Here is a 72,089-nt window from a genome sequence, read left to right as displayed (position 1 = left end):
AAGCCAATCTCAAACCAGCAGAAGGAGAAAATAAACCCTACCCCCAAACTCAACTCTTCTGGAGCATCAACCTCCCTGGGCAACTGGACTCAGGAGCAGGGAGATAATTGGTGCAAACTGGTGTGATAACTTCTACGCTTCTACATGTCACCCCATCTAGCTCTATTTCAAGTGCTGGATGGCTCTTTTCAGTGTAATTCCCCTGCACCTTCTTCTATCCAAACCTCCCTCCTCTGCCTTTCTAGATGAGGAGATAGGCGTGGACACCAGCAGCTGCAGCAAGATAAGTCTGCCTTGTTACCCAGAGGCAGAACAACGGTGCTGGCCATGTGAACCCAGCTTGCGGAGGTCAGACTGGAAAGCACTGCAGGGTACAAAAAGCCATCAAAGGAAAAAATGATAAGCTCCCTTTCCTTGTCACATTTCCCAGCTCTACCTCACCCTCCCATGACCTTTACAGGCTGACAACCCACTACTGCTGAAATCCCCCCTCTTGCACAGGTTTCCCACATGGTGTAACAGCCCAGGACCAGCTGGCTCCACCACGTGGTGTCTGGCCCAAACATGGCCTGAACTGAGTAGCAGTACCTCATTCAGAGCTTGTTGTAAAAGTGGTTCTTGGGCCTGTCAGAATCAATGCAACCCTGCAGACCAGTTTTAATACATATTCCCTCTCACCTTCTTGCCTCTCCCTGCTCCACTGAGGATGGGATAGGCTCAGCAGAACCTCTCCAGACTGGTGAGATACATGATACAACCTCACCCTAAGCAAAGTTCATTCACTTCCCCTCAGCCTCAGCCAGCCTCACCTGAACACTATGAAGGCTGTGTAGAGACTTCATCACTGCTGTGAGCACCTCTAGGGGCACCCACGACCTTGCTCACTGGAAAACCCCCATGCAGAGCAGAGCAGCACAGCACTCATGGCTGTGAGTGAGAGAGACATGCAGAACTGCTCTTCAAGGGATGGATTTCCAGTCTTCTCACATCATCTCACTATCCAGAGCTGTCACCTACAGCTGATGGGGGATGTAGGGTCCATGTTCACCACATGTCCCAGCTGAACAGGAATGCCAGGGGCATGAGGAAGCACAATCTGTATGGATGGCCCAAAGGGGCAGATTCCCCAACAGCACAAAGGGTGAATGTGAACCTCCAAGAGCCTTACTGGTCCCTTTTGTCTCTCAAATGCTAAACGGACAAAACACAAAGTGAGAGTCCAATATTCCAGCAAAAACCTGTGACTCACAGGCCTGAGCCTGGCTTGCTTACATTAACACCTGCTTGGCACCAGCCTCATTCCTCTCCTGCTCCTCTTTCTCTACCAGAAGTTTCTCTGGGGATAGTGTCGATCAGCAGGCCATGTTTGAGCAGCTCTCTGGAGATTCTGGGAGGGGAGCACTGAAGGCCATAGCAGATTGGTTGTATTGCATTTAGTTACTGATTCCACTCATTTCCTCCCCTGTCGTTCTCCTGCTCCTGTACTCCAGTAAAATCCTTCTGCTCCCACCCCTGCTCTCCATTCAGATCCCTTCTGACACTGTGATTAGCTTCATTGGCCTGAGGACACCCTAAAGATGGAGCTCCTTACAGAGGACATGGGTTCTCTGCTCCAAAGCATGGCCACTGACTCAGCTCGGTGCACACAGTGCTTCTGACCACTCTCCCACTGGCTCATCGATCAGCACTCAGACACAGTCTATAGGCCATATCCAAACCTCAACAAAGCTTCTGGGAGGCTTTCCATTGACTTCCACAAACTGAGTCAGACTAATTTTTCTCTCCAAGGAGCAGAGTCTTAGGATTCCCTCAATGAGCAGCAACTTACTGACCTTCAGACACCAAATGAATACCCTCACTTTGTTGCACCACCTTCTGGCACAATAGTCTTTTAGGTTTCTCCTCTCCACACATTATGTTCAATGCAGTTTTCTTTTACTTGCACGTGTCCTGGCAGTTAGGGACCTTTGTTTCTTACCATTGTTTCTAATTTCAAATCTCTTTGCATGTCCACACTGCAGTCACTGGTTACAGTACTCCCAATTTAGTATCCTTTGCAGATTTAATTAATGGTCTGTTTACGTCCTCTTCCATATATCTAATGAAAAGGATTAGTCATACCAGCTTGAATGTTGATTCCTGTCCTACCTCACTGGCCATTTCAGGCTATTAAACATCAGTTTTTCAGTGGCAAAGACCAGATCTTTCTGTCTCAAGCTTATATGATTCTTTGACATTCATCATACTTTGACCAATTTTAAGTTCCCAGTCCCTCTCCTATCTAGAGAACAAACACACACTGCTAACGGGATTTCATACAGAAGAATCAAATGCTTCACCAGCACTTAGATGCATGTAAAATATCAGACAAAGAAAATGTAAGTGAATAAGCAACAGCCACTGAAAGCCAAGAGCACTTGCTCAACCTCGTTTGTTCTCCATACTGCCTCTACAGATGTCAATACCTGCTCTCAAGAGTTCCATATCATTACTTTCCCTTTCCCACCTCAGTTTCCAAGGAGATACATCCACAGCAAGAACCCCAATGCTTCCACCATCCCTATCCCTTACTTCCAGCCTCTCCTGAGCACATTTCTCCTGTTGATATTCTCTTACACAAAATCAAGGGGCAGGGAAAACAAAGGTACATGCTGAAGAGCGGAAGATTTTGTTCAAAAGTGTCTGCAGTAGCTGAAGGTACTTGCATTTCCACATGGAGGCATGCCACTGGATGTAAGGGTCATATTCTGCCCTGGAAAGCCTCTTACTGTAAATATCCCCATTGTTGATGTGAAGACTGAGGGGCAATAAACTGCCCCAGCTTCTTTATGATGCAGCTCTACTCAGAGCCCACTTTGTTTTGCCCCCATTTTGTGGTGAATGGAGTTAAATCCAGTTGGTGGCTGGTCACAAGCGGTGTTCCCCAGGGCTCAGTATTGGGGCCAGTTCCGTTTAATATCTTTATCAATGATCTGGATGAGGGGATTGAGTGCACCCTCAGTAAGTTTGCAGATGACACCAAGTTGGGTGGGAGTGTTGATCTGCTTGAGGGCAGGAAGGGTCTACAGAGGGATCTGGACAGGCTGGATTGATGGGCTGAAGCCAATTGCATAAGGTTCAACAAGGCTAAGTGCCAGGTCCTCCACTTGGGTCACAACAACCCCATGCAACACTACAGGCTTGGGGAAGAGTGGCTGCAAAGCTGCCCAGTAGAAAAGGATTTGGGGGTATTGGTCAACAGCAGGCAGAAGATGAGCCAGCAGTGTGCCTAGGTGGCCAAGAAGGCCAATAGTATCCTCGCCTGTATCAGAAATAGTGTGGCCAGCAGGACTAGGGAAGTGATTATCCCCCTGTACTCGGCACTGGTGAGGCCGCACCTCGAAAACTGTGCTCAGTTTTGGGCCCCTCACTACAAGAAAGACATTGAGGTGCTGGAGCATGTCCAAAGGGCAACAAAGCTGGTGAAGGGTCTAGAGAACAAGTCTTACGAGGAGCAGCTGAGGGAACTGGGATTGTGTAGCCTAGCAGGAGGTTGAGGGGAGACCTTATCGCTCTCTACAACTCCCTGAAAGGAGGTTGTAGCAAGATGGGTGTCAGTATCTTCTCCAAAGTACCAAGTGATAGGATGAGAAGAAATGGCCTCAAGTTGTGCCAGGGGAGGTTTAGATTGGATATTAGGAAAAATTCCTTCACTGAAAGCGCTGTCAAGCCTTGGAATAGGCTGCCCACGGAAGTGGTTGAGTCACCATCCCTGGAGGATTTAAAAGATGTGTAGAAGTGGTGCTTAGGGACATAGTTTAGCGATGGACTTGGCAGTGCTAGGTTAACGGGTGGACTTGATGATCTTAAAGGTCTTTTCCAATCTAAATGATTCTATGGAGGTCCATTTTTCTCCTCAAGGAAGGGACGAGATAGGGAGCAGACAGCATGAGGGCAGATACCCAAGCATGAAAGCAGATCTCCCTCAGTGAGAGGCAGGGTGACACTGCATGGTGTTGCAGGGAAAGGCCTTTAAGGCCTCTGAATTGAATTCCTCAGAGATCTTCATTTCTGCAAAATAAATGTACTCACCCAGAGCCTGTGATTAGGGAGCAAGTAGCAAACCCTCAGCTTCATCAATCATTGCTTACAGGCCAACTCATCAGAAAACCCACCACATGCTCTGCCCACCATGCTCTCCTAGGACCTACCTGCCTGTGACAGGCTCTCTCCACTTCAGCATTGCAGCCGAATTACTCTGCCCCTTGTTCCATTCCACTTCTCCACTACCACCTCCATGTTGATTAAACCCCACCTCTGAGATCCTGCCTCCACTCCAACCTGCATCTTAGCCCTTCCTTCCTGGCTTCTCATCCCTTGGTAGCAAATCTGAGGCAGCCAGAAAGCTCTCTCGCCCTATCCATGCACATTTCCAGCTACTCTGTGCTGTGAGCTGACTAAGGAAAAAGCAGGTAAAAGCAGCTGACTTTACAGACTATGGGTTTCTCTCTGACCTATAACTTCGTTCTGGTCCATTTTCAAAAGAGGTCCAGAACCCAATAAATTAGGGCCAGTCACCCTCACCTGTGTCCTTGGAAGAACAATGTAATGAGTCCCCTTAGAACGTATTTCGGGTACACAAAGGAGAAGGTCACTGGGAACAGTGTGGATATTCCAAGGATAAATCATGCCTGACCAACTTGATTCTTTTCTACAATAAAATGATGGGACTTGTGGACAAGGGGATAGGCATGGAAGCATTTACCTTGACTTCAGCAAAGCATTCAACACTCTTTCCCAGAATGTCTCGAGTTTGATATAAAACTATTATGAATGGACTATCAGATTGGTTAAAAACTGATTGGATGATCAAGCTCAGAGGGCAAAGTTTATACGCTACCTGGAGGCCAGTAACAAGATGTATGCAGGAGTGTATCCTGGGACCTGTCCTGTTTAACATCCGTATCAATGACCTAGAGGCTGCAACAGAGAACACTCTTACCAAGTTTGCACTTGACACCAAACCAGCAGGACCAGTTGATATGCTCAAGGCAGGGCTGGATCCAGAACAGCCTAGACAGACTGCAGGAATTGGGCTAACATGAACCTTATGAAATTCAACAAGGACAAATGCAAAATCCTACACCTTGGAAGAAATAATCCACTGTGACAGGACATACTAGGGACTGCCTGCCTGGGCTGCAGCTCTGCTGAAGAGGACCTGGGGGCCCTACAGGTAGTAAGCTGAATATGAGCCAGCAGAATGTGGCAGCAAAAATGGCCAACAGCGCCCTGAGCTGTATGCACAGGACCATAGACAGTAGGTCAAGGGATGCAGTTATTCCACTTTGCTTGGCAGTTGTCAAACTCTATCTAGAATATGTTGTATAGATTTGGGGCCCCAATACAAGAGACAGATTGATAAACTGGTGCAAGTTAAATGGAGGGTGAGCAAGGTGGTCAGCAGGCTGGTGCATTTGCCCTGTGAGGAGAAACTGAGGGAACTGGGCTTGTTTAGCCTGGAGAAGAGGTGGTTTTAGAGACCTAACAGTAGACTTTCAATAAGGACCTTATCAAGAAGACAGAGACAAGCCCTTTACAGTGGATCGTGGGTTGGCAGTATACAACAGAAACAAATGGAAACAAGAGAGGTTCAGACTGTACAGAAGAAAAAGCTTTTCCAGCATGAGGACAGTCAAGTACTGGAACAAGTTGCACAGACAGGCTATGCAACCTTCATTCTGGAGACTTTCAAGGTCTAACTGGATAAACCCCTGAACAACCAAGTCTGAGCTCAGGGTTGACCCTGCTTTAAGCAGGGGACTGTATCAGAGACCTCCTGACATTGCTTCCAACCTGAATTTTTCTGTAATTCAATCATTCTACAAACAGGCTGTAGAAGACATTCATTTCTTACAGAGGTATTTTTGGAGTAGAAGGAGCAGGTACAGAAATGACAGGACCTGGCTACCACTTCCCACCAGCTCTTCAATTACTGCCTCCGCACAACAGCTCCCCTCATAACACCCTTGGAATAGATGAGCCAGGGCCCCTGAGAGAGAAAACCAGCTACTCGCACGCTGAGGTGAAGGCCTGACCCTGGCCACTGCCAGGCGCACCAAAGTACAGCCAGTTTTTCTAGTACCAGTGAGGGAATGGCTCTTGGCTTCTTAGAGGTACCACTAACCAGTCTGCCAGCAACAGCAGAGTGCTCTGAACACAGTGTGCTGTAGAAGTATCAACTTCTACAGTATGTCTTCCCATAAGAATCCAAATCCTTCAGAAGAGAACCCCTAAAAGACAATTTGTACGAACAAATATGCAAAGGTATTTCCATGGGAGCAAAACAAAGTGGGCTCTGAGCAGAGCTGTATCATAAAGAAGTTGGGGCAGCTTGTTGCCCTTCAGTCTCCACATCTTTAAAAAAACATTATTTCCCAGTAACACAGAGATAGAAGTGTCTCCTCATAAAACTAATTATTAGGGTAGGAAGAATGTCTTTGTCTAGGCCTAGATAGCTAGAGAGATGGCAGAAAACCGTAGCTAGTAATTCTCTCTAAACAGGAAGGACACAGGATGGCACATCCCATATATCTTATGATGGAGGAGATCCTTTGCTCTTTACAATCAGGGGAAACATGAGGAAATACCTGTGGATTGTAAAAACTTCCCATTGGAACAACTCAAAGGGCCTCTGAAGATCTCACCAGTGAAGTCACTTAACATCTTTTTAAAAAAAAAAAACAAACCAACAAATAAAACAAAAAAAACAAACCAACGAATAAAACAAAAAAAACAAACCAACGAATAAAACAAAAAAAAACAAACCAACGAATAAAACAAAAAAAACAAACATGAAACTCAGGCAAAGACTGAAGCAATGATGGTGAGATTCCTGTATTTTGAAAAGGACAAAGTGATGTTGGCAGGGAATTCTAGATCAGTTAAACTTGATCTCAGCCTGGACAAAACAATGAAACAGTTAATCCAGAATTATACTGGGAAAAATAAAATCAGAGGCTAAAAATATAGTGGAAAGTAGGTCTTGTTAGGCTGCTACCCTCTCTTTCCAGCACTTTTTTTTTTCTCCAGCCTGGTAGATAAAGGCAGCAGTGCTAGTGCAGCATACCTGGACAGCCATAGCAAGGTTTAGGTGTCATTTCACACCCAGTGTGCAGGTCTTAACACATTCCTGGCCCACAAACTCCCCTGCTGCCCCTGTTCAGTACATGCAACCGCCCTAAATGTACTCTGTATATAGCAAAGAAGCAGTGGGCACGAAGAAGGTGGTAGTGGCAGTCTGATGACAGTGGTATGGTGGATGCAGGGACATGCTGCTTTCATTCAGCCTGCACAATGCACTCTGCTCTGCACATCCTGAGCCAGCGCAAGCTCTGGGCTGGACTCCAGGCGAGAGGGACACAGACCTCTGCCCAAGGACCGACAGGCAAGAACAGCACGGAGATTCATGTCCCCATGGAAGGAGAGGGATAGAGCCGGGGACTACAGGCTCTGTTCCTGGTTACAGGCAGGCTGGCTGGAGAAACAAGTGCCATGAGGAGCTTGGGGTAGTGTGATCCAGAACAGGCACCTGAGCAGGGTAGAGACGTGCCTTGGTTTGGAGCAAGGAAAACACTGGGCAAAGTTTTCAGGAACCAGTCTTTCTCACCATCACCTGCTCATGAGGAGAGGAACACAAAGGACAGCATTCTTTGGCTCAAATCTCCTTCTGTGACATCTCAAGTAACAAATGTGTGCTGTGAGCAGCCCACAGGCACGCAACCTATGGATTAAAAACTGGTTCCCCATTTGAGATTCAAGAGCAATTGGCAATGGTAAGATAGCACTGAACAGAGACACTAGCAGAAGCTTGCACTGGCCCATTGCAATTCCAACTCATTGGTATAGATACAACATACAGATGGATGGGATGAGGAAAAACAATGAAAGAGGCTACTCTCAGTGACGAGACTCACATCATTCTCTATAACCTAGCAATGCACAGCCCAATGCAAAGTACAAAGTATGACTGATGCTGCAGGAAATTGTCACAGAGGCAGACTTGGGGGTCCCACGCACAACATGAGCTCTCCTGTAACCCTTGGATCTACAACACAGGAAAGATTAAGAGCAATATATAAGCATCTTGCATGCATCAGTAAGACAGTTACTAAATTCCTTGCCCCCAGCAGGTGCAAATTTTTCGTTCCCTTGATTATTAAAGACTGAGAAGACATCCTTACCATGGTAAAGCAGGCAGGTGACAGTCTGTAGGCAGAACTGTAAGGAGATCCAGAGCCAAGATATTGAATTTGATGGGTTCAGCATCAGAATGAGATACTGCCATACTCCCTCCTCACAGCGAATTATACACCAGCCAAGGGAGACAAGAACTCACTGTGGCTTATGCCTGTTTACACAAGATTAGTTACAATACGGAATTATCTTCAAACGTTGCTTACCAATCCTTGCAGATGTTCTGGAAGAAATTCTGTTGCAGGAATTTGTTTTCACCCTGAGGAGAATACACTATCATGGACTGCTGAAGCAAGACAAACTGTGCACATCTGAGAACGTATTAAAAAGTCAGCTGTCTACAGAGGACCTGCAACAGGACTTTGTGGAGATATGGAACAGATCACACAAGGTCAGTGGAGACATGACTGGCTCACAGCTATCCCAGTTGTATCTGCTGTTTCCAATAGCTCAGCTCCCAAAAAAAACTATTGCTATCCTTCAGTAATTACTCAAGGGTCAAAAGACATGCAGAAACTGTCCCAGAAAATGAAAGAGAAGCTGCTTTCATAAAACCAATTCCTCTTTTACTGAGAGCCACCACAAATCGTCCCCAGTGCAAGTCCTCTTTGATAGGTAGGCTAAGAGACAAAGTAGCTCTGAGTGCTGCAGTGTCACTCCATAAAAGCAGTGCAAGTCTTAGCCTGCAGTAACTGATCACTAGCTCTCCATCGCTACAGTTCCTGCTCTACTTCTCACACTCCTTTGTGACAATACCATTTGAGGTATTGTCTATTCAGTCCTTGTTGAATTGTTTTGTAGAGCACTGTGATTAGCACTGAACCAGAATCACTCAACCCTTGTGGACCTTTTTTCCCTTCCTACTCTCAGAATGAGATTTCATCTTGATGTTCAGAGCCTGGAGACCGAGAGGTCAGAGGCCGCCACACGATCCACTGAGCCACCCAGTCCCTAGATCACAATGTTAACAAATCACCATTTATCTTTGTTACTGCAGCAAGTGTCCAAGGCAAAACGGTGCCAAAGATCACATCTGTTGGGATAACCTATTGATTTGTGTCATATTCTGTCCAATCCCTATTTTATTCTTGCTCAGGCAGAGGTCAAGGCAGGTTAAAAATATCTCCTTTAGTCTGAGGTGCAGGACTGAGGAATTTAAAGCCAGCCTGTTCTTCCCAAGGGTGGGGGTTCAAAAATCTCCAACACAAGCAACAGGAGCAGTAAGCTACAGCAGTTATGAGGAAGAACTTGCAGTCAGAGAACTTGAGCCAAGGCAGAAGGTTTTGCAGCTTTAACTAAAGGACCTTTTTTTTTTTTTTTGAGAGAGAAAGAATAAATCAGTCATCTTAGTTCATTCAAGCAACTAAGCATTACAAAAGTTTACGTGATGTACATACACAGTAAATGTTTTGAAGTACCAGTGCAGACTGGTGCAGATTCTGTTACAGCATTCGCACTTCCTAGGCAAAGTACGCAGACAAACATCAGCATAATTCATTGTCCTTATTCCACAGTAAGTTAAATTTTTGAACTTTACTACAGGGGCAAAAAAATAATCAAAAAGATCAGAGTTGAAGCCATTACTGCTGTTCCTAGCAGTAATGTTCACGTGACGTTTTTGTCAGAGAACTCTCTAGGTAGATGCAAATTTTAATTTATATTATTTTACCCATTTCAAAACCTTTTCTATAAGAGTTAAATTGCCAACACTTTAGAGATATTTTGCCTTCCATTAACATTATGCCCTTCAGGAAATGAAATTTTAAACTAATACTCATTTTCACAGCTTTTTCATTAAAGAAACATAATGTACATGCAACGCAGAAAACACTGCTTTATAGCATATACGGATTAGATGATTAAGAAAGGAATCCAGTTTGTTATTTCATCTTCTTCTAACAACAGAGCTTCTGACACTTGTACTAAAGCTCAGCAGATTGTAAGGGGGCCCTAACAGGTGGACAAGTCCTCTTTTCCCAACCACACAGAGATTTACATCTGAGTATCATTCACCTAATGACCACACTACTGCAGACTTCTGAAGTCTTCTGTAGAAGGAAGGAGATTAACCCAACCTATGCTATCAGGAGGTACAAATAAGCACTCTGAGTGACAGAGAGAGAGAATAAAACTCCCACTGATTACTGGCACCTTGCCTGTAGAAGAGGGAGTGCAACGTACCTCAGAAAAGTCACTCACTTATCCAATGAAACGCCAATAAAATTGCCTCCTTTTTCATTTCCTCCTTGGAACTGAAGGGCCAGTGTATTTCAGGAGTATATTCTAGTCATAGCGCTCTGGATGAGAAGCAACAAAAGAACTAACTGCCCTTGTGCAGAAGCAGTGTGGCAAGGGATGGTGTGCAGCATCTCCACGGGAAGCGAACAAAGCAGAAACCCCACCTCTGAGAGGACAACGGCATAAACTCCCCAGAGGGGATGTGGAAAAACTATATAGGAAGGTTTACTGAATTACAGCAGTAAAACCGCCCTAATGCTGTCACAAAAAGCAAAGGAAAAAGCAGAGGGGCTGAAGTTTTCCTGGGCTTAGGGACAGGCACAGGGGAGGCAGGCTGGCTCCCTGCACACAGCTGTTTAACCCTTCCTCAGCATCCTGCAGTTCTGGCACAGAGGGGAATGGCACGTGAGAGCAGGCAGGGGATACTGGGGCAAAACCTCGTAGACACAACTGAGGAACATGAACGTGTTCGTCTCTGCCCTGTCACAAAACTGACCTGCTCCCTGCTTAAGAGGCTCAGAGATAAGCCAGACTAACCTGGCTGACCAACACAGGCAGGAAACAACCAACAGGTGGAAGAGCCAAAGGGCAGGCAGTTCAGGTCTCAGCAATGCCATGTTCACATGTATGACATACACTCCGAAGTCATCTCCTCCCTTACCATATTCCTTCACTGGCCATTTCTGGAGCAGCGGGGCAGAGCCCAGCGCTGGGGCGCAGGAGCTGGCCGCAACAAGAGTTAAGCAGCTGTGGCTGCTGGTTTACAGATTGAAGAGGAGACCACCATAGAAGGCAGGAGCAAGAGCAGCGGGGGGCAGGAGGCAGCAGAGACCTGGCCAAGCACTCTCCTCTCGGCTCGCTCTCTAGCGGTTCTGCGGGCGATTACTCCGGAGCACCCAGCCATACCAAAATCAATAAACAATTTCTACGCAGCCCAGGGAACTTTGCCACACTTAATAAAAGTCTCCAGTCACAGTTATGGCTTCATTTCACCTTAATGTCTTCTTTAACTGTCCCTTCTTTTCAGGATCAATTAGAGGCACATGTAAAGAGAATAAAAAACTAAACAAAACAAACAACAACAGGGGAAAAACCTAAAAAGCAAGGTCAAACTAAGCAGCCCTGCTCTCTCCCTCCCCTCACTGCTCTCCTGAGGCAAATACAGAAATACAGGGACTGACAAGTAACACATTGGGACACCTTGTTTACACACGCTTATTCCAACCTCTGGTCCTGGGTGCGGATCAGCAAGAGACCAGCCTTATTTAGGAGGGCTGGAGTATCTGGTAAGACTCAATTGAACCGTAGAAGACATCTTTGTTCTCTGCAATTTCAATGCAAAGTCAGCATGCCTGAAAAATACAAAGGGTGAAACTCTACCTATCCTCAAAAGGGATACAGACCAGGCGCCTTTAAGCAGATCTTCATGTTGTGCTGGGATAATGCAGTCTCGCTGTCCCAAGCATGTCTTGGCTTCTGATGAGACATCCAGAACCCTGCCACCGAATCATCCTCTATACTCCAGTGATTTATGAGAGGAAAGGGATAATGAAGAAGGTTAAGTTCCACTAATAGCAACTGCGGGCAAACAGCTTTTGGTTTCTCCTCTCATTTTGTGAATTGAGGTGCTAATATTTCTTTAATGTTGCCTATTCAGGTTGAAAGTATCAGAAAAGTTGTCTGTGTTTTTTTGGTAACTTGTTTGAAATAGCTGGTTCTGCATCTAAGACATCTGCTCTTGAACAAAATATATGACAGTCACTTTGTGGAGGGCCTGGCCCATATGCCAGACCTTCAGTCTTTAAGAGGCTTCTTGAGTCCAAATGCTTCCTCAGATAGAACCCAAAGTCTCTGCCCCAGCTCAGCTGAGCCCACAGGCCACCATGGCTATTACAGACAATAACAGCTGAATCCATTTTTTCATTGTTTTGCAACATTTTAGACCCACGCAAAATAAGATTCAACAGCTCTACGCCTGATGCCACTGCTGCCTTTAGGTCCTTAACCAGACTGTATGGAGGAAACAGATTGAAATCATTACAACTCCTCAATTCTGCTGCAGAAATCAGCAAGGGAAGATCTGCTTTGCATCGCACACAGGAAGGAGTTACCAGAGAGCAACCCTGAGGAATCAGCAACTGAGGGGACTGACCTGGCCAGGGAAGACACTGCTGAACTGCTGCCACTTGGTAGCACTAGTGCAGGAAGTACTGTTCCCACAGGTAACAGTTTAGCCTCTTAGATTGCTCTTAGAGAAATGGATCATCCCACTGAAAGCATAGCTTTGGAGCACAAACCATGGGGGCTGCAGAAAGCAGGACAGCACTTACCACCATGCCACTGTCACCAGCAAAATATCTCCCCAACTCAGGCCTCGAATCAGAAGTGAATCTATACCAAGCCTGGGTCTCCTCTTATGCCTCCTTCACTGGAAAAAAGAGCACAAGGGAGGAAGCTTGGAGACAGGCAGACACCATTCTCTAGCTGGTTCCCACAGCTTTGGTGAGGCACACAGAGAACCAAATGCATGCACACAGTCACCAGGGCAGTATGGCTTTTGAAATGAAAAAATCCAAAGAAGGTGGACAATAGGGTAAGATATAAGGAACAAAAATTCGTTCAGCCTTCAATCCAAATCATATTTCTCTGATAACATATCCGAAGTGTGGGCTCTGCTCCCTAGCTGTATCTCTGTTCCAAAACACATCTACCTCTTATCTTGGTTCTTCTTCTTCCTGCCTATACATGCTTTCATACATGTATCTTCCCTGATGACTTTCAACGCACTTTAGCTGGTATCCTGAGATGCCCTAGCTCAGGTCTGGAAAATCAAGGACAACTAATTCAGCAATCAACAGCTCAGTAGTCTCTCCTTTTTGCCATTTTATTTCACACTGATGTCATCACAGATAATGTATCATTCTGCCTTTCCTCTTCTTTACTACTTGTGGCCTACACTCACATCCTTCTCTGTTTGGACAGTACATTCTCTGGACAGTAAATGCTTCTATTCAAAGTCTGCAAAGCCTCAGGATCAGCTAGACTTCAGTATTGACCAGAACCTTCTAGGGACTATAGTAGTACAAAAAGTGAGGAAAGACTGAGTTTACAATCATCCCACAGGCTACAGCAGTAGCTCAGGGCATCACCTTAGTCCATGGATTGTTTTGCCGAAAGAACACTTCTTACATCTCCCAGATAGAAGTACTACTTTTCCAGGAGGCCACACAGTGACTTTTCTTCACATGACCCTTGCTGGAGGTGTTTAAAGCTCTTCAGTCACCACTTACTGGACACTGCAGATTTTTCAGCACACTCACACTATGGCAGCTCTAAAATAACCCAAGTATGCATGGATGGAGCGAAGCATTTCAAAGCAGGTTATGCAAACCTGCGCCTGGTTATATCCTCATAATTTGAGGCCTCTCAGGGAACATTGAAATCACCAATATATTAAAGAACACATCAGAAACTAATAGGGTGTTAAATATTTCCAACTGAGAAGAGCCTACATGGCTGGGAGAAGACAGCTCCAGTAAGACTGTATGCTGCTGCATCACAAGCCTTCAGCAAGAGCAATGATCTTCTTGCTTGCAATATTTTACAGACTGTTTGAGGCTAAAGAAAATCTACATTTGCTATTTAAATGTGAAATATCTCCATGATACCCCGTGATAGGGAATTGATTGTCATGTTTAATATTTAATCCTGTGCCGTGGCTCTACTGCCTGTATGAGTGGGTACACAGCAAGGGCTAGAAACTGCGGCCTAGAATGCAGTGACAACCACCACATCTGTAAAATAATAGATGTGTAAAATAATAAAATACTGTTTGAGTAGTCTCTGGTTTGGTTGGGAGTGTTTGAAGGAAGAGAAGGGGTCTAGACAGAATAGACATGGAGGCCAAATAATGAAGGCCCTAAATTAGTCACTGCACGAAGCCACTAAAAACTTCACTTGAAACAAAATTCAGTGAAAGCATCACTGGGGCAAAAGTGACTGGAGGGATGAGATCTCATAAACCATGTGCTGGCTGGAGTCAGAAGAGAACTTCCTCCTCCACTGACATGTTACTACACATTTAGTACACAGCAGTTAAAAGCAAGGCAATTTCCTAAGCTGTGCCAAAGCAAGCTTTCCATTAATAACCCACAATGCCACCAAGAAAAAAAAAAAAAAAAGGGTGAAAAAAAAGGGTGCACAGCATTTTCAGAACTGCTTAAGATTCTCACCTGCCCATTCAACCCAGTTTTGTAATCAAACACTACGGGTGCAAGTAAGCTGATTTCTGCCCCCCTCCCTTAACATCCAAGCACTTGGCTACATCCAAGGAAGGTCAGGAGGTAATCATTAGCATTAACAGTGTCTTGTCTCCACAGAAGCAAAACCACCTTCAGGGACCTGATTCTATGGTTTCTATAAAAGAAAGATCCTCCAGAAGAAAAGTAAGGAGCCATTAACCACAGGCTGTATAAGAAGCAACTTCAGCAGTTGTTCAACAAGGAGATCTATCAAGGCTGAATCAATTATTATTTTTTTTAATAAGCAGGCACCTTATATAGAATCTTCTTCCTATGGTACTTCCGAAACACTTGATGATTTCCATATTCAACAGAAAACCTGTCTCTACTATAAACAACCAAGGGTCCTTATCTAAGGATGGGAATGGAGACCTAGTAGGATGCACAAATAGAGCTGGATCATGTAGCCAAACTGAGTAACATCCAGTTCATAATGACCTGTCATAATCCTGTGCCAGGATATGGGGTTAATGAACCGAATGGTTTCCCAAAGGAAGACTTATGTTGGAGGAGAAATGGTAGAAAATGCAGACTGAGTCTAAGCTTCTGATCATTGCATTGCATCCCCTGGGTACAACAGGGAAATGGAGGGGCAGCTTGAGAAACAGATCTCTATTCCCTGATCCCTCTGCTGCTGGCAAGGCCGCAATTTTATACAGCAAAAAAAGAGAGCACTAGAAGGGTCTGGAACAGAAAAGATCACAGCTCTTTCTCCCCCTGCCAAGGTGACAGCCCTAAGAACCCGACAAAGCAACATATCTACTTGTCTTACTCTTTCAAGGCTCGCTTCAGCTGTAGCATTGTACTGCACCCTCTCATCCAACTGGGACTGCCTCCAGTGGCACTTACGCTTCAGTTGAGAGGAGGAAGGATTTAATGCAGGGATGCCCTCATGCTAATGCCTTGCCAGAGGTGCATGAAGCACTCCAGATTGCCAACAGGCCTGACAAATACACAGTCCTTTGGGACAAGGTCTTTTGCACTTTTTGTGGGCTGATGCACTCTCACAACTGGAAGGGGAACTGATAACTAGCAATACAGGTCATTGCAGCACCTGAAAATGAGACTCCTGCCCTTTAAATCAACCTGCTTTAGTGCTTTCCTAGATGGAAAAATATAGTTAAATGTCAGGCTCTTTCCTCACACCCAGACCCTCCAAACCTCAGAAACAGACAGAGTAACAGTACTTCTGCATCTGGGAATTACTCAGCAGAGTCCACCTCTGCCTTGGATGGCAACAGCATTACCTGGGTCACCTCCCCACAAGCACAAGAGAGCTGGAGAGTCTGGGGAGTAGTCCTCTCTCTTCAGCTGTAGCGGAACATAACCACCGCATCTGTGTGCGCCCAGGCGTGCAGAGCTCGAACAGTGCTGAAGCACCTGCACTGCCCTCACAGGATGCCCATGGCCTGGCTCCCAGGATCCGGCATATAGGAGAAGATAGAGACCTTTTAGGATCTGAGTGCACACCTCAATCAATCAGACATATTTCAGGTTTCTTTTTCTTTTTTTTTTTCTTTTTTTTTCTTTTTCTGTTTTAGATGTCAGTTCTTTCTCTTCTGGCTTCACAGAGACCTTCAAGACTCCAGAATCGCTCAGCATTCCCCATCTGACAAGTTTTCATCCACCTTACTGACAAAATATGGACAAGAACAAAGCATCTGTGCTCAACAGGGCAGACAGATTTGTAAAGCTAGATGGGGTAGAGTAAGCTGAGAGTAGTTTGTTGATATGACAGTGAACTTGAGGGTGGGCTCAAAAGACAGAAAGGTGAGAAAGAGTGACCCCTGCATTGCCCAGTGTGTCCCTCATTCCTTCTGAGGCAAGTTTGTCACTCCTGTGAATGGCCATCTCGTCCTTCTTCAGTGACTTGACTGCTTAGCAAGAGTCCCCGTCAGCAAACCCTAAGCCTCCCTTTTGCAAGTGGCCATCTGCTATAGCAGGCAGCCACTGTACCAGGCAGTAACACCTGGTGGAGAGAAAATTCCTGTAAGCAGATTCCTTGCAACTGAAGCAGCAACCTTGACCAGTCACTTCAGAGCCCCGTTACATCCATAATGATACTGTCTCCACCTTTCCCTTCCCCCCAGCATGAAAGATGAGTGGTTGTGTGGAACGAGTCCCCGAGCTGTGATGGGAATCCGTCTCGCTTGGCTGCAAAAAATATATATATCCTGGTATGGCTGTGATGAATCCTTTCATTATTCATCTGCAATTGCCCTGCTACTGCTGCTGTTTCGTTCTCACTCTCTCTCTTTCTTTTATAAATAAAAATGGAAACAGATTAATGACAAATGTTGACAGAGATTGCTTTTAAACAGCCACACCTGAATGTGGGCTGTGGGGGAGGAGCAGTGGCAGAGCAGCTTCAGAGGAATGGGAAGACCAGGAAAAACTAAGTAAGAAATATAAAAAGATAAAGATGCTCACTCTGACTGGGCTAGATGAGCAGTGACTGGAGCAAGGTATCTTTCTGGTGATGAGGATATCAATTTGCTCCAACAAATGAGCTCTAGATTAACAGAGCTATGTACCCAAAATATTTGAAATAACTAATAGGAGTCAGTTGTGCTGTCAAAGATACTCTGGAGAGAAGTTTGCAGAGACTCCAGCAAAATATTCACAGGACAAAATGGTAAAACACAGAGGGGCAGTTAGACACAGCAGTCCCCAGTGATGAATAAATAGCACTTGACAATGCTGCTCATCCCACTCCACTCCTGGTGACCGGTGAATATCAAGGCTGCAGTTTGTTCAACTACCAAAGCCACTTGTATTTTGGGAATGTAGCTCAGGCAGGCAAAGACAGTCTGTGACCAGTCAGGCCACAGGTTGACACGGTGAGTGAGTGTATCCAATAGAGGCAAACCTGGCTTCATGACACCTCTCCCTGTCCGTTCCCATGCCTGAAGAAACACGAAAGGCTTTTGCTTAAGTGGCACTCCAAGAAGCTGCATTGTTTACTCCTACTTCATGTTTCATCCCCTTATTGACGGAAGTACAGGAGCAGGAAAGGAGCAGCAGAGATGGTACAAAGGTCTTAGAGGAAGAAAAGTCGACTCGCTTTGAGTTTACTTCCGATCTTAAAATAATCCCTCGCAACCATTCTGAGCAGATGGACTGCAGGAGACAAAGAGCTCTTAGAGCACTGCCCTCTCATAACCAAACTATACCTGTCCCTTGTAGGGCCTGGCATATTTTCTTCTGAGCCAAACTTCAAGTTCTTATCACACAAACAGGTGAAAGACCTGACCTCCAAAACAGCCAACTCAAACTGCTTGGTGTGTCACACACTGCTGCAGCATTGCAGAGAGGGGCAGGGAGCTGCAGCCATTGCACCTGCCTTAGTATTTGGCCCAGATGTTGCATCTTAGACCTTCTAGGTGCTGTGTAAACCCTGTACATTGGAATAAGTCTCCTCTCCCCCATGGGAGGATTGACACCACTCTCTTGTCCTTCACACCTACTGATGCTCTTTAAATCAGATGGGGGTCCAGAGATTACATTCATTTTTTTTCCATTCTTCTCTCTGCTTTTAATCTCTTCCTCCTTCTCCACAGACAGCATGAGTTCTGTTATCACTTCTCTATGTACCTCTACCCCTACAGTGATCTCCAGTGACTGTAGTCTCCTGCTCTAGGTCCCACGCTTCCTACCTCAAGCACTGCCTATCCACCTGAAGATACCATGTCTGCTAAAATCATTCTCTACCAAACCTCTTCCAAGGCCATCTCACTTTCCTGCCACTGGTTACACCTTCTAGCTAGCTCTTCATTACCATCAAAGCGTTCGGAATCACATTTGAGAGCAGAGATGTGCATGGACTCATTGCTGCTTGCTCCTTGCCAGCCTCCCACTTAACTAAACCCATTTTCTTCCTTCCCTCAGAATTGCTCCTGCTCTTGTGGTGCCAAGCCACCCTCCTGTCCTCCTCAAAGCACACTGCTCCTTGGCCTCCTTTCAACAGCAGCTAATGCAAGACATTACAGCACGGAAGCCTGTGCCAACATCCAGTGCATAAACAAAGATCAGATACATGAGAGGAGAGAACACACTGTCAGCATTTAATAACAAACACTAATTGCAAACAGGGGGACGGAGTTCTGCATCCCTGTTCTCTCAGCAGCCAAAAGCCATCTGAGCCAGGAGACGTGGCCATTCACAAACCAGGATCCATTAATCACTGAATGGCCTCCTGCTCAGTATCTGACTGACTGCCACCAGCCTGCTCAGTGTCTGACTGATCCACTGAATGGACAGACAGCCTCTTGGAGTTTTATTTGTGCCTCGCTAGTGCAAGGACACAGAAATATAAGGCCTCTAGGGAAGCAATTTCAAAAGCCTTTTGGGCCTGTCACAGATTTGCCCTATAACCCTTGCAAAGTTCTAACTTCTTTCTGTGCCTCTTGTTTTCCCGAGAAAATTGCCTTACATCGCACCCTAGAAGGTTGCAGAGCATGCTGTTTGTAGGCCACAACATTTCAGTACGTCTATTGAAAGCTGTTGCAAAGTACAGATAGCTTTTTAATAACATTCTCATTCACCAGAAAGGCTGTTTCTCATCACATGCAACATGGTGCAGAGACACTAAGTATTTTACGTTGTTTTGCCACATCATTCATTACTCCATATAGATAAACCAATCAGCCCCCTAAACAGAAGAGATCCATGTGAGAGACACTTTGGGTTCTCTAGAGCAGGTGAGTCCCCTCTAGCCATAATCCCTTTTTAGGAAGCATATATGGTTATGTCACAGGATAAGTCCCTTCTCACCCAGCTAAAGATGGTGTCAAAAGCCCTAAGGAACACCTGGGAGAAGAGGATCACACAGTTCTTGGTGAGGCAGTTCCATGTGACTTTACAACCCTCCGAAGCACCCTTGGGCTGTGTGAAGTTCCTACAAGCTGCCGAATCCCTGGAGAACACTGGGTGGTGGGCACAGGTCTGTAAGCGATTGAGCCAAAGTTAAAAGCTTGGTGCTGCCAGTTGGGTGAGTCTCCCTCATTCAAACCATTATTCCCCAGGACCTTCTCCCAGCCCACTTATCTCCCGAGCCCCAGTCCTGCCCTCATGCCTTGGGCTGCCTCCAGTACTCCTCACAAACACCAACTGAGCCAAATAAACCAGCAGAAATCAAGTGATTTTTTGCAGTTAAGGGGGTTGACGTGACTCAAAGGGGTCCAAGGAGTGAAAGGTAAGCAGCAGGAGCTTACAGCCAGGCATGGGGAGACAATGGGGTGGAAATGGAAGGAGATGGCATCCCCTTTCAGCAGAGATGAAGTTTACCTCACCTCATGGCCTTGCACCCCGTATTTCCAACAAAGAAAATAATGTCCCTGAAATTTCAGTCAACTGCAAAGACGTTATAGAGTGCTTTAGGATGTATTTAGATAAAAAAGTAGTAGAGAAATGTAAGGTCTACACCCTTCCAAATTTCTACATGCTGTAGGGTTTCAGCTCCCACAAACACTCAAGGTAATGTTGGAAACCCTTGAAGTGCATGCAGCTGAACGTAACTGTCTCGATCTATCCAGCTGCATAAGCAGTCCATCCTGCATGCTGCTCTAGTCCTCACTGTACTTCTCAGTTGATTTTGACCTACACAGCCCTTCGGGATTCAGAGTCTCAGTCCCCCCAGTATCCACCCGTCTCCTCAGGCTCTGGGCCAGTAGTTGCATAGTTACTTGTAGAGTTACTTAGGACAGCCTGATGAGAGAGTTTCAGCTGTTGCCTTGCCTTGTAAACTTTATTAGCTTTGATGTTGTTTTTGCTTTCCAAATGAACACCCTGCATTAACCCACACAAGGTTTTAACCTCTCAACATTGAGCAGATTTGAGCTCTGTGGAAAGACAGAAGTTCTGGAGTCTATTGACCTTCACACCACATCGCAAAGTCCACATTTCACTCAAGCTTATGTTTAATGAGATGACATGAAGTGCCTAAGTAATGGGGTATAGTATTCATAGGAATATAAACTGCCCAAGCAAAGGCCTAGTCCAGCCTGTCTCTTTTTCCTCCTTCATCCTGCCCCTTGTGTCTCTCAGCTTTGCCCCTTTGCCCTTGTTCTGACTCTTTCCTGATCCTCCCATCAGGTGACAATTTGAATTTTAAAGCCATTTACACTCCAAAAGGTGCATAATCAGATTTTTATCCTGTACTTTTCTGGTGTGACTTTTTTATTATGACATCAAGTACTGACCCATAATAAGGATGTAAATGCCCACTTTAATGTCTATTACCAGTATCTGCAGATGCATATAAAATTATAGTATCATCACATAACTACATATTAACCTCTTGAGCCCCATGACAGACAAACTCTCCAGGGAACACTGTATTCCAATTTTCAATTACCAGCAGTAGTTCAGTGACAAGCAGTAGAAGTTGTACTCATCCACATACTAAACACTCAGGGCACTTGCAGAATGACAGAAAGTAGTCACATTCTGAATACACCAGGTCTGGCGCTTCCAGTTGCCTTCAATTTGTGATAAGCATTTGGGTTCTGCCCCAGAAAAAAAAACACAGTTCCATTTAAGTACACATACAGGTAGAATGTAGCTTACTCGAAAGAAACGTGTGGTTTTCAGTAAAGTTGTTTCTCAGTCACGTGGTAGTGCACAATCATCATTTTACCCACAGCAACGAGCAGAGGAAGATAAGGTGTACAACAACATACCATGTGTCATCTTTTACGCTTCTGTTGAGCAAATAACGCACTTGGCTCAGAAAACACCCATTTAGCACAAGTGCAGAGGTGCAATGTGTGAGCAAGGAATGATGTGGTCCACAACACTTCACTGGAAGAATAAGAATACCACAACCACAGCTACCTGCCCAATCTCAAGATAGTTTTCATAGAAATTCAAATGTTCTGATTTTCATCTTTCAGGTTAATGGCATCTGTTTACATCAGAAATTTGGTATTCGGCTGCAAACAGAGCCTGTCAACCCATGTCCGACACAAGAACCTTATAAAAATTTGGAGAGGCAGGTTGTTTGGGGGTTTTTTAATTAAAAAAAAAATGCAAAAAAATACACTTATTTCTCTAGAAGATTTAGACCTGAGAGTCAATAGAGATAACAGAACAAAACATAGGATAATCAAGACAAAAGTTAGTACCATTTTTTTCTTCGTACCTTTCCCCTTCTTCCGGATGCAGCTCAGGCAGATGATCAGTTCTGGTTCCAAAGAGGATCTCTGACCCTAGGGCATTCTTCCCCAAATATATCCTAAGATTTCTGATGTTTTATGCTGAATTGGACATTAACAGACAGCCTATCATTTGGTACATAACAGCCAGGTTTTCTGCACTGCACAGTCATTACTTCAGAGTTTAGGGAAGAGAATCAGAGGACAACACCTGAAATGTCAGCGCAAGACGTGAGTCAATAGTCATATTACCCTACAACTTAAGAGCAAGTTTTCACCTACCTATTGCTCTTTCTCAATTTATAGTAGACAAGCTATTTCACAGCAGATCCTCTGTGATACTGTGCATTTGGCCTGCTCTTCCACTTCCAATTCCTTTGAAGCCCAGGATCATAGATCTTTCCAAAGAGACAAAGCGTATTTTGGGAAAGGAATACATAACAAAAATTCCTAGCTCAAAAATAAATAAAATCTATCTATCTATACATATACACACACATACCTGGTTACAGATAAAAATACTCAAAAGTGAAGAAATGAATTGCCACCCTAATTTGTCCCTCTGTGCATACACAATACAATAATGACAAATCAAACAACCACACAATTTATTTTCTATGAGACTCCAGCTTCATACAGAGCACAGAACACACACTTTTAGAGAAGCGAGGGCCAAGAACTGCAGGAAATTGGGTCTGACTCATTTGCTGCTAAAGACAGAAAGGACAAATCAGGAAACTCAAGGCAAAGTTCTTGTAGTGAAAGCAACTGACAACAAGCCCTGGAGAGATGCCTGCCTGTTGCCATCTCTCTGACATCTGATCTCTGAGAAGCCAGAGAGACACCTAAGCAATGAGGACAGTGCTCCTCACCTCATCAGTAACTGTGGATGGATTTGCAGAGCTCTGAGCAACTCATAGCTGCTATGGAAATTTGCAGGAAATGTGATCTGAACCTACAAAAGGCTATAAAGTAAGCCACTCCAAATTGCCAGTGCCCAGGTATCTCATCTTGGGCCCTGCAAATTCAGAGGTAACTCCTAGTTTTTGCTTCAGTCATTCCAACTTAAACTCCCCATCTACAAAATAAGGGTGACAATAACATCCAAATTCTCAGCACATAAATAAATTCACTGACATTCTAAGCTGCCATAGCAGGAGGTATCCTGAGGACACTAACAAGGAAATTACTTCTTCCCTCTTCAGAGTGGAGTCTGGATGCTGTGCAGTAAATGCAGCTTGAAGTCTAAATGAGGGGAAAAAAAAAAAACAAAACAAGCAGCTGTATATTCAGAGAACCTCAATCCTCCTACACTGACTGAGGCAGGAACCTAGTGACCTAGTGTGGAAGGGGGGGCGGGGGGACACAGGACAGGACATACAACCCTTAAACCCCACAACAAACCATCCATACTGCATTGTACTGTGCGTGCAGAAAGGCCCCGTTACAGCAACATTGGCCACTTGAATGGTAGCCTTGTTTGTCAGGGACAAATTTTCCACTTTGTTTTTTACTGGGGGTGGGGGGGACAGTTAAAGAAGGTACTTGTTTAAACGCCTAAATAAGTATGTAAACACAGGAAGCCCGTGGCTTAGAGTTGTGCAGCCTATCAACGTCACCTCATGGACCCTTTCCTGGGAATCAGACACTGCACTCCTCACTCCCACTCCTTGCTGTCTCCACAGTACCTGAAAGGACCAGAAACAGATGAAAGGCTCATGAAAGCTCTCCTTGCTGCTCTTGTTTGTGTCGGCTCCTTTCATGGTGACACTGGACAGCCAGGAGCGAAAACACAGGACTTCTTCCACTCACCACACAACACTTGGCATTAAAAGTGTCTTCACCTCTGGCTTTCTCAAAATAGGAATGCGTGTTTCCCCCTGGTGGAGTCCAAGCACTTGCAAATTATGTGATGAAGCAGGATGAAGAAAAGTCCTAAGGCAGTGTTGGTGAACTTCTCAGGAAGCTGGTGTCAAAATTACTAGAAAAAACATCAGTGCCAGCGCTGGTATTAGTTTAGCAGAACCACTGGTTTGCCATCACAGCCGCTGCAGGCAGTCTGTGAGGAAGAAGATACGACACTTCTCAAAATAAGATTTCTCCAACCAGGTGCAATTTTTAAAGGGTGTTTTGCAAAATCCATGTGTTTCATCTACCTAATGGCAGCAACTCCTGACTAAGATCTGCTCTTGTTCTCATCTTTAGAGACCTCCCTGTTGCTCCTCCCCTAGAAATGAATTAAATGAATGTCATTTAGCATTTTGAAACTCTATACTATGTTTCATTTAAAAACTATTATCAAGTAACTGCTCTCCCTGGAAATCTGCTTTACTTCAGTAGAGAACAAATCTTGTACCCCAGATTTGAAATATTCTTTATTTAGATGTGAGAAATCCTCCATTGGTACGTAGCAAGCCTACTTGTATTCATTTGTAGTTTCAGTTGATTCTGTGAGCTGGGAAAGTATGAAGCAAGCATGGTCTGAAAATCATCAAAATAGATAAAAGCCACCACAGTCAGCCTTGTTACTGAATTTACTTCCAGCTATTCAAACTGAACTGAGAAAATTCTCAGCCCTTGCATGCAAAATTAAGGACATGTAAACAATTCAACTTTTTTTTTTTTATAAATGCATTCAATTATCAAATGAAATGCCTCATTCTTCAGAAAAAAAAATACAAGTGGAAGACTGAACCAGCTCATAATGATTTTCAGATATCTGACATTTTTTACTGTTACCCATAGTTGATCATGTTTGCCAAACCTGGGCACAGCCCCTAAGAGAAACTATTGTTAAAAGCTCTTTTCTCTTTGCTCCCAACAAAAATCAGCACGTTTCACCACAAACACTTCCCAATTCTCACAGGTGCAGCTTACAGATGAGAGGGGAGAATAATCACTTCTAAAAATTAGACACCCTCCTCCTTCCAATATAGTGTTGAGAACTTGAAGCAATTTCTGAAGGATCTTGACCTTTTTGTTTAAAAGCATTCAGTCAACTTGGAATCTAATTTTTAAGAATTTATTCCTTGGAACAGTTAATGTAGAGGGAGTACTGTTTTGGTTCTTCCACCAGTGTGCATAGTTATCAATACTGGGACACAAATATATGGAAAAGAAAATTTGAAGTCCACTGCTCGTTTGATCTCTGAAGCCACTGCTATTATGGTAAAAAAGAATGATGCCAATCTGTCTTAAAAGCATGTCAGCGTTGGAAAAATGAATAGATATCCATTAAACTATCAATTGAGACTGAGCTGCTTATTTAAATGAGTCCCTTTTGGGACTGGGCAGATCTGAAGCAGTGACTGGAAGTGGAAGGCTACTTAAGAAACTCTGGAATTGTTCCAAATTCCGTACAGGGAGCATCTCACTTGTCTAGAGACAACGTCACCACAAAACAGGAAAGAAACAAAATCACTGCAAAAAAACAAAGAATGGACATGATAAATTACCTCAAATCCTTCACTCAAGTTTGCAATTCAAAGGAAGAAAAGAATAGTAACTCTCTATAGACCTTCAGGTTACAGTTTATACTTAAGGAAACGGTCAAGGAAGCATGCAGATTAATGGACATTCCAATATTGTAAATCTAGTTACATGTCAGTGAAGCCTCTCTTCTCCCACTCTCAACTCAGTTTGCTTTATATCAGATAAAACACTTCTTTCATATATTGATTTATTTCGAGTTTCTACAATCAGAACAAAGATTCTGCAAGAGCCTCATTCAGAGAATACACATCATGTTTAAGACAGAGGAATACAAGCAAGAATCTTCCTTACTTACATGTTAGGCCCAAACCAGAGCCCTACGAACCCAGAGTCCAATCCCTAATAAACAGTTAAATCTTATGACCACATAAAACATTTGGGACATGCGCAATGCGGGTCTTTAAAGATTTTGAGTAGACCTGTTTGTGAACTATCTCTAGGTAAGCCCTCTGGGACAGGAGGAAGGTAGAACGCAGCTGAAGGTAACTTTGGCTGTCTGGCGTTGACAAACTTAAAGAGAAAATTCAACAGCTTCAGCAACAGCCAAGGGCTCTGGTCAGGCCCAGACCAGTCTCCATTTGTGGCACTCTTCTAAGAGCTTCTAGCAACAAAGTCTCACACACACCAGTCTCGGCAACAAAACCAAATGCTAGCGTGGGACATTAACACTATGTCCAGGACTTGAGATCTGAAGCACCAATTCAAATATGACACTATTCCATCAATGGAATTTTACATTCATTTTAAAACAAAGGTACAGCGTAATATATTTTAAAGCTGAACAAGTCATTGATCCCTAATGTTCAAGGACACACTACCAGAAAATTGTTTCATCCAGTCACACCATCTCCTCTCAAGTGAGTGCAGAAGAGCTCTTCCACTTGGAAAAACCTACTATCTGCTCCTTTGGTGTGATAGTGAAGGCTGCAGGCTACCAAAAGGGCATTCCTACAAGGACATATCTTCCTTATATGCTGTGAGAGAGAAAAGCAGAAGCAACTGCTGTAGTGATTGTGAAAGATATAGCACACTTTTTTGGCAAGTATCTGATCAAGGTAATAGGCCCACTGATGCTCTCCCTCGTTTCCGATGTCAGCGCAATGCGCAGGCAGTTCACACAGCTGAGTGAAAGAACCGAGACAGAGCTGCTGAAGCAGAGCATGTCCACAGGGAACACTGCCCCAAGAAAGCGGAACTCTAGCTGCCAGTACAGCAAGAAAGGGGGAAATCCTCACCAAGGATGCTCTTATGATGAGTGATCATCTAGGTTCTGAAGACTGCACACTCTTATATTATTATGCTACTCACCAATAAACTGGCACGTGCAAACAATGCTTCATTTCAGCTGACACACATATGTTTTTTTCTCACCTCGCCTTCCTATGCGAATTTCATTAGAATCTTTTGGTAACACCATAAAACTTCCATCACCATGACTTTTCCCTATGTTTGCCAAAACACTTCCTGCTTCTCAACAGATGTCTATGCTGTAGAAAAAAGTCTGTCTTCTCCGAGGTTCTAAACCAGAAACAACTATTATTTCATGTAGACTGATCTTCACTATAGAATTGACCATTCAATGTCTTTTGGATTCCTCTGTATTTATTTCAATGGCTTATATTTGGCTACAACATTCCTTCCATAAAGCTGCTGTCTTCAAATTGAAGCCTGAAGATACGCAGAACCTATTGCTTCCAACAATTTTTGTTCCAACAGTTAATCTGTCCTCACTGTTAAAAGCTCACACCCTATTTCTAGGTGGAATTCATTTGGCTCTAGCTTCAAGTTCATTTTTACGTCCATCTGGACAAGACAAGAGATGCTTTATTACCTAATATTTCCATTTCCATAAATGACTTTCTACTACACAGGCAAGACGTCCCTGATCCTCTTCTGCTAAAACTAAACAGACCGAAGACTTGAGTATTCCAAATTACAAAAACCGTCAGTCCAAAATTGCACTGCAATATCTCTAAAAGGAAATGCAAAGCATTTTGGAATAAAAAAAAAAAAAAAAAAAAGGAAGATTATTCTTACTTTCTAGGATTTTGTGCATTGAAAAGCAGTGATAAGAACTTTAGATTCAGAGTCAGCTGCTGAATATCACTTTTATGGCAGTGTTATAGCAGTATTTGGGTAGTAAGGGCTAGTATGATGTTTGGATATATGAGTATATGAAGCCTCAAAAGCAATAGAGAAACAAGTGTTCCTGCTTCTGCAAAGAATGGTCTAAATGTAGACACTAGAACTGAATGCAGACGGATGTGGAACACTGGAAGTGTTCACGCAGGAGCACAATTAAAAGTTAAATGACAAGTTTTACAGTGCGAAGCTTATGAAAAATGACTTATATGGGTTAGTGGATTACATAGGACTTGTTGACTGGGTATAGGTAGTTATATATGACAAAGAAACCTTATTGCAAAGGAAGAATAGAACTTCTCAACCATGCTGAAAAAAAGTCAGAGCAAGAAACAATGTCAAGATGTTTATATTAGGAAAAAACTATTCCAAGAGAAGGTCCAATTTCCTTATATAAAAAGGGTAATTAATAAGAAAACTGATTACCAAGAAGGATGAGCTAATCCTTACTTGATGTTTTTAAAGTCAGATTACATGTCCTTCTAAAAATATAATTAAATCCAGTTGCAGGATAAACACTATAGCCAAAAAGTTCACAAAAGTTTTCTCCAGCCTTGAAGAAAGAGTTTGTAAATCTTTTTGAGACAGGATCCTGGGCTAAGAGAACGTAAAAGGAAAATGTAACTACTACTTCGTCCTTAGAGTACCCCCTAGGCATCCAAAGCTGGGCACTGTGAGAGACAGACTACCAAGCCAGACGGACCTTTGGTCTGACCCAGTGCCGCCTTTCTTATGCTGTTCATCGCATTTCCTTCAGAGGCTACAAGGAAAAGACGGCAGCTTTGCAAAACCCCGATCATCCTCGTAATACTGGCAGCTCTGCTTTAAGACAATGAATACACTAGGTCATACACACAGGGCTCAGCAATACTTTTTCTGATTATTGTCTGCAGGTATATATATTTTGTATCTCTCTCTGATATAACAGGCTGTGCCAGTCCATTTTCCACTTTTACCAATTCTTTGAGTTGGTACAAGAATTCTCTTTTCCTGGTATGCCGGTTAACACATCTTTTGTCAACTCACTGGAGTCACGCTAATATCCAGGTTTGCAGTTGGGAAAGCATTTTACCCATACTAAAGTTGAGAAGGATGTTGAAGGTTCCCTCTGTCTCCACAACGTAAGTCTGTATGTCACCCAACAGAAGGCCAGCCATGCACCAGCCTGCAGGCACTGGCGACAGATCAGTCTCCCTGCACTTGCCTACGGCACATTTTACTTTCTTAAGAATGAGATGCTTCCGTATAATTAAGGCATCATGTTCTCTATGCCGAGTTCAATCCTTGTACTGGGTAAAAGTTAATGGCCTACAATAATCTTGTCTTGCCTTCTGTGTATAGCAAGTGGCCCCTTACACTTTATGTCTTAAGAAGCATTACTGTAAAGTATGCTTCCCATATTTGATGGTACAAAAGCAGGATGTCTCAAGCAGAAAACACAAACTGGAATAAGAATACAAGAGACAAAGACAGTAATGCAGCATCTCAATGAGAACAGAAGTTTGTCCTCCTTTGATAGTCTCCTAACAGACTATTAAAATACATTTTCTGAGCAAATGACTGGTAGCGTCCTTCACTTTTGCTTCACTGAAACGTTCTCTGGTTATGAAACTATTCCTCAAGACAACAAAACAAAGTTCTTATCCGCTTTACATAATTCCTTTTCAATATCCAGGCACGCACATTGTTTTTTGTAGCATCTTCTTTCCTCAGGGCACAAGGGGTTACAATAAAAGAGGCCCTCAATCTCCCTTCTTGTTGCCCTTCCTCCAATTTCCCTTCTCATCCTCTGCCCACTGAGCAGGTCTCTGCAACATCCACAAAGTAACAGTGTGAGCTTCTACAGTTCGAAGGGCAGCACTAACTGTCTCAATGTCATTATTCAGGAACGCTGGCAAGACACACCTCTGCATGCCACAGTCATGCAGCTAATCTATCACTCAGTAGCACCAGTCCCGGCCTCTTACGAGTTTCTCTCCAGCTACTCTTTTGTTGCCTTCTTCACCCTTCACTGTACCTTAACTTAAAATCATAAACCCATCAGGCCGGAAACAACATTCTTTTAATTTGCACTTCTCCAGTACCTACCAAACTGGGCATTAAGACTCACTAGAGCTCACTGAAACTACTGGAAATGTGTAAAGAACAACCAGTAAACGTGCTCCTCCTGCTCTCGATTTCTCTTTCACTGAATGTCCATCTTCTCCCTGTACATAAATAAAGCTCTGTTTGCAAAGTATGTCATTGTAAGACTGGTCTCTGCCATCTCAGAGAAATTGTGGCAATTGCACGAGGTCAGTGACAGGAAGGGGTACGTATCATGTCGTCTTGCTAAAAAGGCAGGAAGGAGGATCTGGGGAATGACAGGCTAGTCAGCCCTAACTCAATCCCTTGTAGCTTTATGGAGGAAGTTGTGAAAGCCATTTCCAGGCACCCAAAGGACAAGAAGGTGTCTAGGAACAGGCAGTCAGATTGAGAGAAAATCATGCCTATGAACCTGACTACCTTCTATCCTGAAATGACAGGCTCTGTGGATGTGTAAGCCTCATGATGTAGTCTCTCGTAGCATCCTTACAGCCAAACAGGGGAGCTATCGACTGGATGCCATCCAGTAAGAAAGGTCAGTGAGAAACTGGCTGAAGTGTCAGGCTCAAAGAATAATGAGCAATGGTTTGAAATCTGTGTGATGGCCAGTTATGAAAAGCATGCCTCAGAAGACAATACTAGGATTGATACCATTCAGTGATCACTAGTGATCTGGTGGAAAGAGACAGATCTCAACAAGATCAGAAATAATGACATGTTGGGGAGGGGAGCCACTGATATGCTAGAGAGTGGGGGTACCACCCAGAGGGACCTTGACAGATTGGAGGAATGAGAAGACAGAAACTTGATCAAGTTCATGAACAGGAGAGAACAGAACAGTTGGAAAGGACCTACAACGACCATCCAGTCCAACTGCCTGACCACTTCAGAGCTGACCAAAAGTTAAATATTAAAAGCACTGTGCAATACTGACAGACACAAGGCCTGTCAAGCACCTCTCTAGGAAGCCTGCTCCAGTGTTTGACCACCCTCTCTGTATAGAAGTGTTTCCTAATGTCAAGTCTGAACCTCCCCTGGCGCAGCTTTGAACCATTCCCATACATCCTGTCACTGGATACCAGAGAGAAGGCATCAGCACCTCCCTCTCCTCAGGCAGCTGTAGCAAACAATAAGGTCACCCTTCAGTCTCATTTTCTCCAAACTAGACAAATCCAGAGTCCACTCCCCACAGGAAATGCCTTCCAGTCCTTTCACCAGCTTTGTTGCCCACCTCTGGAAGCGTTCAAGGACCTTCACATTCTTTTTAAATTGTAGGGCCCAGAATTGCACAGAGTACTTGAGGTGAGGCTGCATCAACACTAAATACAGTGGGATAATAGCCTCTTTTGACCGGCTGGTTGTACTGTGTTTGATGCACCCCAGGATACAGTTTGCCCACTTGGCTACCAGGGCACACTGCTGACTCATATTGAACCTGCTGTCAACCAGCACCCCCAGATCTCTGTCTGCAGGGGATCAGTTCTTCACCCAGCGCACTGTGAATCTGCTCATCCCACAGTTGGACAACTTGTCCAGAAAGATGCTGTGAGGGACACCATCAAAAGCTTTACTAAAATCCAGAAAAACTACATCCACCACCTTCCATTCATCCCCTAGGTGGGTGACTTTATCACAGAAGGATACCAAATTAGTTAGACAGGATTTTGTCTTTGTGAACCCATGTTGACTGCGCCTGAAGATTGCATCGTCCTTTAAATGCCTTTCAGTAGCACCCAGTATGATGTTGCACATCAAATTTAGTTAATTGAATTCTTTTAACTGTATTTTTTTGTCTGTATAGTCTTGCTTAGCACTGTTAAGAATTGGTAGGATTAAAAGCCTTGCTTAGCATTAGTGGCTAAGTTTGGTGAGGCCCTAGGCTGCAAACTGTCAACTTTTACATAGGGAAGTTGAACTCATCTTGAATTGTTGCCAAGTTACGTGAAGGGAGGCCTTGAGACCAGTGCAAGCTGGAAGATAGTGGGGCTATGACTGTCAGTAGAAGCTGAAATCCATCCAGATAAGATACAGCTCACAGCCCACCTGGGGACAGAGAAAGAATCCAATAAGGAACAAAGAAGACCCCAGACCAAAAATTACCATTGGACCAAGAGGCGCACGCAAGGTGTGTGAACAGCGCATGAAGAGGTGGTGTAAGGGTATAAATGCCCAGGGATTTCTTTGTTCAGGGTCCCTCTCCGGTGGCACCCAGGGATTTCTTTGTTCAGGGTCCCTCTCTGGAGGCATCCAGCTCAAGCTGCTCCTTTTGCTGTAACAATTATTAAATTATTTTTTTCCTGGGATCTGATGCCTGAGTGTTGCAGGAAATCCAGGACAAGGGATTTTATCTAACAATGATCTTCTCCATAATTTTTCCATGTACTGAGGTTAGACTAGCAATCTGTAGTATTCTTGGGTCTTCCTTCACGCCTTTCTTGTAGATTGGAGTAACACTAGCTAGCTTCCAGTCAGCAAGGACCTCCTCAGACTCCCCAGACCTTTTGTAGATGACTGAGAGGGATCCTGCTGTAACATCCACTAGCTCCTTCAGTACCCTGGGATGAATTCCATCCAGCCTCATGGACTTAGGAACATTCAACAACTGGTGCCTTACAATTTCAGTGTCCACAAATGGAAAGCTACTGTTCCCTCAGTCATGGTCCTCCAACTCAGAGGACTGGGCAGCCCAAGGTCTGTCAGCGTTATTAGAGACTGAGGCAAAAAAAAAAAGCATTGAAGGCCTTCACTTTGTCTTCATCCCAATTTGTCAGGTGACTATCTTCAACAACTATCGGTCCAACATTTTCCTTAGACCTCCTCTTGCTATTAATGTACTTCAAAAAGCCTTCTTGTTGTCTGACACAACACTGGCCAGTTTCAACTCTAAGCTTTGGACTTTCATGTCTTATCCCTGCATATGTGAACCACAGCTCTGTAATCTTCCTGTGAAGCCTGACCTTGCTTCCAGAGATCACACAATTTATTTTTCCTCCTGAGTTGCAAGAGGAGTTGAGTTCCCTGTTCAGCCAAACTGGTCTTCTGCACCACTTGCTTGACTTTGAACACAAAGGGATTGCCTGCTCTTGTGCTTTTAAAAGGTGGTTCTTAAAAACTGACCAGCACTCATGGACCCCTAAGTCCTCAAAAGCAGATTCCCAGAGGACACTGCTAACTAGCTTGCTGAGTAGCTAAAAGCTAGCTCACTTGAAATGCACGGTAGCAACTCTGCTGACCATTTTTCTCATTACATCAAAAAATTTAAACTCAACCATTTTGATCCCTGTGGCCAAGAAAGTCACCTACCATCACATCTCCTACAGGTCCTTCCCTATTCACAAATACCAAGTCTAGGAGGGCATCTTTCCTAGTGGGCTCACTGAGTACTTGTGACAAGAAATCATCTTCAACACACTTGAGGAATTTCCCAGACTTGCTAGTCACAGCAGTATGGTATTTCCAGTTGATGCCTGGGAAGTTGAAGTCTCCCAGAAGGACAAGAGGAGAAGACAACTAGAGAGAAGACAAGCTTGGAAAAACATTGGGGAGTCCTGATGGACAAGAATTGGAATATGAATGAGATGGGTATCTTTGACGCAAAAGTCACAGACTGGACCACCTTACTAGAAGCACAGCTACCAAATCAAGGCACGTTATTATTCCCTTCTACTCAAGCAACCCACTTCTGAAGCACTGTGTCCTTCACTGCAAGTACTGTGTGAGCACAGCGTGAGTTCTAAGGAATCTGCCTTAGAGGAAAAGAGACAAAACAATGCACTTAGTTCATTCATCTAAGAATGCTGCAGATATTCAAATCTGTATCAAGCTACTGAAGTCTGAAGATAAATTTTGATAAATACCCTAGAGTAACAAAATATATGATTCATTTAGCTCGTCTACCACTCAGGAGAATCAAATCTGGTTGACAGCCTGAATGACCTGCAAATGGACTCTAACCTCGAAACAGGAAAGACAGGGCAGCTGCAAGAAGTTGAGTCTCTTGGCACTTCCAGAAAGTTGCCACGGCAAGAAGTATGGCTTACCAAGACAAGGCCTGCCACAGGTACATTCAACCTTTAAAGGCAAGGAAGACCTCCTAGGAGCTTACAATCTAAGTAAGGGCTTAACCAGATGAACAGTGCTACTGACCTGAATAGGAAAATCTGATAAATTATCTTTCCCTGCCCCTAGAGAAAAATCATGTGAAGTCTCGTGACCTGCCCCTACAATGAGTGAGATGAAGGCTGTTGATTCCCTAACACCTCAAACACCTCTCTTATAAAAGTTTTAAAACTGTCCTGACATCACAAAAGCAGCAGAACTATTCTGTACAACGCTCAGAATGTAGCAAGATATAGCAGAATTGGTTTTAAAAAGAGGAACACAGAGGCCAAAATTTAAAATTTTAGCTCAATTATCAGTCATCTGAGTAGGTCTGTCAAATAGACTCAAATCAAGAGAGGTTGTGGAGGATCCTTCATGAGATTAAAAATAGTAAATTGCACAAATGTTCTTTCAGGGAACCACTCCCTGTCACTGATACAGTCTGCAAGCTAGGTTACAAGGCTTCCAATCCTAACATTTATCTGCAGGTTGTCAGGAGAATGTGACCACCTTTCCCCTTCACTGTGTTCATGAGTACTAGATAGTCATAGAATCACAGAATCATAGAATGGTTAGGGTTGGAAGGGGCCTCAAAGATCACCTAGTTCCAACCCCCCTGCCATGGGCAGGGAAATCCTCCACTACACCAGGTTGCCCAAAGCCTCATCCAACCTGGCCTTGAATACTTCCAGGGATGGGGCATCCACAACTTCTCTAGGCAACCTGTTCCAGTACCTCACCACCCTCAATGTGAAGAATTTCTTTCTTACATCTAACCTAAATCTGCCCTCTTTCAGTATAAATCCATTGCCCCTTGTCCTATCACTACACGCCCTCGTAAAAAGTCCCTCTCCAGCTTTCCTGTAGGCCCCCTTTAGGTACTGGAAAGCTGCTATAAGGTCACCCTGGAGCCTTCTCTTCTCCAGGCTGAACAGCCCCAACTCTCTCAGCCTGTCTTCATAGCAGAGGGGCTCCAGCCCTCAGATCATCTTTGTGGCCCTCCTCTGGACTCGTTCCAGTAGCTCCATGTCCTTCTTGTGTTGGGGACTCCAGAGCTGAACACAGTATTCCAGGTGGGGTCTCACGAGAGCAGAGTAGAGAGCAGAATCACTTCCCTCAACCTGCTGGCCACGCTCCTTTTGATACAGCCCAGGATACAGTTGGCTTTCTGATCTGCCAGTGCACATTGCCGGCTCATGTTGAGCTTCTCATCCACCAGCACTCCCAAGTCCTTCTCCTCAGGGCTGCTCTCAATGCATTCTCTGCCCAGCCTGTACTTGTGCATGGGATTGCCCCAACCCACGTGCAGGACCTTACACTTGGCCTTGTCGAACTTCATTAGGTTCTCACAGGCCCATCTCTCCAGCCTGTCAAGGTCCCTCTGGATGGCATCCCTTCCCTCCAGCGTGTCCACAATACCACACAACTTGGTGTCATCTGCACACTTGCTGAGGGTGCACTCAATCCCACTGTTCATGTCTCCAACAAAGATGTTAAATAGCACTAGTCCCAGTACCGACCCCTGAGGAACACCACTCGTCACTGGCCTCCACTTGGACATTGAACCGTTGACCACAACTCTTTGAGAGCGACCATCCAGCCAATTCCTTATCCACCAAGTGGTCCATCCATCAAAACCACGTCTTTCCAGTTTAGAGATAAGGATGTCATGTGGGACAGTATCAAATGCTTTGGATAAGTCCAGGTAGACAATGTCAGTTGCTCTCCCCCTATCCATCAATGCTGTAACCTCATCATAGAAGGCCACCAAATTAGTCAGGCAGGATTTGCCCTTAGTGAAGCCATGTTGGCTGTCACCAATCACCTCCTTGTTTTCTATGTGCCTTAGCATAGTCGCCAGAAGGATCTGCTCCATGATCTTGCCAGGCACAGAGGTGAGACTGACTGGCCTGTAGTTCCCTGGGTCTTCTTTTTTCCCCCTTTTTAAAGATGGGGGCTATGTTTCCCTTTTTCCAATCATTGGGAAACTTCACCAGATTGCCACGACTTCTGAAATATGATGGATAGTGGCTTAGCAACTTCATCCGCCAGTTCCCTCAGGACCCGCAGATGCACCTCATCAGGTCCCATGGACTTGTCCACCTTCAGGTTCTTTAGATGGTCTCAAACCTGATCTTCTCCTACAGTGGGCGGTTCTTCACCTTTTTGCTTCAACTTTTTGCTTTCCTCCTCCACCCAGTGAGGAAAGCAAAAAAGTCCCTGCCTTTGCCTTCCGTGACTTGGGCCATGCCACTAGAGCTCTTGCCAGTGAAGACTGCGGCAAAGTCGTCATTGAGAACCTCAGCCTTCTCCATATCCTGGGTGGCCAGGTCCCCTGTTTCCTTTCAGAGAGGGCCTACATTTTCCCTAGATCTCTTTTTATCACTGACATATCTATAGAAGCCTTTCTTGTTGCCCTTGATGTCCCTGGCCAGGGACAAGCTACTACTCTTCAGGTTTACCTTCCCTGTGTATGTTCTAGATTACAGGCCCTCCAGTGCCAAGACTTCCTGACTACCTCTTAAGCACCATTGCTCAAAATATCTATAAAACAAAACAATCCAATGACTACTTTAAAACAGGAACACTCCTCTCTCCACAAAACCCTTAGAGCTTGTCCTGTAATCCAAACTGACCTCTGTGCTCCGTCAGCAAGGTAAAAAGGCTTTACCTGTTCTAATTAGTTCTAAAATGTGCCACCATCCAAAAAAAAAAAAAAAAAGGGTTTTGAGGGATTTACAATGACAGATCTGACAGTTTGCTTGGAGCTGCAAAATATAAATCCAATTTGGATCTCTCCCTAAGAATAAGTAGGTATTAGGGGATCAGACACGGACAGTGTGTCTGTAGTATAACGGTATTTGTCAATCATGATTTAATGACTCATTCAATTTTTGTTTCATGTATGTTATGACCATTTAACATTTTAATACAGAGTTAAATATAAATCATTGCTTTATATCCTCACAATCAAATCTGTCCCTCAGCTATTTGATTTATAACAGAGAGCAGAACACTGCAAAACCACTAAAAACATGCAAATTTTGTTATCTACTTAAGAGTGCTAACTGCACCTCCACATTCAAAATGAATTTTACAAGCTTAAACGGTCCTGTCTGAAAGGTCCACCCAGTGAGGAAAGCAAAAAGAGTTCTATGCACACAAACATATCCTATTTTTAAAGGACTTAAGAAGCTGTGAGGCTACCTGTTCCTTGACACATGCTATGCAGGTATATATTCTAAAAACATAGCCCAAAATAAGGTCCAGACAGAGTAATTCAAGAAAAGTAAGTGGAGTTTGATCAAGATTTCAAGAAAAGAGAGGGAAGAAATCACTATCCATACATTCTGCAACATACAAAGTAACGGGACAAAGTGGAAGTGCTATGAAGAGAAGAGAATCTCTTTTGTGTATGCTGCAGAGTAAAGTACAATCATGAGTAGGTGAAGACACCTCCAGTAGACAGAGCAGACAATACTTTTTGAAGGGAGAGAAACATGGTACAGAAGGGATCTGATCAATACCCAAAACGCTCTGAACTCAGCTGATACTTTAAATGACTTTTTTTGTTCAATGGCACATTAACTTTCATGGCAAGCATCCTTTCGAAACGCCGTCATTTTTTAATTTATACACCAAGAAATGGAAGATTTGTATACCCTTTACCATACTCCAAGGATATTCAAGGGCCCAGGTTCCTTTTCAGGACACCAGCTTGCACATTTATGTCCAAGTAGTTCTCCCAAACCCTTATCCAGTAGGACATTTTGGAAAGAACATGCAATACACAAGCAAGACTACAGACATTCAGAACAAGGGAGAAGGAACAGGTCTAATGGATCATGCTGCCAGTGAGTCAGTGGCAATTTCTGAATGGACAAGCACCGTATTTGCTTTGCTAGAAGCAACATGATTCGAGTCCATTAGCACAGGGCCTGAAAACATTCTGCTATACAGAACTCAGGTTCCATATTTCAACTTGTTTGCATTCCCTCCTTATTCCCCAGCCAAGAAATCCTTCTGGCCTGGAAGAAAGCAGGGGGAGACTTTTGCGTCCCTGAGCAGCAGTGGGACTTTCATCCAAAAAATGCCAAATGCACAAACAAGCAACATGTCCAGGCGGTGAATAAAGACCTGAAAACCCAAAAGAATCTGTACATGACCCAGCACATATGCGCTGGCCTCAGGGAAGGAGATGGATGCATAATAAATACAGCAATAGCAAGAACATTTTTAAAAGCCACTGCGGTCCCAACGCTGATTACCTTTTTTTAAACACAGATTCACAAACATGATTTAGGTACATGGGGCACGCAGATCAGTCTGGATGACGGCACGCATCACGCACCAATACTGAAGGTATCAGTACTGCCAAACAAGGTGTTTGGTGAAGACACACACTACAGTCAAACACTTCCAAATTCCAGCAAGCTTCTACAGTTGCAGTGCTTCCTTTTAGCTGTATCCAGGGCTCTTCTCTGGTGGCATTTTAAAAAAGTTACTGGAGGCAGCAATAGCGACTTTCTCAGCTGCTGGTGTTTTCCCTGTCCACTCAGAGTTCTGGGATCTCAGGGATGGTGTTGCTGGTAGCTCTGACTCTGCTGCATCCATGTGGACAGATAAAGTTGCTGAAATATAAAATTGCGGGAAAGGGGGAACAGAGGAAGAGAGTAGGAAAGGGCAATAAAAACAAAGTTAGAACAAATGACTTCATGGCAAAGACCTCATATATATCCTTTCCTATATGAAGGTGTTATTTACTGAGTTCCTACAAGTTCTCCTGCCAAATTCCTTTGAAACATAGGTTCTTGATAGCATTAACAACTTTGCCGTAATTATTCTCACATTCAGAACTCCAAATTCGCCGTCCTTTAACTAGTTCCCTTAGTCAAAGTTCCTGTTGAAAATCAAGAGCTTCAGCTGTCCCATACTCAGTTGAATTATTTTATAATCACTCAAGATAACACAAAGACTCAATTAACCCTATATCTAAGAATTTCGAAGTCTCTGAAGGCTTGGCAGATTTCAGGTTGCAAAGCTCAGTTAAAGAGGAAAATATACCTCTCCTCCTTACCAAGTAAAGGCAGTACCATGAACCTCCATATATATCCAATACAGTAAATCAGCATATTATAACAAGAAGCTACTTGCTAAGCTAGGTAGGAATCCATTCTCACTTTCTCAATACAACCACTGCTTCAAAATAGGACAGGCTATAAATAGCAAGGCAGTTTGCAGATCCATAGCTCAAGCCAATAGTCACTCAGATTTCCAGAAGACTGTCAGAGTTTACTCCCATTCTCAGTATCCTGAATCACTCAATCCTCACAAGCAGAATAGGGCAGGATAAAGAGTAATTGCCACAGGAGTCTTTGGGGCACCCAGAATTTTTTGGAACTAATAACTGCTTCAGTACAAAACACACCTTTTTTTCATTGTGTTCTCCCAACAGATAATAGCTGTTTATGTGTTTTTATTACACGTTGCATCTGCTGCTCTGTAGTGGATGAAGGATAAAGACGCCATGACAAGCCTCAACTAGAGGACTGATTGCTTTGAAGTTTAAGTAAAAAGCTGGTTCGATGCTTGAGGTTCCACACTCAGTAGATCTGGAACCCCAACAATTCTGCTTCTGTACATCCAAAACAGTGAGTCATTCCCATACAACCACCACAACACAGCTGATAACAGGACATTGCATATTTTACCTCTAGCCCATCAACTTCCTCCATCTGAAGGTCATATGAAATATGCAAAAAAAAAAAAAAGCCAAAGTCCTTAAACTACTAATCACCACCAATACTACACTACAGGCCCCTCGCTAGCAGCCTCCTCACTCAGGCTCTCCGTCTTTGATTATAAAAATAAAAAAGCAAAAGACTGAAACAGGCTTCTTGTTGCTGGGTACCATCACACCATGACACATGACAAAGAGTGAATAGATTAGCAAGAAATAGGAGAGGGAAAATCCACCAAACTGCTACTACTCATCAGACTGTTCTCTGATAAGCAGTTCCAGAGTCTGCTAACTGGCACCTTTTGGAAATTATTATTTTTCACAAGCTAAGTGTGAATACCTGCCAAGGCAGACAAAAAAAAAAAAACAACAAAAACAAAACAAAAACTTATTTATGCAGATTTTTACCCCAGGCTTACTGTAATATCTGAACAGAATGCCAGTTACCATGTGCATTGCTATGTATATAGGGGACCGGACCACATAAACATTAAAAACATCAATGTAAAGCTGGATAATTGTTAACCATTTATTTCACAACCATCTATACTTGTGGCCTATTCTGACAAACATAAGACAAACATGACAATCTTCATCAGATCTCTTTCAAACCAGAGAATAACCACCATGAGAATAACATTTTATACAGTATTTCTCAGACAAGCTCTACTGTGCCACTGAGGACGTTATTCCAAGTCTATCGCACTGCAGTGGAGAATAACTAAACACAAGGACACTATCTTTGCCTTTTGAAGTCCCTAAGTCACTGAAAGTTTGAAGGACCTTTATCACTACAGACTTTCTTCCTCCCTAGGCACTGGCCGTTGGTCACTGATTGGATGAACTTCTGGTCTAATCCAGTACAGCCAGTCTTACTTCCTCCAGATTTCCTTATTCTACTGCCAAACTACACCAGCCAGACTTTTGTTCTTACTTGGTAAAAGTCTCATGCTTTAGGGCTCACACACTGCTCAGTTGCGTAGTGTGGAAAGCACTTTCATTTTCAATCTCTCTCAACATCTGCATAAGTTTGCCCAACTTAATGTGGTAACAGTCACTTCCTGAAGAGCAAATGAATTCTGAATTCTCTTCCCAATTTCTGAATTCTCTCGTTGCTCTCAACAGCCAGGACTTTTTCCAAAATGCTATTCTTTAACAGCTATCTCAGTTATGGTATTTAGGCCACTTAGCCTCAAAAGGCAGGAATAACATGAGACATTTAATGCTATAACAATACAATAGAGACCTAGGCACTTTTGCTACAGTAATGGATGCTTTTTAATGTTCGTACAAGGGTCTCTGACAAAAGATGCTTTACCACAACCCATAAATACTCACATTCATGAAAGTATGTGAGAAGACATGGAATAAACTTAGTTTGCTTGGCTCTCAAATAAACATATCTCTAGCTCCTTTCTCTCATTCCTGCAACTAGAAGGGAGATAGCATCCACATCTCATATGCCTTTTATTAGCATCTTCCGATTTCAGCCAAATTCAACTCAAAACTTTCTGCGGATGGTGGAGGGGTGAGGCGACAGGGGAAGATTTGTAGCTGCATGTTTAAGAAAGAAGCTAAATTCATCACAATGACAGGGGAGAGTGTTGGCAGAGATTTGAGCTATTTATTCTTTTAGGAAAATCCTATAAAGAATGACATGAGGAAGCCTCTATCTGCAGTCTTGTTCATCACATTGGTGAGGAGTCCGATAACAGATGTATGCAGTAGCATGATTTAGTGCCGGGAGCTGGCCCCTGATGGGTATTAATACAGCGGCAAAGCGGAACGAGCCCCTCTTCATCACTCATCTCTATAAAAGAGGTGGAATCCGAGATGGCCCGATGTTCGGCAGAGCAAGCCCATTTGTTCTGCTGACTGATGGAGCCAGCTCAGGCTGTGTCCTTCACCTCCATGGGGCACTCAGGTTGCAAAAAAGGAGATCACTGAAGCAGGACCTGGTCAACAAGTGAGACGACAGCAGTTGGACTCAGCTAAGGAGCTATTTAAAGGTGAAGAAATTCAGCACTCTGTGTGCCTGCAGTGACAGGCATGGGTCTCCATTCCGATTCACCTGTTTCATCTTTTGCACAAACACAAAAAGCCGCTGTGGTGAGAAAACAAGGCTGCCATGATTCCTCAGGTACAGGGGAACCTCCCATATAAGACATTTATGTAGGGCTAAGTAGATGCATAGCAAGGGAGAAAAATCTATACCTATCTCATCAATGCCTAACAAGCATAAGAGTCTTCAGTTAATTCTACATTATTCCAGAGTAATCCTGTGTATTTCTTTAGGCATTAGTAATTCCACAGTCAGACCCCATTTGACAGAAATAATATCAGATTTCAGAAGTTTTCAAGTTACATGCCCAGGTTGTGCTCCAGCTGCAACTGGAAGACTGCTGCAGAAAGTCAGCTAGGACACAGCTTCAGTTACCCAATCATAAAAGTTTCTTTCCACAAGTCAGTATTGTAGCAAACTCTGCCCAAAGCTATTAACTTCGCTGGGGATATTTCTAAACAGGATCTAAGGAAGAGATCTTTAGCATTTCTGACCATTAAAGACCTTACAGGCACTTTTCTCTTCATGATCAACACAAGCATCCTGTCTGGATTCCAGTAACTACACTCTTCTTCCTTGTTTTGTAATACATACTGTAATTTTCTCTCCCTCGTCCCTAAAAAAAAAAACCCAAATAACCATCACCTTTCAAAACTCTGTGCTGTTTTCCAGTGCTGAGTTCCACTCCAGATGCAAATTCAACTCTTCAAAAAGTGTTCACTATACAATTTGCCTAGTCAGGTAAGTACAATTTACATGTTTTGAAACATGTAGGCATAGAAATAGAAGCTCTCCCTATACAAAGTGACCAGTGATGCAGTACAGAGTACACTCTAAACAATAAATAAATGGACAGGTAACAGGAGACAGTGAGACACTAGCAATTGTACCAAGAATATCTGGTATCCTAGAACTAAAATACTGTGACTACGAATTTACAATTTCACTAACACTTTCCCCTACAGAAGTTTGGATATCCTACCATGGAATATTCAAAAGCCAGAAAGGAATATTCTAAATCAGCAGTCAATAAAGATGACACTTTTGCTGAGTAACGGATTATTAATTTAATGTTCTTTTCTCTTCTTTTTTAATACAGAACCTTTCAGACAGTCTGTAACTCAGATCTGTGGCCTGAAGAGGTAACACAACTTTTCTCCCTACTTCATTATTCTACCGTCTATCCACCACCCCAAGGAAGAAATCCAAACTTCGTTCCTCCTACTCATCATCAGATCCTTTGGCCTTCCCCACTGTTTTCACATCATCATTCTTCCCATCATCTTACTCACCACTTTGTTACTGGATTACAACAATAGGATTTTTAATAAACTAGTTGGAAGAACATGGGTCGCTTGATAGTAGGCAAAATATTTCAAGAGAGGGTAGGGTGAGAAGCCAGAAAGAATTCTCCTAAACTCCTCTGTGTTCTGCAGATTAAAACTTTTTCAGATTCTGATGAGTAATCAAATACTCTCCAGAAACATGCCACGTGAAAATAAATCAGCATTTTATTCACTACATCCCCAGAGCAAGAAAAAGAAAAAAAGTTACTATTTTCACCCACAAGAGTAAGACAACTGCCAGGGAATAGGTGGTCTCACCCAGTGATGATATAAAAATTGCCAGATATCTGCTCTTGTGGAAGTGTTTAGAAACACTCTGAAAAAGGGCATCAGAGCCAACAGCTAATGTCAGCCCAGCACTGAACAAATACACTCTATATACTCATCACCTCCTGATTACCATGTACTGCATCATTTAGGAATGGTGGAAATAACACCTGATGAAGAAACAGATTATCACCTATTGTACAGTGAAGCACTGTAAATTATATTAACTTACCATAGCTGCATCATCTAAGATTTGTTTGGTAGGCAGCTTTTGATGCTATGCAAAAACTCATGATATTCTCTACACATTGCCTTTCTCATACACGTTTAATTAGTTTCAAAGGAAGGTAATGTTATTTTTGACCCTTGTGACTCTGGTATTTTGCTCAGGAGGGACATTACTTTGGAAATGCTGGTTAAAACAGATAAATCTAGGTTACCTGATGTTGGGCTGGACATGGAGGCTGCAGCTGGCTTTCGTTTTCTCTTGATCTCTCTTGAACACGGCGGTCCCAGGTGTACATTTGCTTGCCTATAGAGAAATTAAAACAAATTAAACTCTGTTCTAGTATCACCATCCTGTAAGACTCTGGCCAATCACCCTCCAACTCCCATCTTCTCATCAGCTTCTTAAATAGTAGGCAGCACAAATCAAAATCTTTTCAGGGAAGTTTTGTTCACATTCTTTGTTAATATATCATTATGCTCCCATTTAAGACCTCACACACATAAACTGCTCAGAAGAATAATTATTTCATAGCCTTTGAAGGATCTGCTTTTGTATTAACTTTAAAATAACTCTTTGTGTAAGCAAAGGTGTGATCAAGCAGTGACACAACACGTCTTACCATTACTTCTATACAAGTGCAACAAATGTTTGCAAGATTGCTCTTTAAAGGAGCCATGTGATACTTGCTCCTTTATTCAGAAATTACTTTGCAACCTATATAGTACTGTAGAGCCATGTCAGAATGTACCTGTATTCCAAATGTCCATGCATATTGTTTCCACTACAGTAATAAGTTCATAAAGTTAGGAATGCAAAACTGTCTCATGCATTTTCAAAATTATGATTTCCTTATCAACACACTGTGAAAACAGTTGAATCTGGCTTATGGGAATACAGTCTTGCTGCACCTGCAAACTGGCTGAAAGGCATAATCTCTCCCAGTCATATCAAGTCTAAAGCCTACTGATGACCACTTCAGTTTAACCGCTTGCCAATTAAGAAGAAACTTGCATTATTGATACTGACTTGAACTGAGTACTCCTCCAAGTTCTAGATGTAGGAAGAAGAGAAGTTTAATTCAGAAAAGACAGTCTTGGCAGCAGACCAGAGAACTTTCTCAAATACAATCCATAATGAATACAAATGCATAATTTATCAATGATGTTGGGTTAAAATCCCTGCTTTGTCTGAGATAGCAGTTTCTTTGGCAAGTTCCTTGGTCACTCTGCATCCGATCTGACACGCAAAATGCGGAACTACAGTGCAAATAAAATCCATTAGAGATTGTGTGGTGCTTACATGGTATAAAGATTGGAACCATACAAATGTTGATGATTAAGTGATGAAAAGCTTCTGTGTCTTTAAAGTTTGTCATTTTTATTTAAAAAAAAAAAAAAAAGCCCTGAAAGTTTACGTGCTGGGTTTATGTGGTGGGGTTTTGGTAACAGGGGAAAGGCTGCAGGGATAGCCCCTGTAAGGAGCTGAAAGAGGCTTCCCCAGCTCCAAAACCAGTTAGACTGGTCTCTGGCCAGGGCCAAGCCAATCAGCACCTCTGTGAATGCCATATTTAAGAAGGGGACAAAGGAACTCATACCATGCGGGACCTGCAGTGAAAAGAGGGGAGAGGTGGGGGAGGCTGCCCCTCACCCTCCAGCCTCCTGCCATTCGACTGGTGCCCACTGGGCAGAGTTTGTTCCTGCTGGAACTGCCAAGGTTCGTCAGGCTGGTCAGGCCCAGTGCAGCTGCAGCAGAGAGAGGACTGAGACCTGAGAGAAACAACTACGCAGACACAAAGGTCAGTGAAAATGGAGCGGGAGGAGGTGTGCCAGAGCTGAGATTCCACTGCAGCCCATGGTGAGATGGCAGGTGGTCCCCCTGCCGCCCATGGAGATTAACCGTAGAGCTGAGACTCGCCTGCAGCCTGTGGGAGAGGACCCCATGCTGGAGCAGAGATGCCTGTGCTTAAGAGAATTTGTAGAGAACTGTCTCCCATGGGAAAGGATCCCATGCTGCTGGAGACTGACATTGGATCAGAGATGCATCTGCAGTCTGTGGAGGACCCCATGCTGAAGCGGGTGTTTGCACCCTAAGAAGCTGTGACTTTGTGGGAAAAGCCCGCGCTGGAGCAATCTGATGGGTAAGGATTGCATCCTGGAGGAAGAACTCACATTGGAGAAGTTCAAGAACTGTCTCCTGTGGGAAGGGACCCCATACTGGAGCACAGGAATAATTTAAGGAGTCCTCCCCCAGAGCAGGAAGGAGTGGCAGAAACAGTGTGTGACGAACTGATCTGCTATCCCTATTCCCCGTCCCCCTGTGCCACTGCGGGAAGAAGGCAGAGCCAGGATGAAGGGAGGGGTGGGGGAAGGTGTTGTTAAGATCTGGGTTTGTTTCTCGTTATCCTCTCTGAAGTAACTGATCATGAATCAAATAGATTTGTCCCCAAGCTGAGTCTGTTTTGCCCATGGCCATGATTGGTGGGTAATCCCTTCCTGTTCTTGTCTTGACCCTCAAAACTTTTGTTACATTTTTTCTCCTCTCCACCCCACCAGTGGGGAGCTGGAAGTGGAGCAAGTGAGCGGCTGCGTGGTAGCTTAGCTGACAACTCAGCTAATCCACAACAGTTTAACACATTTATCAAGTACTGAAATCTTTTACAGATAACTAAAGGAAGAGTTCATGGCTTTGTATTTCCATGCCAAAATTCATTTCTGAAAAAAGCAGCAGAACTGTGTAGGAAGCACAAAAAATTTCCAGTATCAGCCAAGACTACAAATTATTTGAATGCTGCTAAGTCTACCTACTTACCTGTAACAAATGTGCAACCACAAAATAAGAAAGAAATATCTACTGTTCTGCCTTCTCAACTAAAATTCTGAAGTTCTACAAGAAGTTCACAAGATCTGTCATCTAAATCTGACATTAAGGGATAGTTTCAAAAATGTTTAAACTGTGCTAAGTTTCACTGACAGCCAACTTTTCAAATCTGGGAATGCATATTAATATAACGAGACACAGAAGTCTCCTGAAAACATGACCTAAAGGCTTTTGAAGAAATGAGCACACCTGTAGACTGCATATTCAAATCTGTTTGTACACATAAGTGACTAACCTGTAAGTGACTGTGCATATGCTGAAAACTACTTTTACACATGATTATGATAGTGGCTATATAGTATTTTAGCACACGTATTCTGAAACATCTAGGCACACATAGCCCAAGGAAAAGGTAGTCTCAATCAAGTTGAACTTCAGTTTTTTATTTTGCATTAGTGACACAGAACTAGATTACTAACTAGATAACTACATAATTATATGTAATAATCCAACTCATTTTATCACATAATAATAATGAGGTTCCCTTTTTAATTTTATGACCTTACACCAACATTAGCCAGCTGATCTTTGGTGGAGAATCACTACAGACTAGGAAAGAAGCATGCACTCTGATTTCCAAGAGACTATGCAATTTTTCACAGTTCACAAGTGTTACAGTTAGATTTCAAGTAAGAGCTCCTGGCTCTCAGCTCCATGCTCAAACCACATCTACTCTTACCTCTTGATTACACAGAGGGTAAAAAAAAGAGAAAAATTAAAACAGAATACGAGAAGCTCAAAATCCCTTCTTGTAGTGAAAGTAAAGGCAAATCATACTCCAGCTGGAGACTAATAGCAACGACTCGGCATATAGCAGCCCTGCCTCTAACACACAAAGGCTCAGAGGTCATAAATTGTCTCTGTAACATGTATTTCATTCAGGTTTATCCCTTATTGATCACCCACACTTCAGTTAGTAAATCAGGAACCTATTGATTACTCACTGGCTCTGACTGACCTGGTGGTAAAAGTGTCAGTTTCAAGTGGCTGGTGCACTTTACGGGCACCATAAATCTGCATACAGGGAATCTCCAGGTGGTAGGTACCTTGGGAGAGAGAGAAGCAGAAGAATGCATGCAGGAATTATAGTCCTTATTAAGACATGGACAGAAAGGGTGTCTGAGGTATAATTTATGAAATATGCATTTTTTGGTAGATGCCACGCTTTTCAATCTAAATTTCTAATCACTAGCTTGCCTACAGGTGCTATATCAGTAGGAGAACATTATTGGTGAATCTCGGTTTAACAGCAGACTCCTAGAAACACCACCACCAGGAAAGTCAGGTCATGGGTATGTGCAGCACACAACATTGCAGCGGACAGGCTGAACTATTAATTGTGAAAATCTCACTGACAGGCTGCAACCATGAATTAGTTTTTCTGTCAAAGCTGAATTTTAACAACTCTTCTGAACAGCTGAAAAATTACTCTGAAGTAGAATAGAACAGGGCTGAGAGGAAAGTCTGACAGAAAACGCACATTCATGCATTGTCACAAGCCCCTCTGTGAAGAAGTCTGAGGCAGAGAGCTTTGTCAGATGAAAGATCCTAAACTGGGCCTAAACCAAGAAACCAGAGCAGTACTTACTCTGTCCTTACTGGCTGGCTGATCATAAGAAAAAAAATAAAGTTACAGTGCTCAGTCAAAGTTGGATCTGCTAGGTGACCAGAGACTAATGTGAAAACCTACTTAACAGTCTAGAGAGGACTAAAATTCTAACCTGGGAAGAGAAAAAGTAGAACACACCTGGAGAGACAAAGCAAGATCCAAAGTGCAGCTATGCTGACGGCTGCAATATACCAGCTCACACTGCAGCCTCTCACTGCCAGGAGGTAGTTAATGAAAAATTACGTGCATACAGAAAAAATGGTTTTACATGAAAGAAAGTCTATAGTGTCTTTCTGACAGTGATGTGAGTTTTTTTTAATCACAAGCTAAAGAAATTATCCAGGAAATATGGATGTGCCTCTTGTTCTCAATATAGTACTTAAGGAACCTAACTCTGCGTGCAGGTCACACTGGAGAAAATGTGGGCTTTGCTAGGCAGAAAGCTGAGATTCATTCCTATCTCTAATGTGTCAGAAGTAATGCTTCCTTTCTTTTCTTTTCCACATATTTATTCTATGACTTTATTTATATATTTTTTAAATGAACTGCGACTGCATACACTGGACTCCTATCTCACTCCTGCAGTTCAAGGTAACCATGTGCTAGACTACAGGGTCACAGGGGCTTGCCACTATTTTACATCTACCACAGGGTTTCAACAGAAAAAATGAGGAACGGCAGTAAAATCTGTGGGAGACAATATAAAGCACGAGCAGATACCAGCCCACAAAGAACCTTACTGAACAGAATCGGGCCCCTGAAACCTTCACTATCTGTGAAGAAAAGTCTAGATTGTAAAGCGATGTCCACTCTCTCAAAATTTGGGGTAAAAAACATCTCAGTCTCAAATGGAGGTCTCTGAGAAGACCCTACAGAAGTAACTGTAACAGCCTGTGGCCTTCTTGGAGGCAGGAGGCGCATCACACACTTGCGGTGCATGCCTCCTACTGTAATCTCACATCAGCCAGCTTCTCTGTGACAATCTTTGTTCTAACCCTACCCTCGGAGGAAGCAAAGCACTTGGATTATGTAGTGAAAGTGAGAGGCAGCCATTAATCTACTGTCACACAAACAAGGAATGCTATTATCCTCATGTTAAAGTAAATGTTCAACAGAGACAGCCTTCTAACAAGGATACTGCTACTAAAATTCCACACAACCCAGGTGTTGCTGTTGTGATGCTGTATTCCCAGAAAACATAGGCCAAATAAAAGGCTCTTTCTCTAAACCCTGAGATTTTACTTGAGGTTGTTGATGGTAGCTTCACAGAATTAACAGTGAAAGCAGAGTTCTTCCTCCCTTTGACTACAGAGCCAGCTGGGCACCAAAGTCTGAGCTGCACAGAACACATGTAAATCAATACAAGTTGTGTGTCCAACCTGCACATGAAGCTCCCACACATGCAAGTGGTTCTTGCTCTCACATTACACTGCAGGTATTTCCTGCGCATAGCAGAGTCTTCTCTGCCCTGCAGAGCCTTATGGGAGAGCTTCTAGAGCACTTTTTCAGATTCCAAATCACTAACAGGTCAGCTCACATCTTAAATCGTCTCAATCTCATAGGTCTTTATGCAGCAGCAGTCAGTTCCCCAGGTAAGCATTCTAATGACATAGCAATTCCATTCCTAAAAGCCTGCGTGTGGCAAATGCAAGTGAATGCTTTTTCTTCCAGTTTTCCATGTAAGCATTTTAAGCAGAAACAATGTGATCCCATACATTGCATTTTCTATTTCCATACTAAATCACATGATATCTGTGCCAGAAAGAGTCCTAATATTTGCCAGACCTGCTGAGTACATGTATTTGATAATGGCAACATGTTTTACAGGCGAAGAAAGAAATGGCAAGTAAACAAAATTCTGAAGCCAAGGGGAATTTATTTTTCACTCCAGAGAACTGGGATTCACCAAAATGGGAGCATTAGGCCTCAGACAACTGCGCGTGACACTAGGTTGATAGCTGCTATTCATTGCATGCCTGTCAGAAGAATTCAGTTATATCCCCAACTGGAACATTAGCCAGGCTTTAGCAAAGGAAGACATGAAAGTGCTCCAGCTAAATCAAAAAAGAGTCACAAAAAAAAAACAAACTAGGGAGAAAGATGCCTAAAGCAGTTGACAGCAGACTTTTTATGTAAAGACAGCTCCAGGAAGATGAAGATATGTGGATAGATTGCGTGCAATGAACTGGTTACTGTACTGGTCAAGTGGGAAAGCATGGAATTGCGAACATCTGTTCACTCCTTCAGCTGCCTCAGGAAAGGCTTGACATTGCAGGCAATTCCTGTACTTCCACATGCTTGGGTAAGAGGCAGAAATGTCAGGATCTCTGCACAGATACAGAAGAGAAAGAACAAGATTTACTTTGACGAACATATTTCTAGAGCTGGAACTAGAATTACAGACCTTCAAGCCTTTTCATTCTAATAGCACCACCAAATCCAGGGTATGGAGCAACTGGCAGTTTACTAGGAGATGATCACTCATCCCTTTAAATCTTTATCCTGTGTTCCAGGCAAGATGGAGAGACTTGCTTCCAAACCCAATTAAACTCTATGTTTATGGTTAGCATTAACTAAGAGTGCATGCAAAGCCATTTTCTTCAATTCATCTGTACTGTTTAGAGGTCTCTCTCACGTAATTCTTCGAATCTCCACCTTCAACATCTACTTGCCATCTGAGGTCCACTTTTCCTATGACTTCTAGTGGGAATATTTAATTTGAATTTTTCAATAAATTGAATTGAATAATCCTATTTTCAAGGCTAGGCGAACAATAAATGACATTAGAGACAATTTATCTTCTACTTTCCTCTCTTATTCTACCTGCTATTCAAACCCAAATTGAAGGGAACACTGGCTCTAGGCATTTCTGAAACTCTTACCCTGCCCCAAGAGAATAACATTCCGCCAATCAACAACCTGTAACGTCTTCCCATAGATGGAGCCTTTGAATAACCAAAATCTAATAAAGATATTCCACTTAAGCTTGTACAATATCCTCTTAGTAGGAGTTCAAGAAGAAAATTCTGTTCAGACTGCTCCTTTCACTCAGAAGGACAAATGGGCAGAGAGGAAAGAGGGAACGGAGCACTTGGGCTGTCCATGCAAGCCTCTACTTGCTTGCTTTTAACAGCCTGTATCACGAAACTGAAACCGTAACAGACAAGGCATGATTAGCAAATGCTTTGTGCTCTTAAAGGAGAGTAATTATAGGCATGTGAAAAAAGGAAGAGATCCCTGAGGTACTCTTCCTTGCATGCCTCCCGAGAGGCAGTAGGGCCATTAAAAATTCCATGATGAAGAAGAAAAACAGCCTGGGAACAGCCAGGAGGCAATACAGCAAATTAATACACCAGCCATCCCTCGGGAGGACTGCAAGAAAGCAGGAAACTCTCCTCGCTTCACAAAATAAAATTATACCACTAACGATAACAGTCACCACACACACAAAACTGCTTCTAATGATGGGTGTGAAATTCCCAGTGCTGTGCATACACTTTGAATGAAATCTCTTCTCATCACAGACATAAAGCAAGAAAGGTAATCTTCATAGTGTACAATTTATACAGCCTTTCAAATAAGTCTTCCCAAGGAACCCTCCACGTAGACTTTTCAGTGTCAAGGAGGAGGTTTTTTTCTTGAACACCCCCAACTGTGCTCAGTATTCTGGCCTTCAGCTCTGCTTAAACGAAGCACTGGACTACCAGTCTTCCAGATGAACTGCACCAAAATGCACCATGGAGAAAAAGAAAACCCTTCCATGAGAGAGAAAAGACTCCACCTGGTAACTATACTCCCTTGGACACATTCATGATAGCAGAAACTAAGCAGAGAGAGGTAATTTTGTACGGCACAGTGGGCATCAGGTTGAAGAAACTGCATGTCCACAACATCAAGACAGTTTCTTCTGTAATACATTTCATATCATTCTCAGGGGATTAGCTTCACACACACATCCCCCATTCTGACAAATTTCTGCATAGAGTTTCTCCAGGGTGAAGTGCAAGCTGTTAGGAGCTTATTAAAGCACAAACTACTGGAATTGACTCCATTCATGGCAAAAGAGGAAGATGGCCAATGGACAAACAGTGCTTACGGAGACCACCTGAATCTCCTGTAAGAAAATGGACTACTGATAGGCTTGGCTGTTGAAGCATCTAAAGAACAACTATTGTCAAGAAAACGCTTCTGTGAAGGAATAATTTCCTTCTGTGCCCTTGGCAGCATCTTTACATAAAGCAAGTATCTTGTACCAAAGAGTTCAATCCTTGCCACATACATGAGGCTACATAACATATTCATTCTGTCCATACTTCTTTCTCCTATAAAGATTCTTGAGCACATTTCACACTAAAATAGGAACTACTTTCTCAGACTACAGGCACTTAAAAACACAGCCACCTCTGGGATGGGACAACTTCTCTGCCAACATTCAGTAACAATTCATCAGGGATTATGTTTGTCAGGACACCAGTCACCTGTTCATTAGAGGAAGGAATCAGGCATACATTCATTGGTTAACTAGACTATATATTCAGCAAAATCAAGAAAACATGATCGCTCCAGCTTTAGCAATCCCTTGCCATAACCAGTAGCTTTGAAAAGGGCCTTCACTCATCATCATAAAGGTAGAGACTTTGCCCTGTTTGAATTTGTACGCAGATTTGTCTAGCTCTCTTTTCTGGAAGACAAACTTTTCTGTAGAGCACTAAGCAAAACACTTGAGGCACACGAAAGCTTATCATAGCTGTAAACGACGAGACCAATTAATCTTGCTTCATGGGAAAAAAACATTCCCAGAGTGGGGTAAAAGCACAGAAAGGAACCAATTTGCTGATGCACAATCTTCTGAAATCTTTTTATTCTCATCCAGTTGAATGTTTAAGAGCTGATTTCTTCCCTTCTCTCTCTTTCCAGCTTTAACATGCTGGCTACAGCAGCATGAGGTCATGGTGCGACATCACAAAATTCCCTGCAGAAGCCAGTGGGAGGAGAGGCTTTGCTGGGTGGATGCCAAGCTTTCATTCAGACACATACAACCTCAGTACATTTTTCATGCTCTATTTGTTAATTAACAAGGGAAAGAATGCCATGAAGCTGAAAGTCCAGACGTTTCTTTCAGATTTGGTCCTTTGTACAAGCACATAAGCAGAACTGTGTCCCAAGCAAGGCTTTGTCTCCTTGCATGGGGAAAGAGCTCAAGGGCACCTTACCTTTAGTCACCTGCAGCACAAGAACAAGAGTCACCTCCAAGACCAACACTTGAATTTAGTTTAGGATTAGTCAGCAGAAGGTGCCTGAATAGCATATTAACCCCAACTATGCAGACTCAAATATACCTCAACGTTTGGCCAGACCAGATCTAAATTTCAGCTATAGCAAAAGAGAGAGATATCAAGCTGTTAGAGGTCACCTCAGGTGAGTTCTGAATCTGCTCAGAGGGTCTATTTTAGGCACCCAGGATACTAAAATGCCTCAGCATGTCACCCACATGAGCTTGTCAGCACTTTCTCTCTCATCTTGTTCCAGTTTTAAGTGGGCAACAATACTATGCCCATTTGTACCTATACAACAGACTTGCAGCAACTCACTGCACAATCCAGAACAGATCACATTTATTTCTAAAAGCACAGTGTGTTCTGCCTGTCTGTCATAAACAGTTTTATATACTCTAAGTGCTTAGTGAGATTCTCAAATAATCTGCATCAGTTTGTTTTATGCTAAATTTGAACACAGGCCTCCTAGGGAAAAGTGCATTAACTTCCAGGTCCATGAATATTGTTCAGACCACACAGTACTACTGAAGATAACCATGGGAAGGAAGTGAGACAACCCCAAGAGAGCAGAGCAAGGGAGTTACCTGGCAGTGCAGTGTGCTGGTGAGCATCTTCGGTGGGAAGCATCAGCAAGCACATCCAGAGAGTACAGAGGAGATAATGGATTGAACTGGAAAGTCAAGAGATTTTATTTAAGCAAAGCGTTAAAAAGAAATAGTCCCCAGATACAGCTGCTCAGACCTATTCCCTTTAGTTTTTCATACAGCATAGGAGACCTTTCTGACACATGAAGGGGTGAGACTAGGTGACAACTGACTCACTTCAGACAAAGGGAACTCTCATAACCATCTTCTCACAACAGTCAGCTTTATAAGCACACTCCTCTTTTGAATCATATTATTAAAAACACTGGTTGACTAAGAGCATACTCAAAGAGCCACATGCCATGAGCAAAAAGCCTGCTTCCCTTTTGGGAAGCCTCTTGTCTACCTTCACATTGTAGAGTGAAAAGCCACAGTTATGAATGGTGCAAGCACAGAACTTCCCACAGTGCAGTTCCAGTATTCCCTATGGTCATATGTATCACTGAAACAGATGTCTAGAAGACTCAGGCCCACCAGGCTCAGTTCACAATGAGCTCCCAGTTCATTCCACAGCAAGTGAGCTGCTCCTCCCACACTCAACCCACCTCACAAGCTTTCTTTGCAAACTGGTTAAAACAAATTTCTGAAACATTGCATGGTCAGGCTAATCTTAGATTGTTTGTTAGACACACACTAGACAAATCCTGAAAGCATCAAACCTGTGCAAGACAGTTTGTTGTAGAAGATGCAACTCTTAAAATTTTTCTAAATGTCAGGACAGAAATGGAAAAATCTAATCAATGCACAGAGCCAACATTGCTCAATATGAAAACAGAAGGTTTAGACTGGTAGTTTCTCCGAGGTACCTGCATTGCACTTCCATTCAGCATCTCCTCTTTATTTATAATTCACAGCACAAGCAGGAAATTCATTTCCATCTGCTTTGCAAGGTGCTAAGCCAATCTCCAGAACACTTTTCTTGTACTACTAGGATTACTGATGCATTTTTAAATAAGGACAAATGAATAATCCACAGCTGTAGCAGGACTCATCATAAAAGCTATCTGCAACTCTAGAACTCAGTACTAGGCCTTTGCCTTCAACCTTTTTGAGAAAGAAGAGGCACTGTGTACCACAAAGCTATCAGGGAGCTCCTCCTTAAGATGGACAGTTAGCTTACTGTCAGTGACGTAACACTGCAGCTGCACAGTAGGGGAGAATCACGAGTAAGTAACTCTCTGTAGCTGATTCAAGTTCATTTAAGAAAAACAAAAGTAATTTATTTTTGTCATTTTAAAGCTTATGCAGTTATCAGTCTTATCTTTAGCAACATAAAAGCAGTATGTGAAATGTTCACATTAACGGAAAATACACAATTGCACAAAGGCCTGCAAATTATTTCTTGCCATATATGTACTTTTAGTCACCTGAAGGGTAAAACAGATTTCAATCCTACTGCTCACCAACTAAAAACCAACTTGCAAAGCAAGAGGGAGTGTGCACAGCTAGGAACACTGTTACAACACAACTGCTCAAATCAAAGATCCTTTTTGCTTTCTGCTGTCAAGCACCTGAGATCTCATACCTTAAGTAAAAAAGCCTCCTAGCACTGAAGCTATGAAAGACTTACTGGAGAATATAAAAGTGCATACACAAGAGTTTCAGATACAAGACTGCCTATTTCTCTTGCTTATCACCTCTTATATGTTTTCCTGTTATGGCTGCAATTTAACTACCATCAGCTCACCAATTTTTTTCCCTTCTCTATCAGGTAGAAGCCTGAGCCAAACAAGGTAAAACAAAGCATTTAAAAAGAGAAAAACTTTCCAATTCTTATGGAATTTTGAGAGGCCAAAGCTCTGCCTGCCAAGAGGCATTTTCACTTCACTCACTGTCAGAGGGGAAGGCCTACACTAACCTGAAACATGGAGATAAACAAAAGGAGTTCCTGAACTATGCAGTTTAAATAGACAATATAATGCCTGAGACATGGGTTGTGTTCAAAGCCCAGAAGACATCAGTTACCAAAATGAGAAGGGACAGGATTGCCTTACCTCATGTGCACAGGCCACAGTGTGTGGGCAATCATAAGCTGGCACTTTGTTCTTTCTAGAGAGAAGGAAACCAAGAAAATAAAAAGGGTAGAGCAGAGTCAGCTTACCTGGTTGCGATCTCTCTTCCCCATGGATGGCAACCAAAAACTGGAAGAAGGCAGAGTCGGAAGGACAGGTGTGAGCAATGCCAAGGCAGGAACAAACATAGGGGAAAAAAAAAAAAGAGAGTTGGGGGTAAGGATAGAAGGGGAAGGGAAGAACAAAGATGGAGGGAGAAGGAGAAAGATTAAACATCAGCAGGACTCAAATTAAAAACAACAAATTTCAGATCCAAGGAAGAAAACTGGATACCAATAGCTGGTGAAGGCTGGACCCACTGCACTACAGTCAAGAGGTGCCACCCTTATCTATCCACTGCTCAACAAGAATAGCATTAGAGGGATGCCAAAGCATAGGCACCATGACTATTTCTGGTGCTGACTACAATTTAAATACACTAATTGGGGAAGGAGACAGAACACCAAAGAAAGAGAAAGCAATTTCACAGCTGCCTTGTCAGCATCATTTCTGCAGTATGGGTATGTGCCCACCGCGTGACTCTACACAGAAGCTTTTTACATGATTAACATATAGGGCTCAGTCTTCTCATACTGTGCAGAAGATCTGCAGTTATTGCAATGGCACATTATAGGGGAGGGAGAAAGAAAAAGTTGACTGTAACTAAAAGGGCATTTGAGCAGTGTCCACACATCAGGGCAGTCTTATAAACAAAAGGGTAGTCAGTAATTGCCAATGAGAAAACAGAGAAGCCATCAGTTGAGGACTGTCTCCTATTCCACAGGTCACTGCATGCTTAAGTTACCACCAAGCTTTTCATTCCCAGGAGGGAAGAGGACTCTATAGTTCTTCCTCCCCACCCAAAGGTCTACACAACAGCTGTTAAGGGCCTTACTCTTTCTGGCGCGGATCACTAACAATATGACCTAGCCTCTCGGTGCCCAGAGTGCTCATGGAGGTCTCCTGAAACACAAAGACAGGTAAAAGGTTGCAGATTCTCACACAGTGAGCAGACATAATAGTTTGCTGCTGCCAGTTAGAACAAATCTTATTTCCCTCGTTTACATCCTTTCCTTCCCAGCCCACTCTCAGCTAAACATATTCACCCTCTCCTTTTAGAACTTCAGCTGAGCTGATTTAAGTAATTAGAATGGCAGAAAATAGTTCGGTTTTATTTGTGGGGCTTAGGTTTTATTATTTTAGTGACAAGTTGCTTGCATGTGGGCACATCAAGCACTGGACCAGTACAAAGTATACAGCACAAGGATGCAGTTAAGAACAGGGGAAATGGCTGTGAAGCGCTTATTTCCAGGTGGCTCCGTCAGCTGGGCCAGAAACAGGCTGAGAGACAGGACATCACACTGTCCCACTAACAATGGGGATTCACCAAACACAGGTGAATGAAACAAGGAGTATGCATGAAGCTTTTGCCCTTTCTGATAGCAGCAATTCAGCAGCAGGACCTCTAGCAGCTAAAGAAAAGGTAGATCCTAGGAGAAAGGACTTGCTCTGGGAGCACATTTCTCCCTGTGAGACACTGCCCTGTGCAGGTGCTTGATGCGCATGTACACACACACACACAGCCTGAAGCACCAGCTGCTCATATCTGCATAGCAACTACTTCCAAGAAAGACACAAACTTTGCAGTAAGGGTGTGAAGATGAGGGGAAATGGCTTTCACAGGCAAGATTCTTTGCAGTCTGTGCCAGGTACATAGGCAAAACACACTCAAAGTTTGGGGGGAGTTGTAGCAGCAGGGGCGAAAGATGGGCTATTTGTTAGAGCAGGAAAATTATTAACTTTAAGTGCCGTAATGTTTAAATTTACGGTTTATTACTGTGTAAATTACAAGCCGTACTTTTGATAATTAGCAGCTCGCTGGCGGGGAGCTCTGAATGAAACTCATTATTTATGATTACAATTTAGAGAGAGATGGGGAAGGGGGAGCAGTGACCTCCACTGCAAATGACAAAGATCCCTTTAAGGTGATGAAGATGAATTAAACAAGTAAATATTATCCTTCTCATTTGGATCATTAGAGGTGCTGCTGACAGGCCCCGCCACTTGCAGGTGGCCTGAGGAACCCTACCCAAGGCCAGTCTCTTGCCAGCTGAGGATTCATATTTTAAACGCCGGTTACAGCTAAGCAAGGTGAGTGGAAGAAAGACTGGCCAAACAACGATCTTTCAAGCATGACTGAACAGAAAGAAGTCGCACTCCTCTAGACTCCAGGCCCCTCTAACACACCTTGCTAACAGACTCTCTCAAGCCAGTCAGCTCAGAATACATGCCAATGTTTTCCAAAGCACAGAGCACATGCCAATAAAAGTAAAGCCAAACACAGCCAACACAATCCTTCTCAGAAACATCTTTCATGACAGACAACAGCACTCAACACTCCAAGATCCAGACCCAACCAGGTGTATCCCTCCCTCTTTTAGACAAGTGTCTGCAAAGTATTGCTCATTCCTTCAGAAACAAGACTAATATTTTGTTTGTTGTCTGCCCTACATATAATAAACCTAGTCAATGGCTTTGGGTAACTTTGTCTGCATTATTGCATATATCTTTTCATTATTCTGTCTCCCTACTAAAAATGCAACTGCTTAAGCCATCTTCCTTTGCTGCCATTCATATCAGTCTGCATCTCCATCTAAAATTTGGCTTTCCTTCGAGTCACCTCTCTGCCCTTGTAGTCTCAGATTATGAGCAGGCACAAGTCTCATGCCATCATCGTATTCCCCTACATTCTGTCTAAATCTTCTTGATATTTATGCTCCCTGTCATTCATCTTCACACCTCCTTTCATACTGCTTTTAGCACTGATCAACTGTCTTTGCCACTCCAAACCTGCCTTAAAATCCACTTAGTCAATCAACTTCTGATAGTCAAAGCAGTTAAACAAATCAAACAATACAAAAAATATACAGGGCGCCTTTCTGCAGAAAACAATTCATTTGCTATCTTAGAATAGTACTTCAGGACCGATCAGCATTGGAAATGCAAAATTACTATCTTGCAAAAGGGAATACCTTGCCAACAAGCCTCCTCCGACCTTTTCGGAGACAACGGGCAGCAGCTCCTGGAAGGCGATTCAAGCGAGCATGAAATCCTGAAAACCAAACCCAGAAAAACTGAGCAATGAATACAGAAGATTCTTCCTGACAAAACCACCAAGAAAAATAGTTAGTTCCATTGTCAAATCAGATCCTCTGTCTCTCGTTTCTCAATCTGTAAGAGGTAGATATGCCAATTTATTCACAAATCATATAAAGTCCTTATTTAAAAAAGGAAGACTCAAGAATGTGGGCAACTGGTATTTTAGTATCCTCTCCAGTAGTGCAGCTATTTTTAATTTGATCGTTAAAAAACCAGATAACTAATACAGTTTAAATTGCAGTAGCTATGAACAGAATCTACTCTTGCCATCACATAAAAAGTTCTCAAACACGTGGCATTCCTTAGGGACCTCACCTCTTTGAGCTGGCCGCGAGGGCAAGAGGAATGTAGAATCTGAGAGCTTGTCCAGGCCTGAGTCAATCCGCTCCACTTCAGATCGGTGGTCAGCTCCCCACTTGGGAAGAAGGTTAGGGACAGTGAAGCCTGAAACACATTCTCCTTCATAAAACCAATCACTTTGCTCATCATCTCCTAAAGAAATAGGATGGAATTAGCCACAAGTAACATCAATGTGCCCTGTGACAGTCCCACAAAATACTACAGATAGGCATTTCTGGATGTGAAACAGCTGAAGTCTCATTAGGAATTCCTTCCTGAAGAGCCTTATATTTGTATTCTGTTTCTATGATCTGCAGTAACTATGGGGCCTCAGTAAATGCTTTAAACTATCCAACTCATCAGTCTACAGAATTTCCCGATAGAACAAAGCCCTCTTTATAGATCTGCCTAGGGCAGCTTTAGCACTCTGTTGCGACTGCATCTCATCAACCTTAGTTCGATGTTGTGTGATGTCTTATGCACAACTCTTTCTCTGAAGTAACTACTGTGACAGAGGTAGAGGCCAGTAATTTGCCACACGTTATAGGCTGCCACAGGAGAGACTTCACTACAGGAAACCACCAGGCTCACAGAGTAAGCAAAAGGAGCATACTCACTGATGAGAAGGATCCCTAGTCTCCTAAGACAGCAGCTAAAAGGAAAACACACAACTAGCAATGGTCACTCTGAGCGCAAGTACTAGCCATGCTGTGAGTCTGCATCAATCAAAATTTCTTAGAATCTGTCAGAGCTACAAACCCTCAGCAAAACTAGAGCAGAAGCAGCAGAAGTCATGACCAAAGCCTTCATAAAGCAGGGTCACTGTAATTAATGCAGTTGCAGTCTAAAACTGAATGTCATCAGACACCGTTCGTGGTAAATCTGCCTGGCCAGAAATCCCGAGTAAGATGTGAGTAGCGTAAGAAAAAAGCAGGAAGAGGACAAAGACCCGGACACATTTAACTTTTCAGTAGCCCAACTAACAAACAGTCCTGTGTAATTGCAAGGTACTTCACCTTGCCTTAAAACTTAACACACCTGACCTATGGAAAACTCTCATTTGCCCACCATTAATTCTGAACTCAAGCATCTCCTCTTATTCTCCTTTCCTCACCAAGTTACATTATCTCTGACTCAAGTCCATTATGCTTACCCATACATCTTGCCAAACAAAACAAAAGAAAAAAAAAGAATACATAAAAAGATACAAAAAAAACACCTTATCCTAGTAAGAATGTTGCAATTTTGCACATAACAGAAGAAGTAACTCCCAAAACCAATTCCAATCAGCAACAGATAGGACTGTCAGAACAATTCTTCTCAAAGCTCGGACATTGCTTTTTATTTCTGTGATACGTCAGTTGACCCAGCATGCTTATGACAAATATACTTTAAGATATAAATATCCCTACACACCTTACAGTAAATGAAAACTATGTTGGATAGTTCTTCTAAGTGATCATAATTTGTGCAAAAATATCCCTACAGTTTTGGATCTATAAGCATAGTGCACTGTCATATCTCAAATCACTACTTTCACAAGACAAACTTTAATAATTAGGATCATATGCTACTACCACAGTAACTTTCACCATGAGAGATCCCAATGCATCTAATGAAAAAACCCTTAAAAACAAATTATAATCTAGGACCAGTCTGTTCACAGAAGCGCAGTGGTAGCTGGAACTGAAAAGACAAACTATTTAATTAGCAACAGCACAAATATTACATGACATAACCTCAAAAGAAGAGAGGGGAAAACCTACATTCAATTTCAGTACACTGCTATCTTAAATTTCCCATTATTCAGTTTGGAATTGTACTAGAAAACTATTTCTAAGATGATGATCTGTGACCAGAAAAAAATAAAAAGTTTTTTGCTTTCTCCATCTCACTGAAGTGGAAAGCTGTTATTATTTACTTTATGCCTTGAAATTGTCTAAAAAAAGGAAAGGGAGTTGTTTCTTATTTAACCTGAAAGCGCAACAACATTTTTTAACCCTTTTCAACATAACTGTAAGCTAATACATCTTGGCCAGAAAGCTGTTACAGTATAAACTGTTTGATCAGACAGAGGTCTGATGATTGGGACACCAAATCTCTTCTAGTACCTAGAAAGGGAAGGCTGTAATTAGATTTTATTAATTTATTTAAATAGTATATTCTACATGCTCCTATATACTGGGTATCCTACTTCTAGTAGCAGCCAAAAGCTAACATCTAAAACAGGGTATAAAACCAGGGCAAGTAAGTAGACAAGTCTACATCCATCTTGCCTCCGGTGATGAAGTAAAAATTCAACACTTCAGTCACCATCCTGCTTCGTCATCTGATATGCAAGTGCTCACTAATTTCAGATCCCCCAGAACAGTCATCACTAAAAAGAGAGGACAAAAGACTTGACTTTTCTATTGCTCTTGAAGAACGGGACGCTGGAAACAGTTATTTTTCAGCAAAGGTCAAAGGTGTTAAATTTGATATCCCTCCTCTTAGGGAAAGTATTATAGCCACCTGAGACCACAACTGATTGGCTTTACAGCTTAACATACCATCAGAAAACACGTAAGCATATTTGCTATCATCGTGTTGCCTCACACACAGATACGTGGGTCAGTAACAAGCTAGTGGAAGCAGCATTTCCCACTGAGTTACTGATACTACTTCCTTTAGCACTCATATATTCCCAGAAGAGATCTCACCCAAATCTTAGGTTGTGAAATGTGACAGAATCAGAGGGCACACCAGCAGAAGCTGCACAGAATTACAGGTCCCTAGGGTCACACTCCATGTGCTCCAAATATAACAGTTCTGAGCATGTATGTGCCTACTACAACCTCTTTCACACTTACTTCTGCCATATCCCCCATAAACTGGACACTGCGCTGTCACTGATAAAACCAGATCACACTCCACACCCAAACCTCCTAGGAAATCATTTCTACCACAAACATTGAAAATACTAGGCTCAACTAATGCACACAAGAGCAAGGGAGGAAAGTGTATTTAAAGAAATAAAAGAAACCTATCACATATTAAAGTTGCCTTCTTAGCAGAGTCCATTAGGTGACTTGCCAGTACTAACTGATTTCTTTTTCACATTGTCTCTTCCTGCCCATAGAGAAAACAACTAACAGATTCAGGCACTAGTGGTGTGTAGACAACTACTAAACACCTATAGAAACAAATCATAAGCTCTACTCTTTCATTATGGAGAGCTCTAAAACACCTTTTGTATTTCTATGCCTTTCCACAATAATAGCTTCTTACATTTCAAATGTTATGGATCTGATATACGAAGTATTTCAGCAGGAAGAGTGTACTCTTATCAAAACCACACCTTGTAGCACTCAGCTCATTTCTTAACTTCTAGCCTCTCCCAGCCATTGGCGTTTCTCCCACGCTTCCCTCTCTGTCCCTCTTCAAACATAGATCTTCCTTTGTATTTGTAAAGAAAGTAAGAGAAATTCCCCTGCAACACGTAAGGAAAATCACAGGACAATTGTTACCTTGGCGGCCCTCATCATTGGTAAACAGGCCAGTATCACTGCTGCTGCATACGCTGCTGGTTTCACTGGAACAAAACCAAAAAAAATCCCATTGTTACCATTGCTGCAGATGCAAAACAAAAACCACTTCATTACATTTTACTAGCTTCTCTGAGCCCAAAATGCTTTACATATCTCATAGAAATTGCATTTCAGACACATGGCTGGCTCTAGCATGGGACATAATTGCTTTGTGTTAAAACCTAGCAATGCTGCATCAGTTAAAAAAGAGTACAATTCTGTATCCAGTCTAGTTTTAAGATATCAAAAGGTAATTATTACAATGGCACTTGCCTCGAGTACTTGTGTTAATAACCTAACTGTGACATTGTCTGGAATACTCACGAAGAAATTAAGTGCAGTTAAAAACTCTGTCCTTGGGTCACTTAACAGCTACTGAAAACCCTCTGAAGTTTTCTACTCCAGATTGTTTTTCTCAAACACATTTTACAGGTACATAAACCCCTCTTCAATCTACAGCAACTTTTATTTTATTTGGAAGGAAAATTGTGTAGCTTCACAACTCTTCAGGTAAATACCTTAGCACAGCATGACTTGCTGCTGCCGAATGCAACCTTGTTACAGCACGCTTTGCATTTGCTGAAGCAGTTACAGGAGACTTAATTCTTGAACCAAAGAATTAAACTAGCAATTAATGTGTAGAAAGTTGCTAATTGACTGTAAAGCTGGATGAATATTTGTAGCAGAAGTACATGTCCAGGTCAGTCCCAAGCATCTGATGGCTTTAATGCTGATATCAATCCTTGGACATTTCAGGCAATACTTCCTCTGATTTATCTGAGAGATACCAGAACGAGCAGAAACTACTTACTGCCCACCCCCTGAGCACTAAGGCCTTAGGGTTAGGGTATAACTCAGCACTAGAATCAATCTCTAATCAGGGCGTGCTACTAGAAAGCATCTCTGGGTCCCTCTTTTCCAGGGAAATTGAAACATACTAGACACCACTATCATGAAAGGCTGAAGGATAAGGGGTCACAAGATGTGTCACCCCAAAGAATTTCAGGCATATAATAAAACCCCATTTTGTGAGCATATTACTGCTCTTAGAAAAGGCACTCTAAAGTGTAGCCACATCAACTCACCATGCTGGATACCTACAAACTCTGCATCTTCATCATTGTATAAAGGCCATTTAAACTTAAAGGATGAACAGTCTGTACATCATTCCCACATTTCAGTATGTAAGTTAATATCAAATTCCAAATCAATCCATTACAAAGTTTGGCCATCCATTCACCCTCCCACATATACACCATAGCAATTAAGGCCAAGGACTGAGAACCATGAGTCATTCGTTTCATTCCTAGCTCTCCTACCAACTCACTGTATGACCCTGGGCAAATCTCTTAGCGTGTCTGCTTTCCCTTTTGAAAGCCTGGATTAATAGTCCTCACAAGCAGCAGATGCAAGGATTGAGTGACTGCTTCATAAGGGTTTTAGCATCCTCAGAGGAAAGGTGCCTGAGAAAGGAAAAAGCATTAAGTCAAGATTCCAGGTCATATTAACAGTACTTTTTAAGCATCGTGTTGTACTGATAGCTCTTTAGTTCCTTATAAATACATGTTACTGTCAGTACTTTACTGGAATGAACTTTCACAGATCTCACCCTCTTTACTACCCATTTTACACTTCAGGGCTGAACACAAACGAGACTCCTACACAAGCCTTTCTGCAGGTCCAGTAAGCACTGATTAATGACCTCCACTTGCAAAGGAGGCTACTTACCTTAACCATGAAATAATGAATGCTATTGATCCGACAAGCAACTGCTATAGAGTGTTATTGATCACCCAATCTTTGGTTAAAATGGTCCTCATTTAGCAATTTCACTGTCACAAACACCTGGAGCAAAGCATGCTTATAATTAAATAGTTTGGGGGATTTAAAGTGAGAGGTGATGGACAGAGATCTCAGGTTTCCCCCATTTATTCTTTTGCCTGAGCTATTGTTTGTGTCAGGAGGGATATTGATTTTCTATAAAAATAAGAAAACAAGAGGCACCGAGGGGCTGCAGAAGGTCAGGCTGGGCTGGAGAAGGAGGGGAAGCTGAACACTCTGTCTTTGTCACTTGCCTTCCAAGAGAGAGGAATTTTTTCTCTACAGAGAGACTGGCCTCCAATTCATCAGCTTAGCCAGGCCCTTGACTACCACTGCGGGCTCTCCTCGAAACGGCTGCCTTGCAAAGGGCAAAGCAACTGTACTGCGCACTCAGGATGAGCATTGGCTACACTCCCAGGCCACAATACTGTACTGGTTTTCCTGAGATAGAGTTAAACTTTACTCATAATAGCTCTATGGTGCTGTGTTTTGGATTTGTGACCAAAACAGTGTTGATAATACAGGGATGTTTCAGTTATTGCTGAACTGTGCCAAGGCCATCTCTGTTTCTCGCACTGCCCTGCTAGTGAGTACGCCAGGGGTGCACAAGCAGCTGGGAGGGGATACAGCCAGGACAGCTGACCCCAACTGACCAGAAGGATATCCCACACCATAGGACATCATGGTCAGCAATAAAAGCTGGAGGAAAGAAGGAGGACGGGGAAACGTTTGGAGTTACGGCCTGTCTTCCCAAGTAACTGTTAGGCATGATGGAGCCCTGCTTTCCTGGAAAGAGCTAAACACCTGCCTGCCGATGGGAAGTAGTGAGTAAATTCCTTATTTTGCATTGCTAGCACACACAGCTTTTGCTTTACCTATTAACCCAACTTTATCTCAACCCACGAGTTTTCTCACTTTTACTCTTCCGATTCTCTCCCTCACCCCGCTGCGAGGGAGCAAGTGGGCAGCCGTGTGGGTCTTAGCTGCCTACCTGGGTTAAACCACAACAAATACGTCAGCATCAAGCCAGTGAAGTCACACAGCACTGGTGGGTCAGCACAATCTCCAGTTTGAAAAAGCCACGTTAAGAGTTACAGCACTTGAGAGTGGATTAGACAAACTGCACTCACTAGTAAGCACATCATTCAAAGTGATTTCATAGACAGCTCTTGTACTATGGTTTGTTCTGCCCTCAAGCCAAACCCAGGCCATTCTGGGAGTACTCAGCTTACACCAGCACGAGAAAGAACTTCAGAACTCAATATATAATTTGCCTTTGCTTTATTATGGCTGCAGGGAATCTCAATGCATTAAAGGATAGAAGGGCACGCTACTTCTAACACTCTGAGCAGTTAATTGTCACCTTTGTACAAATATACAACTGGCTACTTAAACAAAGACCACTTGCTTCCTCTGTTGTTTCCACAATCATTTATATATCAGGCTTTGAGTTATGTCATTATCCAATTTAGAACCATCGTTTCCTCATCATGTTCCTGCCCCTACTTCCTTCTCTCAATTTGTGTTATCTCTTGCCATGTTGGGCAAACAATTTAAAAGATTTCATTTCACACACACTTTGAATCACAATACATCTTCCTCCAGGGAAAGACTGGCTGGAGTCCCACACACAAACTATAAAAACTACCTCCTCATTAAGGATCCATATCCAAAGCTTTCTCAGTGAATGGGAGTTCACCTACTGAATACAGTAGGGTTTTGATCTGACTTAAGACAAGGAGTCTTCTAGAAAGCAAAGAAAATGCTAGATATTTTAGCATTTACAGAGATTTATTCCTATGTAACAACAAAAAGCAAGTGTGAGTAAGGGGAGGAAAAAGAAGGTAAAAAAATCAGTTCTGAATATACAAGTTAGTTTGCCTAAAAATACTTAGTTTTGTGACACTCTCCATTGCTAGATGAGTAAACAGTAGTGGAACCAATTCAGTATCAAAGTGTTTCGTAAACCACCAGATCACCATAGACTGTTTCCAAGTCCCACGAGCTGGATCAGTCACCTTCCCTCCCATCAGTTCATGATGACAACCACACTGTTCGCTCTCCTAGGCATCCAATTTTCTTCTTCCTTCCTCAGGATATGCCCTTGTTACACATCTGTGCAAAGTACTTCTCTTACGGTACCAGAAAAAAAACAGCTAGAGGAGAGCGAGGTAAGCACAGCCAGTTTCACTCTGCTGCTGGCAGCAAAGTGCTGTATTTACAATAGCAGAGACCAGAGCATGATCCTTAACTGCCATGAGGGATATTCTGCAGTGAAGAGGGTTGCATGTATTTCTCTCTCCAACTTCGACCCTCCCTAGTGAGTCATAGCACAGATCACACATGTGGTGTTGGTGAGGTCAAATATTCCAGCCCCTGGCTTTCCAAAGAGAATCCCAAGGATTTGGCAGCAGATGGTAAATGTCATTTGACGCAGACACTTGCACAATAATTAGTTTGAGAGCAAGGGACAAGCGAGACAGAACAAAGTGATCTCCCAGCGTGGTCCTCAAGTAACAGTGCAGACGAAGCTGTTTATTTACTCTTGCAAAGGCTGGCACAAATAAAGGCTGGATGAAAGCCTGCTGGTTTAAGTTCAAGTTTGACATGATGGAACAGACTCTGACTAGTGGAATAAAAACCTCAAGGAACACTGTCCATCACTGACAGATCAAGTAAGGGTACCTCTCAGTCCATCACCACTGACATGCAACATTCAGGGGCTACTCAGCACACTCCTTCTCCTGGACCAGCAAATAGCTCTGAAAAGATGAAGGTGCTTTTAAAAAACAGCAGCAAAAAGGCATCCACTAGTCTCTTGAAAAGGCCCACTTTGCACCCCCTCTTTAAAGTAAAACAATAATCGCTTTTTAAGGGAAAAAATTATCACTTTTTTGCTACTTCTACCCTGTAATGGTTACATACAAACCACACTGTTTAAGTGAAAATGCAATAGTGGTCCCCTGGATTAGGACAATGAGGACATATTACAACCTATGCTTTTTGCAGTTTCCCAAAAAATACCATTGAGAAGTTTGCACTTCCAGCTATTATTCACAAAGCCCTCCGTAATCAAGTGCCACCTGTCTACTCGGACGAACTGCAGGAGCTAGACAGCAAGAAGACTTAAATGAACCTTAACATAAGAACAATTATACTTTCCAAATTCACTGTCCTCTGTCTGATTGGGCCTATTAGAGCAGATGCCTGAGGAAAGAATGTGAGAACATGACAAATACGGATCGACTGTTTCCTCTGTATATTCCTCCAGCTTCTAGCAGTCAGCAGTTTAAAGACTTCCTGAGCCGGATCTTCCATCTGGGCTGTAATGCTTAACAGCCCCTGATAAATCTATGCTCCACATCCCCCTTTTGGACACATTTAAATTTTTGACCTCCAAAACGTCCCATAGCAGAGTTTCAAGCCTTGCATTTTATGAAAAATAGTATTTTTTTTTGTTTTAAATGCTTCCTCAATGTCTCCTGCTTCTTATGCAATGATAATGAGCAAACAACCAACCGTATTCACTTTCTGTATGTCATTCATTAAGAAATCTCCTCCATTTGATTCTCAGCAGTTGTTTCTTTTCTAACCTGAAAAATCTCTTCATACAGAAGAGTTTTATAACCCCAAACCTTCTGCAAAGAGAATAAAAGCCACACTCAAGGGGAAAACTTGCCAAGAGTGACACACAAACAAATTCAGACCATGACGTATATACTTCTCACTTTCATCTATGAGATTCTGCCACGAATTCATCAAAGTTCTCCAAAACTGGACACGAAGACAAGCCAGACTCCACTCTTAGCACAGGCTTATCCTGTATTAATTTTGTTTCCCCCAACTTCTTTATCGTCTTGCTACATTTTCCCCATAGCTGGCCCTTCAGGACCTTATTCCAGATCCAGGGCATGGATGCAGAACTGCAAACAAGATGTTTTGACTGAGGTTCACACAATACCTGCACAGAGGGCGAGCGGTTATAATGGGAGAGCTGATCTGTTCTCTGTTACTACTTATGGTAAATTCTGAAACCAAGAAACTGAGATCAGTTCATATCAATCACACAACACAAGTGCCAACAGCGGATTTACTCTCCAAACCTCAGGCCACAAGCATGCCACTTTGTAGCTGCAGGGCCGCAGACATTTCAGAGAGCTCCTTGTGGAACAGGAGCCAGAAACATAGCAGCTTGCCAACTTTTCAAGGAAGTGTTTTGGGTGAACGGTACAGCATTGGAAGGAAAGATTTCAAAAAAATCTACAGTTTAGAAGTAGCTGAGATATTTTCTTCTTTGAAAAGAGAGTAGCAATAACTTTGATAGGAATTTCTAAAAGCAAGGCACAGAATTTACAAGCAGCTGCAAGCAAAGCAGCCATCTGACTAGCACAGGGATGAAACCAAGATCTCACCATTCCGACATGTTTTCATCTGAGCCCTGTTTCTGTTCATCAGCTTCACACTCCATCCGCTCCTTCCTTCCCCCTTTGCTGAGGAAGGGCCTGTTCTCTCCTGATTCACAAAGGCCATGACTGGATGATGTCCAAGGGGCATTTTCTTTCCAGCGTGAAAGACGCTGTTTCTTGGCTGACTTGAACCTGCAGCCCCTCTCACAGTTCCACTCTGACACCCTGAGTTTTTGCTGGAGACTGGCAGCCACCTCTGATGTCATACGTTTGACTTTCCGTCGGCGCCTGAGAGGTCGACAGGGTGCATTCTCTGTAAAGGAGTCTGACTCATGCCACGAGTGTTGCTTGCTCCTCAGGGTGGCACTGAGAGCTGGGTGTCGTTTGACCACTGCCATGTCATCAGAGTCACTGAAATTGGCTGTCAGCACCTCACGGCAATCCTTGACAGCTTCGTCCAAGCTTGACTCTGAGGCCTCGCTGTAGCAGCAGGCATGCTCTGCCTGATGCGTGAAGTCTGAGCGTCGTTTACGACCCCGTCTCTTGCGAAGCTGACGCCGCTGCTGCCGTGGGCTTAGGGCCATCTCTTCCCATAGCTCATCCAGCTTGTTTTGTTCTGAAGTCTGCTCTAAGGCTGAGGCCAAGTCATGCACCAGTTCATCCATTGGCAACACCTACTAAAAATGACAACAAACAATTAGCACCAGGCATAAATGCCGCTATCAACACGTCACTAGACTACAGTACGCTAGAGCCTTTGTAACACAAAACACCATTAACATGAACTTACTTTGGAGTTGCCTGGGAGAACCCAATGCAGGACAACTGCCGCTTCTTGGGCTAATGCTCACTTCTTCCTTTTGCAAGGGTTAAATCCCTCTTCTAATCATGGTAGCAGAGATCTCACTACTGCAGCAGTTGGGTCAAGTGCTCTGTGTCTGAAAAAGGCCTTAAGGTTGCATCTTTCGCGTTGAAGCAACGTGCTCTATTACATATCTTAAGGATATGAGAGTCTGCAACTAGTTCGCTACCTGGTGTCAGTAAGCCACAGAGAAGGGTTAGGCTGCTCAGCAAACTGATCGAGTCTTCCAAAAAGTAGACAAGCAGCAAAGCTGAGAGCAAAAACAGACGGTAAAACAGGTAGCTTGCAAGCCAGCATCGCCTCAACAGCAAAACAAGGCACGCAGGACCCTGTGCTCCTTAGAACAGGGTGTGTGAGACCGAGCCCCAGCTCCTACTGCCAAAAAAAAATCCCACTGCTTCCACCTCACGGCTGCCAGCATGCCAATCCCAAAGCCCTGGCCAAATCCCTTACCTCACAACCTCCCTTTCCCCACCCGCGCCTTGCAGACGTGGGATTTACCTCCCCACTTCCCACCGGGCTCAGAGACACCCGCACCCCATCCCGGTGAAGCACCTGCTGCCGCAGGCCGCCTCCCTTAGTCCCCAGTGCCCTCAGGGATCCGGCCATACCGTCTCCTTCCTCTGAGGAGAAGCCGGTGCTCTGCCAGACAACCCCCGGGCCTTACCGGGAAACCCTACCCTCACCGCCGGGACCCCTCACCTCACGGACCCGCCGGGCCTCACCCCGACCCCACTCACCGACCAGCGCCCCGCTCCGCCCGCCCCTCGTCAACGGCGCTTCCGGCCTTCCCGGGCCACTTCCTCCCCGCCCGCCCCGCCCGAGAGGCGGGTCTGGCGGCGGGAACGGGGCGGGGGGGGAGGCGGGAGGTTGGCCCGGCCGTGAGGGCGCTGCGCCGCCGGATCGGCGGCGCAGCGCCCTCACGACCGGGCCAACCTCCTCCTCCCTCCCCGCCCCCGCCGCCTCCCGCCTTTTCCCGCCGCCAGACCCGCCCCTCAGGCCGAGCCGCGGGGCCGTGATCTCCGTTGATGGGCGCTGTGGTTGGTGCCGCTGTTGAAGCCATTACGGATCATTTACCTGCTAACAGGGCAGCGCTTGCCGTATGCTTACCCTTTAGTTGCCTGGTTATTATAATTTTATATATATGTATATTTATTTTTAATAGGCAACCAATAAACTCGGTATCCAAACTGCTCCGTTTGGCGGCTGGCACGCTAATTGCGTATATCGGGATGGAAATTAGTTCGAATCTCCTAAATTAAACCTCTCGCTGTTATTCCCCTCTCCTTAAACCCTGCACTTTTTTCCCCATCATCAACACGTCACCAGCAACCGTCGGAGTAAAGCCCGGTGTGACCCTGCCACTGTCCAGTTTTGCTGAGCGCTCCCTTTTATTTCTCATCTTTCATACTGTTTTGGGGGTCTTTTTTCAACCCAGGTGGCTGCATTCGATTCAAGCTAATTTTGGTTCATTTTTCAAGTAATATTTTACGAGGCAGCCGTATCAAAGTCCGGATATATTACATTCATGGTGTTCTCTTCACTAATTTTGTGAATTGAGTCAGAGAAAGTAATCAGGTTTGTCTGACATGATTTGTTCTCTATAAATCTGCACTGCTACTTATTGCTCATAGATCTTTTGTCCTTTGTATTTTTACATTTTTTTTCCACCTCTGTTTATTCCATCATGTCACCAGGAACAGAAGTTACTCTGAAAGGGTGATAATTGCCAAGATGACTGCTTCCTCCCTGCTCCCTCCCCTAAAAGACTAGTAAGGCACTTGCTTTTCCTCAGTCCTCTGGCACCCTCCCTAGTTTGTCAAGATACTTCAAAAATAAGAGAATCCTTGAGTTTGCCGTTGATTCCTACACCCCTACAGGATGGTCGTCCTTTCGCTTCACTGAGCTCTCTGCATGCCGTTTCTCTAACTAGTCCCTTATGTTGGTTTGAGCTGTCACATTAATATTTTCATTACCTTTTAGTTTTCTGAGAAATTTCATTGGAAAAGAAATACTAAAAGAAGAAAAACAGACATTAGGTAGATCATTTTTATCCTGTTCCCAATAGCTGACTTCATTGATGTTAC

General features: G+C 43.3%; 1 protein-coding gene across 4 annotated transcripts; it reads right to left on the bottom strand.

Annotated features, from left to right (window-relative positions):
- Nucleotides 1–37,163: 37,163 nt before the first annotated feature.
- GPATCH2L (G-patch domain containing 2 like) lies at nucleotides 37,164–70,772 on the bottom strand. Of its 4 annotated transcripts, none has more exons than XM_086614134.1 (10): nucleotides 70,743–70,772; nucleotides 69,147–69,817; nucleotides 62,854–62,918; nucleotides 59,324–59,500; nucleotides 58,882–58,961; nucleotides 56,745–56,812; nucleotides 55,900–55,939; nucleotides 53,739–53,824; nucleotides 43,604–43,695; nucleotides 37,164–38,379 (listed from the first exon to the last, which is right to left on the bottom strand). In XM_086614134.1, exons 2-10 carry the CDS (start codon nucleotides 69,803–69,805, stop codon nucleotides 38,207–38,209), a joined length of 1,440 nt encoding a protein of 479 aa, XP_086470260.1. In that variant the 5' UTR covers nucleotides 69,806–69,817; nucleotides 70,743–70,772; the 3' UTR covers nucleotides 37,164–38,206. The 4 variants fall into 4 exon arrangements, with proteins under 4 accessions (XP_086470260.1, XP_086470262.1, XP_086470261.1 ...); XM_086614136.1 differs by lacking the exon at nucleotides 55,900–55,939 and adding an exon at nucleotides 55,793–55,847; XM_086614135.1 differs by lacking the exon at nucleotides 70,743–70,772 and adding an exon at nucleotides 69,931–70,067.
- Between the last annotated feature and the right edge of the window lie 1,317 nt (nucleotides 70,773–72,089).

Source organism: Tauraco erythrolophus, chromosome 6, assembly GCF_009769465.1.
Source record: "Tauraco erythrolophus isolate bTauEry1 chromosome 6, bTauEry1.pri, whole genome shotgun sequence".
Lineage (NCBI taxonomy): Eukaryota > Metazoa > Chordata > Aves > Musophagiformes > Musophagidae > Tauraco > Tauraco erythrolophus.
The sequence above is the reverse complement of the archived record's forward strand: the minus strand, read 5'-3'. Positions and strand labels throughout refer to the sequence as shown.

Bases quoted from the DNA above. Each gene is read 5' to 3' on its own strand.
- GPATCH2L (XM_086614136.1), bottom strand. From the start codon at position 69,805: ATGGATGAACTGGTGCATGACTTGGCCTCAGCCTTAGAGCAGACTTCA. The intron at 55,848-56,744 runs GTAAGGCCCTTA...CCTTCTCTCTAG, and splicing joins AGTGATCCGCGCCAGAAAGA to AAAGAACAAAGTGCCAGCTT. The intron at 38,380-43,603 runs GTAACCTAGATT...TTTATATTTCAG, and splicing joins CATGTCCAGCCCAACATCAG to CAACTTTATCTGTCCACATG.